At 47.0% G+C, this 72,089-nt stretch overlaps 1 protein-coding gene across 1 annotated transcript; it reads right to left on the bottom strand.

Moving 5' to 3' along the window:
• Nucleotides 1-50,442: 50,442 nt before the first annotated feature.
• On the bottom strand, nucleotides 50,443-56,719 carry LOC126527882 (galactosylceramide sulfotransferase-like). Its single transcript, XM_072284380.1, has 3 exons — nucleotides 56,287-56,719; nucleotides 55,103-55,336; nucleotides 50,443-50,619 (listed from the first exon to the last, which is right to left on the bottom strand). Exons 1-3 carry the CDS (start codon nucleotides 56,479-56,481, stop codon nucleotides 50,482-50,484), a joined length of 567 nt encoding a protein of 188 aa, XP_072140481.1. The 5' UTR covers nucleotides 56,482-56,719; the 3' UTR covers nucleotides 50,443-50,481.
• Between the last annotated feature and the right edge of the window lie 15,370 nt (nucleotides 56,720-72,089).

Below are 72,089 nucleotides of genomic sequence, written 5' to 3'. Positions count from 1 at the left end.
ATGAATGATAAGAAAATTCTAAAGTTATACTGCCAAGTTTAAAGTGTGTGCTTGCCCTGGCAAGAATGATAACCATGCACCAGGATGGCACTTCACAGTCAACAAAAGAACTATTTGTGACTGGCGGATAACTTCAGAAAATACAAGGTTCACGAAGGGCAAAAAGGTCCTGAACAAGGGTAAAAAGGCAGAATGGTCGGAAATGGAAGCTCATCATTGATCATAGGTTACAGCACAATGGGCTAAAGGCAGGGGACTGAACAGTGCAGTTGCGTCGGAACACAGGGACATTGGTGGAATATATGGATGCTGTGAGTTTCGTCAGCAGACCAGCATCGTTCATGTCTTCAACATTCATGAGGCACGACTTGGCGATGCGAGCTTGCAAAACAATGTACCAGAAGCTGCCAGGCAACGGAGCAGAAGCTGCAGAACTTCAAGGAAATAATTTAAGAACGAATTGACAAGCGTAATGTTTGTCCTAGTCACATCATAAACATGGACAAAGTTCCTTTACAAGACCCCACTTCACTACCATCAACGTCTCTGATGTGGACAGAATGAAGCTGCCACTAATGAACATATATGTTAAAAAATGATACTGAAAAGGCAATTGGCTACTGACGTACTGAAAAGGCAATTGGCTACTGACGCTCATGGACACCTAAGCCTACTTCACCACTTCTCCCCTGAACAGTACAGCTAAGAATGCCCATCCTGTGCCAATCAGGCCAACAGAACCCCACAATACCTCCAATCCTTCACCAATCCCAATGGGAGGCTGTGCTGCTCAGCTCCAGCCTTGATGACAAGCGCAAGCTGGTGGCCCGTGCCTGCTTAGCGCCAAAAAGAACCCTGGAATAAGGGCCCCTTCCCTGGCAAAAAGTTGGCTCACTAAAGCTTGTTCTCTCTCTCTGTCAGTTTTAGAAAATGCCTTCTCTTGAGATACAGTATAAGGGCGCGTCAGAGCTGCAACTCTGAAATCAAATAAGGCAACAAAGTGATCACCCATGGTTATTCTCAGTGGAAGGACAAAAATGCTGCAGCTACGTGATACTGCTGCTAACCACAGGTCTAGGTCTGCTTTGAAGCGCCAGTGTGATTTACAAATGACAGAGGCTGAGCACAGCTACAGCTTCTCTTGGCACATGAAGCCCACTTCATTTGACAAAGTGGTCAAATGGGTCCACAAAACCTGGGCCACAGTGCCTATGTACACCATAACTACAGGCTTCAGGAAAGCAGGCCTAATTGCATGTCCACCTGAGTGCAACACTGAAGTGGAACCCAGCCGCAATCCAGAGGCCAATGAGTGGGACATTGTCAGTTTAAATGTTTGACATTGCATCAAAGGACAAGAACATGGAATTAAGTGCAATGAAATTGGGCAAGTGCTTCTTGGGCAAGTTGGAATTAAATCCTGTGGCGAGGTACGTTTTCAACACAGGGACAGAGTAAGGCACACAGCTAAACATTGTCTGCACTTGTTTTTTTCATCTGTGCCTTGCTCTGTCCCTGTCCTAAAAGCACACCTCGCCACAGCATGCAATAATGTTGCCTTCCTGTACCCAAGAGGAGCGTTTGTTGAACATTTTTAAAGTTTTCTTGTCCACCATCCTATGTTCTAGGTTGGGTCGATCAGTTGCTGGCTGGGTTCTCGCTGAGTAGTCACTTCCTAAAAAAATTAAGCACATCCGACACATGCTGTGAAGCTTTAGTGATACCTATCTGATGCTGTATAAGGACTGGTTTGGTTTGATGAGAGCTATGTAAAGAAAATCGGGTAAATTAAAGAATCCGTTAAACATACTTCACCATTCAATTACGGGATTAGTTTTCTTTAGAGATACATGTTAGCCGACATTGCATGTTGAAATTTTACGCGGGAAGATATTTTTGGGTATGCAGAACATATGTGCGCAAGCTTGGTGAGCATTCAAGAGTTATATAAGCCACATTGCAGGTACTTCCAGATAACCGTTGTACTTAAATTCACAAATATATCCGACGAAATAACAACCCAACAGCAAGGCCGGTACACCAGACCCAGGAAAGTAGGAAAGGGAAGCATAACTGAAAAAGAAATGCATCTGGCTACGAATTTCAAACAAGTAACAGCCTGATCCTCTACCCATTTGGTTAAAGCTGTAAGTGCAAAAAGCACACATTGCACGTAGTGGGAGGCTCATCTGCTGAGCAAGAACTCTATGTGTATGGAAGGGTGCCATCACACAGCAATATAATTATTAGCTTACTGATGATGATCATTGGCATCCACTTTGAAATGGAGCGGTGAGAACCCGATTTTCGATGTTCACGTAGACGTCACTAGTTTCAATTCCGGCGCCTACGACGCGCCGAATGCGGCTTCCTCAGCGAGCCTCAGTGCGCCTAGGTAGCGGTGTTGTCGTGGCCACAGTATTAACGCCACATAGCAGGCCACAGCCACATGCATGAATACTGCGCATGGGCAGCGTTCACTTCGTGCAAGACCGGGCTAGAGTGTGCGCTGGCACTCATATGCTCCTGTCTGGCTGTGCTACGTGGGGCTGACCGGCTTTGACCTTCACCAGCTTGACCGACAGATATTAAATTAAATTATAGGGTTTTACGTACCAAAACCACTTTCTGATTATGAGGCACGCCGTAGCGGGGGACTCCGGAAATTTCAACCACCTGGGGTTCTTTAACGTGCACCTAAATCTAAGTACACGGGTGTTTTCGCATTTCGCCCCCATCGAAATGCGGCTGCCGTGGCCGGGATTCGATACCGCGACCTCGTGCTCAGCAGCCTAACACCATAGCCACTGAGCAACCACGGCGGGTGACCGACAGATATTGGCCGCATCCAACTTTCGTATTTCGAAGGACCACGAAGAGCTCGAACGAAGAGAAGTCTGACAAGGCGTTTAGCCAGGAGCGGCCAGCTGTGAGTGGTCGGCGGCAAGGTTTCGTGTGGTCAGACCCTAAGTTTTTCGTGGTTGGAGGCTAGTTGAGCGTTGAAAACTAGTTGAAAGAAGCCAGACCCAACTGCTACGACGCCGATGAGCAGAGAAGCAGAGGTTTAATTACTACGCGGGCGGCCATGGCTGAGCGTCAGCAGACGATAGCCGGCCAAGAATGATTACTGGAAAAGAGGGGGAATTTTGTCGACCAGCCTCAAGTATCAGACAACGGGCTACAGAACCTGTGCAAGCCAGCGACCATCGAAGAGCTGCATGCAGTGTTTAAAAACAGGAATACCTCTCCTGCGCCAGGCCAAGATGGCATCCCAGTCCTGTTTTAGGTGATGCTGTCAAAAAAAAAATCCGCTTCTCTCTATGGTTACATTAATTTAGATAGAATTCAGGTAGAGTCCATCCTCCATAGCCGGATGGCCGTCCTCCGCAAGCCAGACTGCCAGGCCTCGCACCCATGGTCTTGTCGATCGATTGCACTCTCAAATGTGGATTACAATATGGTCTCGTCATCCTTAGCGAAAGAAAGAAGCAGTGCAATCTTCCTGACATAAAGAGCGAGAAGTAGATGTGTAGCATACCAGAACGATCACTCTTTTCACCTTTAGCATTGACAAGGGATCTTTTACAGCGAAGCTGTATATGGCGAGCCGATTGCATCCTCCATCTGTCGGTCACCTGTACGCCGAAAACTCCTCCGGCGCAACCCCATGCTCATGCGCGAAAAGTCGACAAAGAGGCGCCCGATTACCGAACACCACCTAGGAAGCACAAGGCCTTTTTACTACGATCCACGACGTCACGATACCTGATCCCAAATCGTACTTAAAAAGCTGGCGTTATGAAAGCGGTGATGTCAAAATCATTGTTGTCTACTTGGGAGTATGCCCATTAGATTCTATGGCACTCGGTCCAGGTAACATGACGTCACAACGGCACAACGCCGAAGGCACGACGCCGATTCATTGTACACTTATCAATATGCGAACGATGGATCCCTTCCACGGCGCCATACATGAGGATGTTGAAGATTGGCTGGTGCACTGTGAACGTGTTGCCGCGTTCAACAAGTGGGATTCCAGAGAAGCTAATAAACCTATATTTCAGCCTTAACGATGGTGCACATGTTTGGTATGAGAACCGTGCAGATGCCTAAATTCATGGGCAGAATTCAAACGCCGGATTCTTGTGACGTATGCGAGCCCTGATCGCCGAGAGCGAGCTGAGCGTGATCTCCAGTCCCGTATACAAATACCGAACGAAGGTGTCGCAATGTATGTCCAGGACATGACGCGTCTCTTTCGACGAGCCGACCCCAGCATGTCGGAAAAAAAGAAGGCGCGGTACCTGATGCGCGGAGTGAAAGAGCAGCTGTTCGGAGATCTCGTGCGCAGTCCTCTCAAGGCTGTGTCAGAATTTCATTCCGAGGCCGTCACCATGGAACAGACGCTTCGGCAGTGGGCACCATCATACGAACGCCAAGTGAACGCTGCCTCACCTACGGATTTCGTCGGAGCTCTCTGGGGCCACGTCGATTTCTTTCGAGAGCTCACTCGTTCCGTAATCCGCGAAGAACTCCAAAAACTGTTGGTACCCTCGCAGCCGACGCTCAGCTCCTTGTCCAACGTTCTCCGTGACGAAGTCCAGCAAGCGCTAAGAGAACCCCGCTTCAACACAGAAGCTCGACCGCTAAGAACTGACAGCTCCCGTATGTCGTATTCGCGAGCTTTGAGGCAACCTTCCCCACCTCGCTCCGCGCTTCGCACCGCGTACCCGGCCGTGCTACAGCCCCTCCAAGCGGCATAGTATTACCAGGACCACCGACAGGCCCTAAGGAAATCAGACGTGTGGCGGGCACCTGATCACCGTCCCCTTTGCTTTCACTGTGGCGAAGCTGGGCACGTCTACCGACAGTGCTCCTATCGAGAGCTCGGAATACGCGGATTTTCAGCAAACTCGCCGCGACCTAGGTTCGGCGAGCGTCCTCCTGAAATTGAAGAATGCGTTGCCCAGCAGTGCGGATCCCCATCAGCTCCACACCAGTTACGCTCCCCTTCGCTGCAGTGGTCTTCTGCGACTGGCCCTACGTGCTCGAGCGTGGTGCGGGGTGGGTCGCCCAGCCCGCGCCGGGAAAACTAACCACAGCGGCCTTCAGGGGCGAGGCCGCTCAGTCTGGACGTGCTCAAGGACCCCTACTGACGCGTACGCGGGTTGACAATACATCGACGACGACAGTACCTGCTGATTACAGAAGAATAATTTCCTTGGACATTCCCGTACTGCTCGACGGTCGTGAATTGAATGCTTTAGTGGACACTGGAGCGGATTATTCTATAATCAGCGAAAAACTGGCCATCGTTCTGAAGAAAGTGACGACGCCTTGGAATCAAACGCCAGTTCTTACAGCTGGCGGGCACATCGTCACACCACTCGGCGTGTGCACGGCACGAATACAGATTCGCGGCTCTACGTTTGTTGCCAGCTTGAGCATTCTCCCTCAGTGTTCTCGAGACCTAATCATCGGCATGGACTTTCTCAGGGAGCACGGAGCTATCATCGACATTCGACAACGACTCGTCACTTTCTCGACAAAGAGCGCCGCAGCGACGACCAACACCATCCACCCTCGAGCATCTCTTCTTGTCATCGATGACGCTGTCACGTTACCACCACGCGCAAGTGTCGTGGTTCAGGTGGAAGGAAGGAAGGAAGGAAGGAAGGAAGGAAGGAAGGAAAAAGTGGAGAAGGAAAGGCAGGGAGGTTAACCAGTTTAGCGTAACCGGCTTGCTACCCTACACATGGGAGAGGGATGGGGGCGATGAAAGATGGGGAAGGGGGAGAGAGAGAGAGCACATAGCACAGCACACAAACATCGTCCGGTAGAGTCCATCAATCAGGCATTGTACGTGATAACACTGTCAGAGCCGCTTGTCCAATCCCGTCTCTTTCAAAAACTGAAGTAGTCCCTTCGTCGCCTTCACCTGCGATGTCTTCTGTCAGCGGCATGCGAAAATCGTGTCGAGGGACAATGGTCTAGTGTCAAGGTGCGCGAGAACGGATGCCAGGGACTGTCGCTGAACATTATATTCAGGACAGTCGCACAGAATGTGTTGCAGCGTCTCCTCGCAACGACAGGCATTGCAGAGAGCGTTGTCGGCCATTCCAATGCGGAATGAGTAAGATTTCGTGAAAGCCACCCCTAACCATAAGCGATAAAGCAGAGTCGCCTCGCTTCGGCGGAGTCCAGTTGGCATATAGAGATGCATCAAAGAGGGCAGGTGGTATTGACGGTTGCTCTGGTTGGTCTGGCTGTTTGGTGTGCACCATAAAGAGAGCGTGATCTCATGTGCAAGCACTCGAAGTCTGCTAGCTGCGTCGGATCGTGAAAGCGGTATGGCCTCTTCTTTTGCGTCTTCAAGAGCTGCCCGAGCGGCATTATCGGCGTCTTCGTTTCCAGTGACGCCGCAGTGACTTGGCAGCCACTGAAACGTCACGTGGTGTCCTTTCTCCTGTGATGTATGGAGTAGGCATCTAATATCGAATACGAGCTGTTCGAATGGCCCGCGACGCAGAGCTGATAGTACAGATTGTAGGGCTGCCTTTGAGTCGCTGAAGATGGACCATTGTCGAGCTGGCTCCCGACTGACGAAACGGAGTGCAGCGCGAAGAGCAGCTAGTTCAGCAGATGTCGATGTTGTCGGGTGGTCAGTCCTAAAGCTGATGGTAATAGCTTTTGCTGGGACAACCACAGCACCGGACGAACACTGGATGTTTGTGGAACCATCAGTATAAATGTGTTCACTGTCCGCGTACCTCTCGTGCAGAAGAAGCAGAGACAGTTGTTTGAGGACAGGCGACGACAGTTCTGACTTTTTTCCGATTCCTGGTACACTGAGATGTACTGTGGGGCTGAGAAGACACCAAGGGGGTATCGATGGTTTGGATGCAGCGGTGAAGCCAGAGGGAAGTTTGTCGTTGTACTTGTTGATAGTTTTAGAGAATGATGATTGGTGCCTGTCTGAAAGTAGTGCTGCAAGGTGGTGATGGGGGGCACGTGCAAAATGTCTGATGTGCGTTCTCAGGGCTTCCACCGTAACGTGAGTTCGCATTGGATGGTCCCGAGCAATCGGAAGAGTCGCCTCTGTTGACGTACATGTGACGGCATGTGACAAAATCTTACACTGTGAAGCGGCCGCAGAAAGCAATGGCTCTGTACTGCTTTCTCAAGGTGTTTGCGTAGCCAGAAGCCTTATTGATCTCCATGATGGCCATTGTGAGGTTCTTGTCACGAACTTTAGCTACGAACACCGGCACCTTTTCCCCGGTACTGTCATCGCCTACGCCGACCCGATCGCCGATGCCACTGAGTGTTTTGTTTCCTTGGCAATTGACACTGCTGAAGCACCTATACGCAACGTTGACATTAGTCCAACGCTTCCTGAAGAGAACAAACAATCCCTACGCGAGCTGTTGCTCGAATTCCACTCTTGCTTTGCACGGTCGTCGAAGATACGTCAAACGTCGATTACGAAACACCGTATCATCACCTATGACGATGTGCCCCTCATACGGCAACAGCCTTATCGTGTTTCCCCGACCGAACGACATGCGATTCAAACGCAGGTGAAGGAAATGCTTCAAGACGGCGTAATACAGCCTTCATGCAGTCCCTGGTCACGCCAGTCGTTCTTGTTAAAAAGAAAAATGGCGCGCTTCGGTTTTGCGTTGACTACCGAGAGCTACAAAGTCGTCAAAAAGAAAGACATGTACCCCATGCCTCGTGTCGACGATTCTCTGGATAGGCTGAGGCGCGTGAAGTGTTTCTCCTCTATCGACCTGAAACGTGGCTACTGGCAAATTGAAGTAGATGAGCGGGACCGCGAGAAAACTGCGTTTGTGACTCCGAACGGCCTTTACGAATTTAGTGTACTCCCTTTCGGCCTCTGTTCCGCGCCAGTACATTCCAGCGAATTCCATTACAGCGCTGACCTCAAATGGAAAAGGTGCCTCGTCTATCTCGATGATGTCGTTGTCTTTTCGGAAACTTTTGACGAGCACCTCCGACGCCTTTGGAATGTACTCGAAGGCATTCGATCGGCTGACCTTACACCTAAGCCCGAGAAATGCCATTTCGGTTACGAGGAACTGAAGTTCCTTGATCACGTCGTGAGCGCGGCAGGTGTTCCACCCGATGCCGAGAAGACTGCTGCCGCAGCTGATTTTCCCACTCCAACCGACAACAAAGTGTCCGACGGTTATGGGGATATGTGCATATTATCAACGCTTCATTGAAAATTTTTCGAAGATTGCAGAGCAGCTATTTTGCCTTACACGTGCCATTCCTCTGGACGGATGAAGAACAGACTGTCTTTGCGGAGCTACAACGTCGATTGTCTTCTTCTCCCGTGCTCGGTCATTTTGATGAGGATGCTGACACAGAAGTACGCACTGACGCCAGCAATATCGGTTTCGGAGCTATCCTGGTGCAACGGCAAGACGGGACTGAACGAGCTATCGCCTACGCGAGCCGCACTCTGTCACGCGCAGAGTCCAATTACTTCACCACAGAGGAGTGCCTCGCGGTAATTTGGGCTACTACAAAGTTTAGACCGTATCTCTACGGCCGGCCATATAAAGTTGTGACCGATCATCACGCTTTGTGCTGGTTGACCAACCTCCGAGACCCTTCTGGGCGATTGGCACGTTGGAGTCTGTGACTCCAGGAATTTAAACACTGGCAGACATGCTCTCTATGTACGTGGATGTGCAGCACAAAACGTGGGAAGAAATCCTGCCTTACGTAACGTTTGCGTACAACACTGCCACGCAGGAAACTACACGATTCACGCCGTTTCGCCTCGTTTATCGATCAGCTCGACCAGTTAGCTTCTGACGTCGAGGAGTACATTCAGCGTGCCGAGGAAGCACGTCAACTGGCCCGTGTCCACATAAGACAGCAGCAGTGTACAGATGCAATAAGGTACAATCTTCACCATCGACAAGTTACCTATGAGCCTGTGACCAAGATTGGGTTTGGACCCCCATTAGACGGCGAGGCCTCGGCGAGAAACTGCTGAGCAAGTACTTCGGACCATACACAGTACTAAGGCGCGTAAGCGACATGAACTATGAAGTGATCCCATACGGAGACCTACCATCGCCCAAACGCCGTTTACCATGCGCAGATACTGTAGATGTCATCCGCTTCAAGCCGTATTTTACACGGTGATGTTAGGCGTACTGGTGAAACAAACTTTTTTTTTTTTTTTTTTGCTGTCGTCGCATCGTCCTCCAAAGAACTGCGAAGCGTTTTTTTTTCTTTTTTTGTTCCCGACGACAGAACCCATTTTTCGCCTCGTGTGCATGCCCGTATGTGTGCTAGCGCGTTTCCCTTTATTTGTCTTACCTAATTTGCGTACTTTCCGTGTACGTCTTGTGTTTGAGCATCGAGTCGATGCTACATTGGGAGGGGGAATAATGCCACCTGGTGTTTTGAGCCATCGAACAGTCAGCATTGCGTGTACAGCAAAACGGCGAAGAAGACGACGAAGACAAAGATCCCGCGCCAGCAGGAGGACCATCGCTTAGTGTCTGCCATTTTTCGTGTCTGGCTGCTCGTACTGTTACTTGCTCTTGCCTTAGCGCATGACAATGTGCAATATCCATAACCTCGAGCATATCGGAATCTTGGAAGAATGCCAACATAACCTTTATCCATAAGAAAGGGGGTGCCAAAGACATGAACAATTATAGACCGATCAGCTTACTGTCAGTTGCCTACAAAGTATTTAGTGTAGTGAAGAGGAATGTCCGACGCTGCCAGTCGTTCGGGAAGCGCGAGCTCGAGATTGCCTGAGCTGCTGTGGTTGACGCACGCTGCCTGCTGCTCTCTTGTGCGAGTTCGAGATTGTCTTAGCTGCTCTGGTTGAGACACGCTGCCTGCTGCTCTCTTTTACCGTGTTCATATTAGATTGTGGCGGAGGTGCTGCGGTTTTCCCCCAAGCTGGAATTACGCACCCGAACTCTGCCATCCGTCATGCCTGACGATCGCATTCCGACATCCCCACGGGGGTACTCCAGCCATCGTATGTGCGGGTGCCCACTGTCAGCGGGACCCTGATATCTTCAGTGGCACCGATGACAAAGACGTTGAAGATTGGCTGAAATCGTGTGAACGCGCCAGCAACAGCATCAAATGGGACGATCCCCCCAAACTGGGCAACGCGATCTTCTATTTATCGGGCTTCTCCAAGCTGTGGTTCAAAAACCACGAAGCCGATCTCCGCACGTGGGCTAGCTTCAAAACCGGCATCGCAGAAGTTTCCGGCCGCCCTGGCGAGCGCAAACTTCGCGCTGAACAACTCCTACGAAGCCGATCCCATCAAACTGGTGAAACGTTCATCAGCTGCATAGAGGACATCGTCGACCTCTGCCGGCGTGTCAACCCAACGCTGGCGGAGGCGGAAAAGGTACGTCACATCATGAAGGGCATTTCCGACGATGCCTTTCATATGCTGCTGTGCAAAAACCCAGGCACTGATTCTCATGTCCTTGAGCTTTGCCAGAGTTGTCTTCTATCTACCTACGCAGCGGCTATTGTCAGTGCCACATGGCACCCGAAGACCAACTTAAGACTGCCTTTGTAACACCAGATGGCTTATATAAATTTCATGTCATGCCTTTCGGGCTTCGCAACGTCCCCGCAACATTTGAGCATATGATGGACCACCTTTTGCGTGGTCTCAAGTGGAAAACATGCCTGTGCTACTTAGATGATGTGGTTACTTTTTCGTCCGATTTTCCTACCCATCACTGTAGGCAGGAGGAAGTGTTACAGTGCCTAACTGCCGCCGGCCTTCAGCTCAACCTGGAGAAATGCCAGGTTGGCGCAAGTCAGATCACCATCTTTGGCCATGTAGTATCTAAACACGGTATTCGTCCTGACACGGTATTCGTTCCTCCGTAAAAGAACTTCGCAGCTTCCTCGGCCTGTGTTCTTACTTTCGCCGCTTCATTGGGAATTTTGCGTCCATCACCGCTCCCTTGAATCAGCTTCTACGGTATGACTTGAACGACTACGCCTGGTGGTCCACTTGTGACGATGCCTTCCAAGAGGTGCGTCGTCTACTGACCTCACCGCCTATACTGCTTCACTTCGACCCGACAGCTCCGACTGAAGTACACACCGACGTCAGCGGTGTTGGACTCGGAGTGCTCGCGCAGCGTAAATCTGGATTCTACGAGTACGTCGTCGCATACGCAAGCCGCATGCTCGCCAAAGCCGAGAAGAATTATTCCCTTACGGAGAACGAATGCTTGGCCATAATCTGGTCACATGGTAAATTTCTGCACTACCTCTATGGCCTCCCTTTCGACGTAATTACAGACCACCATGCACTGTGTTGGCTGTCCACGTTGAAGCACCCGTCAGGTCGATTAGTTCGCTGGGCTTTGCGATTGCAACATTTCAACGTGAGCGTTGTCTACAGGTCTGGCCACCACCACACCGATGCCGACGCGCTTTCCCGTTCGCCAATGTCAACCGAAAGCGATGGCTGCCTCTCTGCCGTTGACCGAGTACGTTCGTTTCCTGCAGGCTGCGACATGACTTCGGAGCAACGCAAGGATGCCTGGATTAGTACTCTTATCCGCTTCCTTTCAGACCAGTCAACTGTTGCTTCACCTTCTTGAGCTTTGCGTCGTCAAGCATCTGACTTCGAAATTCGGGATGGACTTCTCTATCACCGTAATTACGTCTCTGGCGTCCGCTAGTGTTTGCTGGTCATACTTCGACATCTTCGTGGAGAAACATGTTCTGCCTTCAATACTGACCCGCAGTGTGCACATCCGGGTGTCTTCAAGGCGTACACCCGGCTTCGCTCCAGGCTTTATTGGCGTGGCATGTATACCTTTTGTGTGCTAGTATTCGGTCGTTCCCTCAGTGCCAACGCCGCAAGGTTCCTCTTCAGCATGTCTCTTGGTCCACTCCAGCCAATCCCGTGTCCTGCCAGGCCTTTCGATCGCATTGGCATTGACCTGTATGGACCCTTTCCGAGCACAGCTTCCGGGAACCGATGGATAGTGGTCGCCATCGACCATTTGACGCAATACGCAGAAACAGCCGCTCTGCCTGCTGCCACCGTTCGTGCTATGCACCTCGCTAACTTTTGAGCGATAGAGGACTTGTGTTCCACTCCGAAGTAAACGCGCTCCTTGCTGAATGTCGCATCGTTCATTGCACCAACACCGCCTACCATCCTCAAACTAATGGTCTGACGGAAAGATTTAACCGCACCCTTGGCGACATGCTCACCAAATACGCCGCCTCTGATCACACTGATTGGGACCTCATTTTGCCATTCATCACGTTCGCCAAAACACTGCACCACAGGCGACCATGAATTTCTCCCTATTCTTCCTCTTGTATGGCCACGAACCTTCGACTACCCTCAACACCATTCTTCCATACAGACCCGACTCATCCCATTGTACGCCCATCTCTGAAGCTGCCCGCCGCGCAGAGGAATGCCGTCAGCACGCTCGTTCCTTTGCAGCGGTCTACCAATGGCAAGAAAAGTCTAGACGTGACCATGATCACCCGCATGGTCACTTTTTTCTGGACTCCCTTGTGTGGCTTTGTGTTCCCGCGTTCCTGCTGCACTCTCATCCAAGCTTGTATCCAAATATCAAGGACCCTACCGTGTTGTAGCGCAGACATTGTCTGTGAACTATATTGTCGAACCTGTCACTCCACCTACGGAGCAGTGCTGTCGTGGTCGTGAAACCATCCACGTACAAAACCTGAAGCCGTATTACGACCCCGTGATACTATGTTCACCATGAACATAGTACCATGGTGAACAAGCAAGCAAGTTGAAGCAAGTGAAGAGGAATGCCCGGCGCTGCAGACACATCGCCAGTCGTCCGGGAGGCGCGAGCTCGAGATTGCCTGAGCTACTCTGCTTGAGACACGCTGCCTGCTGCTCTCTTGTACCGTATTCATATTAGATTAGTAAAGTAATCGCAAATAGAATCAGGAACACGTTAGACTTCTGTCAACAAAAGGCCCAGGCACGATTTCGTAAGGGCTACTCAACAATAAATAGTTCACATTTACACTATCAGTCAGGTGATAGAGAAATGTGCAGAATATAACCAACCCTTATATATAAAATTTCATTGATTACGAGTAAGCGTTTGATTCAGTCGAAATGTCAGTGATAATGCAGGCATTACGGAATCGGCGTAGACGAGCCGTATGTGAATATAGAATAGAATAAAATTTATTGGCGGTAAAAACAGATCGATCTGAGCTAGTGCGCTCTAGACTGCTATTCTGCACCGGGGACGAGGGGAGTGAAAGTACTGGGGTGGGTTATGATTATAAGAGAAGTGGTGAGTGCCTATGTATATGTTTGCCTTGCTAGAGCCGCTCGTCGAGCTTGGCGTCTTGCAGAAACTTTAACAACACTCTAACTGCAGGCATTGAAGTTGCAGTGTCAGTCCATGGGCCCTCGATAGCTTCCTCTTGCCAACGCTGGCTAAGAAGCTTTCGAACGGCCTTTGCTCCAGCATATATGCGGCGCAATACCACAGTATGTGCTCCAGTGTTCCAGGCATCTTGCACTGCTCCCAATGAGGGCTTTTGGACTGGCCGATGGAGTGCGCGTGGCGACAGGTGAAAGCAACGCCCAGCCGAATCCTGTGTAGCAATGACGTTTTGCTCCGCGTAACCTTCGGGAGCAAACAAAATTTGCCGTGTGGGTCAGTCATATGTACGAGTCTGTGAATGTTGTTATTAAGGGTTCTGTATGCCTTTGTAAGGTTCTGCACGAGTGTCTTGATCGTAGAGTTGGTGTCAGGCCGCCGGTAGCCAATCCCTATTTCATCAGGGGAAGAGAAGGCCGACCTTGCCTCACCGTCAGCGTGTTCCTTGCCAATCACACCACAATGACTAGGCACCCATTGAAAAGTGATCAACTTGCCACTTGACTCGGCATTGTGATGAAATTCGGCAATTTCCAGCACGAGCAGCTAATATGGTCCTTCCTTAAAAAGCACTTTAGGGCCTGTGGCGCTGATTTGACATCGCAGAATACCGTCCATTTATGAGGTGTGTGCGTTCTCAGAAAACGGATAGCCTCCGGTATTCCCGCAATTTCTGCACCCCTAGATGTCGATATGTGTTCAAACTGAAATCGCCGGGTAATTCCAAGTTGTGGGATGACAAATTCGGCCGTTGTGGCAGATGGCGTGACCGAACTCTAGCACTCAAGCACACATCCTTGCAGAGCGCAAGAACCTCCCACCATCCCTAGGCTTCTACTAACTAGCTCTGCTTGAGCGTTTGTGAGAATATGTCGAGTAAACCTCCACCACAGTCCTCCGTATCCTTCCTCAACACTCAGTCTATAGTTTGTCAGCATATCTACAGATCTGAGCTACTCTGGCACTTGTCCTTTCGCGACATGCTTGTAGATTCCCTGTGCAGCGTATATTCCCACCGGTGTAGATTTCAGCGATCAACCCAAACGCACCGATGTCAATGCACGACATCATTAACCTGGAAACGCTGTCTGACCGAGTGGATCCTCACTCACACATGTGCAATGAGGATTGTGAAACCTACATCTCCCATCGCTGAGCCGCCATTTTCCTTATGGTCAGTGACAGTTCTGGTGGGTGCTGTACAAATAAATGGAGCATTTATATAACATAGTTTTTCTTATGTCCGTACATATGCGGCGCCCTACTTAGGGCGTACGTTGAAGCAGGTATACTTTTCGTAATTCTTTCTCACCCTCAAGAAGTCGTCTGCAGAATGGCATGAGAAAGTAGATGATAGCGACGGGGATGTACGTCGTCATTTGAGGGACAGGGAGCGCGTTGTGGACCATGTCACATTCAGGGACCGAAATAGCCGCACGGACGTCTTAGAGGTAACAGGGAAACATTTAGGAGTCTTTAACATTTTTGTAGAGCCGGCATGCGGATGGCCGTCGTCACTCGTTGGCTGCAGCATTTTGACTTTTTCCCGCAAATGTAACGCTTACTTCAAAGACGTGAAGTGCTGTGCGAGGCCTGGACTGCAGCCGCCTCAAAAGTAGTTTTGTAAATCTATGATGATTACGAGAGTCTAGGCTAGAATCCGAAATGCATGGCACGCTGGTGTGTGGGAACGCTGAGAAACGTCATTGCGGCAACGAGGCTCCTATCTTGCGCTTCTTATTGTACACGCTGCGCCATCTAGTGGCATTGCCAAGAAGCCCACGAGTGGTCTCTGAAACGAGAATCGTGGTGCGCCGATGCCCATGAACGCCTGAAATACATGTTTGTAAAGGCAGCGCTAAATTGACACAGGACAAAGAACGTCCCAATACTATGGGCAGGGCATGACGATGTACTTGCTTTGACACCCAGAAACACAAGCGTAGAGTAGTAACTCAGAAAAGTTGCGCCTAATGCATTGGCCAAGCTCTCCGGTCACGTGCATTTTAGACCTAAGTAAAACAGGCAAATTTTTATTGAAGACGAGAAATGCATTTGAAGTTAGAATTGAATGTTATAGAAATACTTTACTGGAAAAAGTACTTAAAGGCGTTCGCCAGAAACAGAATTAGCCACCCTCAAAGGTCGCGTATGATACCATTCGAGATGCTTGCGCTCTTGTTTCAATGCCGTGCACTACGAAGTCTCCGATACGCCTACTCAACGTCACCGTCGCTCACTGTTCAAATCTGATTTTTAATGTGTATGTAGGCGCCACTACTTTCGATTCTGGCGCCTAAGAAGCGCGAAATGCGGTTTTTCTCAGGCAGCCTCAACGTGCCTAGATAGTGGAGTTGTAGTGGCGGTCACGGTATGAACGCTACCAAGCAGACCACAGTGCATGTGTACTGCATATGGGCAACATTCGCTTTGCGCAAGACAGGGCTAGAGAGCGCGCTCGCGCTCATAGGTTCCTGCCTAGCCGTGCTACGCGGTGCGGACCGGCTTTGTCCTGCACCAGCTTGTCCGACAGATAGTGGCCGCATCCTACCTTCGCATGTTGAGGTGCTACGAATAGCTCAAATGAAGAGAATTCTGACAGACATGTAGCCAAGAGCGGCGAGCTGTGAGCGCGGCGGCAATCTTGCGTGTGGTCTGACCTTAAGTTTTTCGTTGCTGGAGGCTAGTTGAGTGTTCAAAACTAGTTCAAAGAGGTGATACCCAACGACTACGACAGCGTTAAGCAGAGCGGCCGAAGTTTAATTCCTACGCAGGCGGCCATGGCCGAGCATCTGCAGACGATAGACGGCCAACAATGACTACTGGGAAAGATTCAGGGAATTTTGTCGACCTGCCCCTAGTATCATACACCGTCCGACAGAACATATGCGAGCCAGCGACCCTCGATGCAGTGTTTCAAAGCACGAATGCCTCTTGTGCACCCGGCCCAGATGGCATCCCAATCCAGTTTTACGTGATGTTACCAAAAAAAAAAACCGCTTCTCACTATGGTTACATTATTTTAGATGAACTCTTCAGCTAGATTCCATCCGCGATAGTTGGATTGCCCTCCTCCGCAAACCATGCTGCCAGGCCTCTTACTCGTGGTCTTGGCGACCGATTGCACCCTTAAATGCGCATTACAAAATGGTATCGTCGTGGCCAGCGAAATAAAGAAGCGATGCTCTCTCCCAGACATAAACAGCGAGATATAGATGTGTAGCATATCAGCATGATCAACCTCTAAATCCTTAGCATCGACAAGGGATCTTTTAAAGCGAAGCTGAATAAGGCTAGCCGATTCCTCCCTCTGTATGTCGGTCGCCCCAACGCCGAAAACTCCTCCGGCGCAACCCCGTGCGCAGGCGCGCTATAGAGAGAGAGAGGCACCATATTACCGAACGCCACCTAGACAGCACAAATCCTGTTTACTACGATGCATGCCGTCACGCTGCCTGATCCGAAATCTAAATTGAAAAGCTAGGGTGATGAATGCAGTGATGTCAAAATCACTGTCTACCCAGAAGCATCTCCACTAGATTCTATGGCAGTCGGTCGAGGTAAAAAGACGTCATGATTCGGAGTGCAAAGACATTTGCTATCTAGACGCTTTTTGATAAGCTGCAACTTCAGTGACGTCGTTGCTCTCCTTCGCAGCGGAGCGCGCGCGCAGCTGTTTCTCTCCGGCTTTGAAATAGGCAGTCCACGCGCCATACATGCTCCTTAGGAGCAGGCACCTTTCGATCAGCAACACCTCGAGCAGAACCGGAAACGAGCTCGTTTACGCCGTGCCGATGCTGCAACAAGGGAACAAAAACAAGCTCGTGCAACCGAGCGCAAGCAACAATTGCGTTCCGCTAAAGCAGCAGCCAGCCTAGCCATCGCTTAGTGAAGCGTCGGGATTAACCCAGTGACAAAAACGGTGGCCGCACATATCAGATTCGCTGGCTAACCATCTGTACGAAGTGCTTGGGCGGTGATTTCTTCCATATCGCCACTCGACAGGGCAGCTCAGTGGTTACGGCATTGCGGTGCTAAGCTGGACGTCGCTGATTCGACCCCTCCAGCGGCGGCGGCATTTCGATTGGAGTGACATGCGTGATTTTGGTTTTTCACGGGAAGCACACATGGTGTGCGGCTTCTGTTCTTTTTTCGGTACTGGTTATTTCGGACAACAGAACGCAGTGATTCGTCTTGGGAGAGCGGCTGTTGTGTACGTGGTAAGCGAAGCATTGTGGTTTTTTCTGATTTCTCAGCAGATATCTTGTGGATCTTAGGGTGTTACATTACATAGCTGATTTTTTAGATTTGTATATATTTGTAGCGTGGTGCTCGTAAGCCGAAGGCCATTCATGCTCATTCCCGATTGTAGTGGGTACTGTGACGGTCTTTAAATGCCTGTGCATAGTATGCCCAAATGTATTAGAGTTAAGGGGCATCATGAGACCAAAATGTTTCGGCGCTTTCTGGCATGGTGTCTATTGTAGCCTGCGTATTTCTTCGAAACCTGTGAAGCGAGGTAATACAGCATTGCTTCTGCGAAAATTTATTTTGAAGCACTCTAATGGGTTCTTTTTATTTACAAGGCATCTCTTCATATCAATTTAAAGGTCAATAATCACTTTTGTTATTTTGCTTGTACTTAGAAACACTATGAAGCGTACCAGTACGAGGGAAATCGACAGGATTGGCCCCGTCTGTTAAAGTCAACAGCCCTGCCCACGCTGTTTCAATTTCGACGTGAGTAATAATTGTACTGTGGCATCTTATATCCCCAATCTTTAGTGGGTGCAATACAACGAATGTTGTTTTTTTTCTTTTCATTTCGTCTCGGCCTAAGCGAAGAAGACATCCTGCGAGGCTGCCTGCCGCATGTGTACTTTGAACGAGGATCAGAAGGCTGTTTTTTAACGCGGATCGCAAGTTTTTGAACGAGGATCAGAAGGTTGCCTCGGAAAACAAAGGCCGAAAAGGAAGCGCATGAAATGCAGAAACTCTAAAGAACGCATTGCAGCTGAAGTTTACCTGTGGCTCTGCTGGATATGGCTTGCTTTTAGAACAAGGCAACCTTCTTCCGTCACGCAGAACGCTTTGCAGACGATTACAGCACCTGTGATTTAAGCCCGTTGTCTTGACTGAGATCATAAGCATGATGAAAGTAAAAGTGGCTGCGATGTCTGACACCGAAAAAGATTGCGTTTTATTCCTGGAAGAAATGGAGATTCGTAAGAGTGTCGAGCTAGACCGAAGTGGGGGTGGATTTCTTGAAAAGACGACGTTCCCTGAAACTGACCAAGCAGCAAACCACGCACTGCTCTTCATGGTTGGTAGCATAAACAAGCGCTGGAAGCAGGTAATCGCTCATCACTTCACGGGCGCTTTTGTGAATGGAGAGAGGTTGAGGACCTTGCTTTCCATTTTGTTAGGCTTTGTGCAGATAGTTCATTGCGCTTGCTTTGCGCGACATGCGACATGGGGAGTTCCAACCGTGCAATGTGGCGAAGCTTAAACCTCTCAAGTTCCCGCTATTCTGTCACTACGTGCACTGTTCCCAATCCAAGTGACGATGCTATGTCGCTGTTTTTTATGCCAAATCCTTAATACATCCTAAGAAATGTCAGAGGGTCCCTCGTACGGAACTATCTGATGTAAGTCAGTGACGAAATAGTGGCCAAGTACAATTTACCGAACAGAGATGTGTCGATTGAGTACGTTGAAGCAGCGCTAAAGTTAGACAGGCATCAGTTAAAAGTGGCTCCTAATGTAAGTACCCCCCATGTTTCGAACGGCCACTTCACAAAGATGAAAGTAGGGGTGGCAGTTCAGCTTTTCCGTGAAGCGCTTGCAGCTGTCAGGTACTTTGCGGAAGGGAGGAAGCTCCCGCCCGAAGCTGGAACAACACCCTGGTTTTCTTAAAGAATTTTCAAGTGGTACACAATCATGAATGCACGGCACCGTGTTGTTTCTGAGTTTCCGAAATAAAATTAGATATGAAGAGGCCTTTTCAATGCTGAAACTCGCTGTTGAAGTCGTTGAGAGCTTAGGCATTGGCATCAAAAAGGTGTGGAAGCCATGCCAATCTGGGGTGCTAATGTCCACTGCTGCCGTGCTTCAACTGCGTGATATTCTGCTCAAGAAACGTGGTTACACATTCTTCTTGACAAGAACGTGTGCGCAAGATTGCTTCCAAAACATGTTTTCCGTGATCCGAATGATCTCTCCCGTGCCCAGTGAATATGATGCCAAAAATGCACTCAGAATCGTTCCATTTAGCCAATTCCTCAAGGTACTTAAAAGCTCTGGTTATGAAGCTGACGACAGCAACTACTTGGTGGACTTCTTTTCTACAGAGATACAAGAAGTGAGGGCAGAATTCCAAGATTCCTCGTACGCAGATGGCTGCACAGAGGTCGAGTCATTGTCTCCAGTAGAAAGTGACATCGTTGCCCACATGGCAGGCTATTTGGTGAGGCCCTTCATCTCCGCAAACAAGCGCTTGTCTAGCTGCATACAAACCATGACTGCTGATGAGCCTTCTGATGAGCATGCTCTCGTGCAGCTCAAAGATTGCGAGCAAGCCTCCAGAAACCTGGTACATGTGAGCCGTACCGTACTGCACTTTGTTTTTTTCCTGCGAAAGTCTGTTCAAGAAATTTTCAGAGGAAGAGGACATTTGTCGTTTGAGTTACCCAATCAAGACTTTTACGAGTTTCATCGAGCGATCAGTTTCTCTACCACCTAGTCAGTGCACTAACCACCCAAGCGTAATGCGAAAATTGATGTGCTGTTTTGTCGTCATGCGACTGCGTATCTACCTGCGCTGGCTAAACGAGCCTGATGATTCAGACGATGGTTATGGCAGTAAGACTGTGGCGGGCGTCAATTTGCCGTAAAGTGACTTGCTTTGCAACTTATACCATACTGTACATTATTGTCGCCATCAGCATGTTTGAGTCCACTGCAGGAGAACGGTCTGTTGCATCTCCCTACATCATCAAGGACTATTTTCGAAGTGAAAAACATTGCTAATCTGTGTTTGACTGGCTCAGTTTCATTTACGGTTTTTGTACCCGATATGTATGCAGTGTTATTTATTTATTTTTTTCAATTTATTTAGCATCAGTGTTCTAATGGTTTTTAATGAAATGTTCGGTACTCGCCATCGATGTGTTTGGCTGATGCGATGTATTCGATGGTGGCTGATGTATTCTGGCTGGATATCTTGGCTAATATTACCCGCGGTTGCGTTTTCTAGTTGGTATTCTTGTTTTCGATTTATAGTTTGTAATAAGGTCAATGTACCCACTTGAAATGCCCCCCCCCACCTCATCTAATGAACAAAGAAACACTCCCTAGTCCGCATTGTGTGTGCCGAACCTACCTTGCGAATTTTTTGTCTCGTCTTTCATAATAACCTTCAGGTGCCACGCAGTACATATAATTTTTCATGTGCATATCTCTTTCATGACTCACTGTTCTAGACATTACTAAGTAAATTAATTTTGTTCATCATTTGGTTTCTTCGTGTACTACGTAAGATTCGCACTGAAAACTTACGTTACATATTTCTCTACAGCACTAATTAAACATTACTTTCGCATCGCAGTTATTTTTACACCAGCTTAATCCTGTCAGCACACAGTATTGTTGGCAAAAAAAGGAATATTGCGCGTGGATATTGTGAAATAGTTGCAACGAACGCAAAGAGCACGCACAACGCAACTGTACAACGCACGCACAACGCAATAAACTGTACAACATTCTCGTGCGAGCCACAGTTCCAAGGCATGTCGTTCACAGCCTGAAATGTTTCCGTGTTGGTTTGTGGATGAAACAAGACGGCTTGTCATTTTGGTCGGTTAATTTCTTTGCATAGTTGACAAGAAGAATTCGGAGAAACTTTTTTGAGATCAGATGTGCTAAGCGTCTGTTGTGACACCTGTGAACACCTTCCGGGCAGCATAGGAGGGGTGGGTCTTCTAGATGTGGCTCAACGATTAGCATCAAGGCTTCAAGAATCTTTGCACTTGGAAGTTCTTTGACTGCCTTTTCAAAAAAGGTCGAAATCTTTTCCAGGAAAGCAAGAAACTCCGGCTTTGGATAGTGGAGTTAGCCATTTTCTTGTGCACGCAGAAGTTCGTACAGAGGACTGCTTGTCTTGTTCGTCGTCACAAGCATGACGGAAGTGTCACAGCCAAGATCACTGATAAGCTTGGCAATACAGCCACTTATATACACCAAGCCTGAGTATGCAACAGATGGAGGCGGGGCTGGTGAATGTGCTCGCAGACCTTCCAGTTCTTGAACTAGATCTTGAGAAACAGAAGTGGCCGTTTCTTCAGCATCGTCACCTTTTATGGTGGCTTCTTTCGATGGCAGTGCTTTTTCCTTTACAATGTGATCCAAGGCTGCGGAAACAGCTCTTGCATCCAGCGCGTCGTCACCTCCGCACATAAACCGTAGTTTTCCGAATAATGCATCGTTAGGATCACTGTTGAATTTCCTAGTCCAAACGTAGTTGAGCCTTCTTCTCAGTAGAAAGTGGGTTACCTCCACTGTTGACTTCGTGCAAAAAAGTAGGGCGCTGTGTGTTTCCTCTGTGAAGCTCCCAACGCCACCTGTGATGGAACAGTCTTGAATCGTCTTCACGTTGGTGCAAAATTCATTTTGCAGCCACAGGAGTCGGTCATCATTTTCTTTGGAAATGGGCATTTTGCAATCACTTCCATTGTACATTGTGTCATGAATGTCGAACCATTTTTTCATCACTTTCATGAAGTTGATCGTAGATGTTGCGTCCTTGAAAGAAAAGAGGGCAGAGTTGTCTCGAGAGTTCTGCTGGAGATCTTCCAGCACTGCAATGACTTGGGGTGAAAACACCTGCACGGCGCGTAGCATATTCATTTTCTCAAAGTTCGATGGATACACGTTCTCAGATCAGATTTCTGGCCAGCTTTATGGTTATTTCCTTCTGGTGCTCGTATAATTTCTGCACTAATGTGCCACTGATGATGCCAGTGCCATCTGTGATATCACGTTCCAAAAATTGAACGCGGACATTTTTGAAAACGTGGCAAGGATCGAAGCTTTAAAAATTACTCTTTCATCGTCATGAGGATGCTTTACGACAGTTGAAAATGACCCATTCCCCATGAGCTTAAACGTCGCTCTGTCCGCACAGTAGTTATAAGTAACAATAACAAGTAGCATTCCTCAACTTCAGAGATGACGTCTCTTGTCCAGGCATACAAATCTCTACTGCTGAGCTGCTTTGTAAAGTAATACGAGCATGGGGTCCCGTACGAGCTGGACACTCCATGGAGTACGAAACATAAGACACGGTTAGCAAGTATTTCGCTCTTGGTACATGACCCACCGTGTTCTGGCTTGTCTCTTATTCCAAATACTACGTCGGACTTGCGATCATCTATGCACTTCAGCTTTATTGCAGCTTATCTATTATTAATGAAGCCATATGCTGTTTGTGGCTGAAAAGGGAAGCCTCGTCTACCAACTTCTCCTTTATGGTGCTACTAATTCCAGAAGAAGTTGAGCTAGGGCCGACAAAGCGCTGCAGTGTGCACTTGTGTGGCAGTGTGAGCAGTTCAGTTCGGGCATGATCATAGCCTTTTGTAGAAAGAAAGCGCCATATGACGCACTCTCTGATTACTTCTCCAGGGCAACATTGGGATTTCTTCTTGCACCCGTCAATTTGGTGAAGCAGGAAGACAGCCTTTTTTCTCGGTTTTCGGCGTCCGCAACAATATTTTTAAAAGATTAGTAGAGCTTGTCGTCACAATATGAAGAGATCACCTTCGTCTTTGCTTCTAGTTGCTGCTGTGCTTTTCAACACTTGGAGCGATAATACACTACCTGTGAACGAAGCCGTGCCACCATTAATCGGTTAAGACTTGACTGCTGCGCATCGTACGTGTTTACGTGCATGTATTACCTTTCTGGTCGGTTTCATGCTCCGTCGACTCTAAAACTGCATTGTCGCGATCTTGTGGGTCTGCTTTTCGTTTTTCTCGCTTCCTAGGAGGACCAGTGTCTCGGACTTTTGGGGCCCTGCGGTTTCTTCGCGCTGGGTGCTAAGTAAGACGGATAGCCTTCCAATACGGTTGGAACCGCACCGGGAACCAATTTTCTTATTTTGCAATCACTGACATTGTCAGTCACCAAACAGTGCCTACTGCATACTGTAGTAGACGGCGATTTGTCATTAATGACGAGATTATCCCGAGAAATGTTTCTTTGCCACTTGGCGCACAGTTCCTGATCAGCTGGAAACTGGTGAAACGACACACCTGGAGTCTTTCCGGACCGCGACTGACAAAACGCCACACAGCAGTACACCATAGCGACGATCTTGACATGCGAAACTTCACAAGTCTGTGACGCGAGTATCCGCGAAAACTGAGATACAGAAACTTACTGCGACACGTGGCCTTGTCGGCAAGGCGAGCGAAGTAGGCGGCAGGCACAGACAGTGCAAATCGTAACATACCTGGAGTGCGTGGAGTCGCACTTCAACTCTTCAAAAGTTACCTTGAAGATCGCTATCAATTCGTGCAAATTAATAGCACAATGTCTAAAAAGATAAAGTTAAACCAAGGAGTCCCCCAAGGGTCCATATTGGGGCCACTATTGTTCCTTGCTTATATAAGCGATATTCTAGAAATTCCTGATTCCCCTGAACTTATTATGTGCGCTGATGATACAAACGTTTTCTTTTCATCAGACAATTTAACATCACTAGAAGTCAGTGTAAATAAGTATTTAAGGCATCTTTCAGAATGGTTAAGGCAAAATAAGGTACGCTTAAATGCAAAAAAAAACAACCTATATGATATTCCGAACTATAAACAAGCCTATAAGTTAAATACGTGTCACATTTGAAGGAAATTGTATTACGTTAGGGAACAAAGATTTCTTGGCGTGTGGTTTCAGGAGAAAATAAACTGGAATACACATGTAAATCACCTGATTACCGCATTAGCGCGAATAGTTGGTTGTTTTCACAAAACAGTGCACTTAATCCCATTAAGGTTAAAACTAAATATGTACTATGCACTCTTTCATTCTTAGGTAACTTATGGGATATTAGTCTGGGGAACAACATCGCAAAGAAATTACCATAGACTTATTACTATGCAGAAGAAAATATTGTGCTGTTTCGAAAAGTACAGGGGCAAATTACAAGACCTGCCAACTGCTCCAGTGTTCATAAAGCATTCCATGCTCAGGGTTGATCAGCTGTACTATATTAAATTGCTCCGAGTAATTCAACAAAATAAATTATATGAACAAAGCCGCATCGAAAAATCGTACTACTGTTTACGAGAACAAAGGATACGAGTACCTAAAGTAAGAACTAATTACGGAAAACAAAGTGCTCCGTACCAGACACATCATGTTTTGAATATCCTTGCAGATAGATTGAACATTAAAGCTAGTAGTGCTGCATTTAAAAAACAAGCAAAGAACTTATTATTTACCACATGCATACAGTATCAACATGAATCTGTGGATTTTCATGCATCGACCAATGCTTAAATCATTCAAGAATTGGTATTCTGAGCGTTTCCATGTATAATGTAATTTCATTGTATCCTCATGCATTCTAAGTTTCAAATTTTTTGGAATTTATTTTGTGTAGCTACATATTATGGCGTGCGCGACCTCCTCTGTATGATTATTTAAAGATGTTATGTAAATTTCTCTCTTGTTTATGTGATTTGTTATGTGTACTCTTACAAGTTGCTAGTTGTCCATTTTCCTGAAATTTGATGTACTGCAATCCGTTTTTTTTTTTTACTCTGTTGAACTGGAAGCGTGTGAGCTGCCACGAACTGCGGAGGGACAGGGACCTTTGTCAGGCTTGATTGCCTTTAGCCCCTGCCCCTGCAGTGAGCTTTGTATACTGCTTACTGTAAATAAAAACACTTAATTACTGCAATAAGTGACCTTGTCGGCAAGGCGAGCGAAGCAGGCGGCAGGCGTGTAGATAGGTAACTTCACGTGACAAACCTTTCACTTACGCATTTCAACGCAGTGAAGGAAACCAGCAGATGAAAAAACGTGCCCGCGCACGCACCTATTTGTTGAACACCCAACGCCGCGCGCCGCAGCTACGAAGTTTAAGGGGCTTTAGCGAGGGTTGGCACGGGGCGCACTCTCGCGGAGAATAGCGGTGCGGCAGCGCAGAAAAAATGCATTGGCTCCTCGACGCCTGATCAGGCCGTGGGAGAGCGTGTCGAGGCCGGCCGTGACCCTCCCAAAACACAGATTGTAACGGGAAGTTGATGCTAGACTTCTCTGAGCGACGCAACCTAGTTATAGTACATAGAGAAACTAAGTATGAGGGCCAAATCACGTGGGAATCCCGTAACAGACAAACGACCATTGACTACTGCCTAATGTCGCAGGGGATGTACAGCAAGCTCGCAATAATGGAAATAGACGAAGAGGGGAGGTACAGCCTCGGAAGTGATCATAAGCGTATTAGTCTACAGTTGGGAGTCCTGCTCTAAAGAGAAATGCAGGGAAGCCAAAAAGAGCACGCAAATTTTAATGACGAAGAAATAGCGCAAATAGCGGCCGGCATATAGGAAGCTATAGAGAAACATCCCATGGAAAAGTGGGATTATAATCGGTTAGAACTGCTCATTAGTACTGTTACGTTTCGCCTACAACGCGCGGTAATGCCGGCGCGGATGCAACGGACGCCGGGGCTTTGTTCAAAACGGCGGACATTTTGGCCCGTCCGACGCCGCCGCAACGCCTACCCGCCAAGCGTGTCCAGGCGTGTTTCAGTGCCACGTGTCTTCGTGTGTGCGTGTGTGTGTGTGTGCCCTCGCTTGTCAAAGCGCGGCAGCCGGGGAGCGGAGTTCCCCGAATGAGGAGCCTGCAGGTCTCTCGGCTCAACCGCTCGCGCCGTCGTGGGCTCCTGCTGCGCCGTCCCGTGACCTTCATCCCGTGACCTTCATCCTGTTACCTTCTCTTTTGGACCGCGGCGCCGAGGGTATAAAAGCAGCTGCCCCCGGACGCCAGGAGAGAGGCTCCGATTTGTACTGTTGAGTTACGTGCTCTCCCGTCTCTCCACTTCGGTCGACCTGACCGGCCGCTCTTTTGCTATGTTAGAATAAACAAGTTGTTCTGTTACCAGTCTTCTCATGCTTTGCCGGGACCTTCGGATGCTTCCAGTGCCCCAGGCCGCCAGGCCAACGCTACCCTTGGGGCTTGCGACCCATTGGCAATAACGGGCGTCAGCACCGAGACCCCAACAACTCGGGCCAGCAGTGCGATTCCAACATCTGGTTGCCAGCGGTGAGATCGCGACAACGGAGGCCAGCAGCGAAGAGATGCGGTTGACTGTATGCTGAGCAGCACAACGACCATCCGGGAGCAGTGCAACGAGCCCTGTGTGATGACTGGTTGCCTGCAGCGGAACGACTGCGCTGAAGTCTTGGCTGCGAGGTTTGGTGAGTGCGGGACTTTCTTCTTCTGAGTTTTGCCAGGCTTTTGTTAGTGTTAGAAACAGAGCTGGTAATTGGGGTTGTCGTTGCTGCCGGGTTAGTTGCGGCAAGACAATAGTAGGCAGTAGAGAAAGCAGCATTCAGAGCAGCCATGGATTTGAAGTCGTTGCGCAAACCGAAATTGCTGGAGCTTGCGAGAGAGTTGGGTCTGGATGTCTCAGACAAACTCAGAAAACCAGAACTGCTAAGGGCTATTCTTGAGTTAGAAGCTGAGGATGACGAGCTGTCGGAATGCCTTGAGACCATTGAGGAGAGGGAGGAGCAAAAAGAGAAACAGGAGCGCGAACTTAAAGAACAGAAAGAGAAAGATGAGCGTGAACGTAAAGAGCAACAAGAGAAAGAAAGAGAGCGCGACCGTCAACACGCTTTGGAAATGAAGCGTCTCGAGTTTGAGATGGAACGCGCTCGTAATGGAAGTCAGGCACACGGTGCAGGAGAACGAGTATTGTTCAAAATGACTGACCTGATGCGGCCGTTTAAGCTTGGAGAGGACATTGGTTTGTTCCTGGTTAACTTTGAGCGAACGTGCGAGAAGCAGGGGTTCTCTCGGGAAACGTGGCCACAGCGCTTGCTCACTTTGCTACCCGGCGAGGCGGCCGACGTAGTCGCTCGCTTGGAGAGAGAGGAGGCAGAGGATTTCGACAAAGTGAAATCGAGTCTGCTAAAAAAGTACCGGCTGTCAGCGGAGGCGTTCCGTCGGAAGTTTCGGGAAAATGAGAAAGGCAGAAGTGAGTCATATACAGAGTTTGCGTACAGGCTTATGTCAAACATGCAGGAGTGGCTCAAAGAAGAGAAAGCGTTTGGTGACCACGAGAAAGTTCTGCAGTGTTTCGGGCTAGAACAGTTTTATAGTCGGTTACCTGAGAACGTGCGGTACTGGGTCTTGGATAGGCCAGACGTTAGTACGGTGGCTAGAGCCGCTGAGTTAGCCGAGGAGTTTGTGACGCGTCGGGCTCGTGGAGCTAAGGACGGTCAAAAGGGTGAATTTGGCTCCAAGTTTGAGAGGCCAAAGTTCACGCCCATGAGAGCAAAGGGGGACACACGTAGTTCGGATGCGAGTGAAAGCAGTCCGACCGAACGTAAGGAGACGGCGGCAACCGAAGCCGAACGCAGAAAGCGGTTCGAGATGAGGCAAGCGCGCGTTTGTTATACGTGCCAGAAGCCGGGTCACTTTTCGGCGCAGTGTCCAGAAACAAAAACACAAGTCGTGTTTTTGTCTATATGCAGCACTGACGAGAACATGAAGCTTCTCGAGCCTTACATGCGAGACCTCCTCGTGAACGGGAAAGAGTGCCGAGTGCTTCGCGATTCCGCAGCTACAATGGATGTAGTTCACCCCTCTTACGTAGAACCCGATATGTTCACGGGCGAGTGCGCATGGATCAAGCAAGCAGTGGAAGCTCATAGCGTGTGTCTGCCGGTAGCAAAAGTGCTTATTGAAGGACCTTTCGGAGCACTTGAGACGGAGGCCGCAGTGTCATCTATGCTGCCCCCCCAGTACCCGTACCTATTTTCGAACAGGTCCGATCACCTCCTGCGCGAGAAGGGGCTTTTGTTTGGTGAGGCTAGCGTTCAGGCCTTAACCAGATCGAAGGTTCGGGAGCTCGCTGCAAAGGCGGTAGTTGCGGGGCCGACGTTGTTGAACGATGAGAAAGGGTCAGAGGCGCAGCAAGCTGGTATTCGGAGCACGCCCGAACGGGATAAAATTGAGCCTGTAGCGTTAAAGGCACCAGATACTGGAGAGGAAATTCCCGATGCGGGAAAGTTAGAAGAGCTTCCGGTCGAGCTTCCGGGACTAGGCTCAGCGACGAACAGGAAAGACACCGATCAAGTCATTAGTGACTTAATAAGTAAAGCATCGCTGTCGCCTGAGCAGAAAACCGAACTACACCAGCTCTTACAAGAGTTTCAAGGTCTGTTCTCTGAGAGGCCTGGTAGGACTTCTGTCCTTACTCATGACATAGAACTTACCTCCCCAGAGCCAGTACGATCCAAGGCGTACCGGGTGTCACCCCGCCAGAGCGATATTATGGAGGCTGAGGTAAAGAAAATGCTACAGCTCGGTGTTATTGAAGCGGGTGAGAGTGATTATACCTCCCCTTTGATTTTAGTTGAGGTACCGGGCAAGGAACCTCGTCCTTGCGTCGACTACCGCAGGCTTAATTCCATCACTAAGGATCAAATTTATCCGATCCCTAACATCGAGGAGCGCCTTGAGAGAGTGAGTAGCGCTCAGTTTATTTCCACCCTAGATCTTGTCAGGGGTTATTGGCAGGTTCCACTTACAGAAGAGGCTAGTAGGTATGCGGCGTTCATTTCACCAATGGGGACATTCCGTCCTAAAGTTTTGAGTTTTGGTTTGAAGAACGCGCCATACTGCTTTTCAAGCCTCATGGATAAAGTGTTGCGGGGACAGCAAGAATTCGCTTTACCGTATCTAGACGACGTAGCGATATTCTCCGCATCCTGGCCTGAGCATATGGCGCACTTGCTGGCAGTGCTAACCCGCCTGCGCGATGCGGGCTTGACAGTCAAGGCTCCCAAGTGCCAGTTAGCACAGGCCGAGGTTGTCTACCTCGGACACGTGATTGGTCGGGGTCGTCGCCGCCCCTCTGAAATAAAAGTGGCCGCTGTGCGAGACTTCCCGCAACCGCGCACGAAGACCGATATTCGGTCGTTCTTAGGTGTCGCCGGCTACTATCAGAGGTACATCCCCAGGTACTCTGATATCGCGGCTCCCTTGACGGATGCTCTAAGAAAGACAGAGCCGCAAACAGTCGTCTGGGATGAGACGAAGGAAAGAGCTTTTAGCGCCCTAAAGAGCGCCCTAACAAGCCAGCCTGTGCTACGATCGCCCGACTACACAAAAGGGTTCGTTGTTCAGTGTGATGCTAGTGAGCGAGGCATGGGCGTTGTACTGTGCCAACGGGAAAATGGAGAAGTAGAACACCCCGTCCTGTATGCTAGTCGTAAGCTGACCAGTCGTGAGCAGGCGTATAGCGCCACCGAGAAAGAGTGTGCGTGTATCGTGTGGGCCGTTCAGAAATTGTCATGTTACCTAGCCGGCTCGAGGTTTATCATTGAAACGGATCACTGCCCTCTCCAATGGCTGCAGACCATCTCTCCCAAAAATGGCCGCCTCCTGCGCTGGAGCCTCGCTTTGCAACAATATTCCTTTGAGGTGCGTTACAAAAAGGGGAGTCTCAACGGTAACGCCGATGGCTTAAGTCGAAGCCCCTAACGTGGGAATCAGCCTCAAAATTGCTTGTTACTGATGTTTTTCTTCCTGAGGCAGGATTTTTTTAACCTATTGCTTTTGTATAGTGTTTCAAAGTGATGATGTGCTTTTTAGTGCAATTTTTCCGATTTGTGGACGCGTTCTGAGTGCTGCTAAACTACTGTAAGGAACTAGGCAGCAGTATAAAAGGGGAAAGAGCCTGGCAGGGCTTAGTGAGGGTTGTGCCGTGCTTGCTGACTGAGCGGTTGACTTTCAGGCGTGGTTCTAACGCTTGCCGGAAACAAGAACAAAAATGTCAACTCTCCCGAAGTCACTTTGCAGTGTCCTGTGTGCACCTGAACGTGAGAACGAGGCCTTCTCTGTGCGCTGCGCTCAAGAAACGCCCAAGGACGCCCAACTTCGGTTATGAGCATCATCGAGCGACATCCCTCCGGACAGCGGATGCAGTCCCCTGACCATCGGGATCTCCTTCCCCCGGCGGGGCGGTCTGTTACGTTTCGCCTACAACGCGCGGTAATGCCGGCGCGGATGCAACGGACGCCGGGGCTTTGTTCAAAACGGCGGACATTTTGGCCCGTCCGACGCCGCCGCAACGCCTACCCGCCAAGCGTGTCCAGGCGTGTTTCAGTGCCACGTGTCTTCGTGTGTGCGTGTGTGTGTGTGTGCCCTCGCTTGTCAAAGCGCGGCAGCCGGGGAGCGGAGTTCCCCGAATGAGGAGCCTGCAGGTCTCTCGGCTCAACCGCTCGCGCCGTCGTGGGCTCCTGCTGCGCCGTCCCGTGACCTTCATCCCGTGACCTTCATCCTGTTACCTTCTCTTTTGGACCGCGGCGCCGAGGGTATAAAAGCAGCTGCCCCCGGACGCCAGGAGAGAGGCTCCGATTTGTACTGTTGAGTTACGTGCTCTCCCGTCTCTCCACTTCGGTCGACCTGACCGGCCGCTCTTTTGCTATGTTAGAATAAACAAGTTGTTCTGTTACCAGTCTTCTCATGCTTTGCCGGGACCTTCGGATGCTTCCAGTGCCCCAGGCCGCCAGGCCAACGCTACCCTTGGGGCTTGCGACCCATTGGCAATAACGGGCGTCAGCACCGAGACCCCAACAACTCGTGCCAGCGGTGCGATCACAACAGTACGAAAATAAAAGAAGTAAAAGGAGTAAACCGTTGGAGAGAAAAGAGGAAGCCACGAAGTTGGCGGAATAAAAAAATTAGGGAGGCCATCGAACAACGACGGTTGGCATCACAGGAACACAGAGAAGCAAAGAGGGCGCAGTTATCTGAAGAGGAAATAGGCCGAAAATGGGCATCTTATCGATAAAAGAAACCACAAGTGCAGGTCCTCGTCCAGGCTAAAATAAAGCAGTCCTCTGATCACTGGCTGGCCGAAGTTCGCGATGCAACTAAAGGGGGGCCAAGAAAGTTCTGGAACCACATAAGCTGGCTGGGTATAGAGAATCACAGAAAGCAGGAACAGATTCGCGACGCCGAGGGAAATTGTTTAGAGAGAGATGACGCTGTGGGCTAGATTGGTTCAAGTTATAACTGAGTGATTTAGGAAAGACGATAGGGTAATCGTCACAAATGAGGGTGCATTGCAACATGTGCTAGCACAGTAGAAAACAGCTTAGAACTGACCAATCTAAACTCGAAAAAGGCGGAAGCAAATGTTCCAAAATGCACGTCCGCAGGGATGGATGAAATTCCAATCAAGTTAATTAATGAACTTGGCCCAAGAAGCAAGGAAACGCTGATAAAGGTATTGGAAGCAGTCATAACAAATAAGCAAATTCTGCACAACTGGAAACAGAGTAAAATGAATTTCATTTATAAAGGGAAAGGCGATAAGAAGAACATAAGATCCTTCCGACCAATTACAATAACATCAGTTATATATAGGCTGGTGATGCAGATGGTGAAATTAAACATGCAGCCATGGGTAGAAAGTAACAGAATACTCGGAGTACTTCAGAATTGGTTCAGGAGTGGTAGGCGCTTAGATGATAACATGTTAGTGCTTACCCAGTGCATAGAAATAGCTAAGGCGGAAAAGAGACCTGTGTATTTAGCCTTCCTGGACATAAGTGGTGCATACGACAACGTGAACAGGGAACACCTGTGGAACATAATGAAAGATGATGGTATCGGTCATGAGGTAATTGAGTTTCTACAGGAAATATATCGAGAAAATAATGTTGAAATAACATGGGAAGGAATTAAGAGGGCGACAACTGTCGAGGTAGACAAAGGATTAAGGCAAGGTTGTCCTCTATCACCGCTGCTGTTCATGCTTTATATGATAAGTATGGGAAGAAGGCTACAAGGAAGCAATCTAGAGTATAATCTGTCGCACAGATTAGGCGGAAACGTTGCTGAGCAACGACTACCGGGTTTATTGTATGCGGACGGGGATATTGTACTGATAGCAGATAGCCAGGATTTGCAAAGTCTGGTTAATTACTGTGGAGACGAAGGAGGCAGTTTAGGTTTCATTTTGAGTGTAGCTAAGTCCAGTGGGATGTTTTTCAACGATACAACTGATCAGGAGCTTACAATACAATGCCATGAAATATCCCGAGTGGCCGAATACAGATATCTCGGGGTATGGATAAACAAAGGGCAGATGTACACGGAAAAGCATGAACAGTCTCTCATAGCAAAAGAGCGAAGAGATGCCGGGATAGTGAAGAATAGGGGGGGGGGGGGGGGGTACAACAGGTATGAGGTACTGAGAGGTATTTGGAAGGGAGTAATGATGCCGGGGCTTACTTTCGGGAATGTGGTCCTGTGCTTAAGGGCAGAAGTTCAATCTAGACTAGAAGTAAATCATAGAGCTGTTGGAAGATTAGCACTAGGTGCCCACGGGAAAACCACAAATGAAGCAGTACAGGGGGATATGTGCTGGGCATCGTTAAAAGCACGGGAAGCTCAGAGTAAAATCCTATACGAAAAACGCCTGATGAAATTGGACGATAACAGGTGGGCAATTAGGGTATTTAAATACCTATACAGAAAGAGCGTTGGCTCACAATGGCGGAAAAGAACTAGGAAGCTAACCAGTAAGTATGCCAGACACGAGGACGGAGAAAGACAAAGCATTAAACGACAGGGGAGAAACGCGGAATGTAAAAATTTGTTAAATTCAATGGAAAAGAAGCATAGTGTGGAACTATATTGATACTGGAAACAGCTGATCAGGAAGGAAGCGTTTTATGTTAACTCAAGGGGCAGTGCCCTACCCTTTCAAGCTAGGTCAGTATGTCTCAGAACGTGGAGCAATAAAAAGAAATTTAAGGAAGAAGAAGGCACATGTATTGTGTGTGGTAAATCTCTAGAAACAATAGAACACCTCATACTAAAATATGATGGTATCCATCACGATGCCGATGCAGGCACAGTCACGCTTCCTGAGGCCCTAGGGTTCAGATATAACAATAGTCATGTAATAAATATTTGGTGGAAATGAGCAAGAAGCTATTGGAGGATTGGTGGCGCAAAAGCAGAGAGGTGACATAAGGTTAAGAATGTAGGAAGACGTATTTAAAGAAAATGGCGAACTTTAATAACACACAACACAGTTAAACAAAAATAAAAAGCTGAGCATGGTGGCAACTGCCATCACCCCGTTTCAAAGGAGACGCTCCTACCTTCCATCCATCCATCCAGAGGCGGATTTCGACGGAAAATCTCAGCGATGGCTGCGTCGGTGCGACCAACCGGTTGGTCGCAGCCGGAAATTGAGGGGGTCGGCACTGTGACCGCAATTTTTGTCGCAGACGACGGAAATCGCACTTCCGGTGCGACGAAAATCACATCATCTGAAACAGGCGTCAGCAGATGACAGTCGGCTTCGCCCGGAAGTGCGTCATCCATGTGAAAATTTAAAGCGAAGTTTTCGCTTACTTCAGCTATACTTCAGCCAGTTTAGTTAACTGTGTCAATTAATATCCACGCCCACGGTAACAGTAGCAAGAAGGGCACCGATCCAAACACCCTTCTTGATTGATGTCAGCGATCAGCCAATAGCAGCCTTCGAAAGGAATGTGCTTTATGACTCAATAAAGCACTCAAAAAAGAGAGAATTGGGCTTCTTTGAAAACGAGAGCGTTTGAGAAAAAGGTGATTTCGCGCTACGCTTGTGAGCCCCACACGTCGTGCATGAGTGCAAAATTTGGCTGCGATGTTCACAGCAGCATGTACCATCTGCTGAATGTGTGTTTTTTCGCAAAGCCCGAGGGGTGGTTCAGGGCCCTTTTAACAATGTCAACATGCCACTATGACTGAACACAATTATTTACAATTCTGCATGGTTATGTTCAACTAAACTCAGTAATCCTACTTGAAAACAAATCTGAGTAACTCAACATTATGAACAACGTACTGTTGGCCTCCTTAGTCTACGCTGCCCTACTCTTTCTTCAAAATCCTTTTATTTTACAAAGTTTACATTTACACCATTCTATTTTCAAAGTTTCATCTTCTTACATGGAATAAAGCATGTTTATACGCTCGAATTGGGAAGGCGAAGAGGAGAGCAACGAGTTGTGTTACGCGTAGTCGGAATTTTTCAATGTTCCGTTACTTTTGGCCGAGCAGGGCTGCGAGTGGAGGCAGGAATACGACGCCAGAACGACGAACAACGTTATTTTAATCCGGCATAACTGCTGCCGGTAGATACACAGGACCCTCGGCATGGCTCCGCTGTCCTTTTTAACAGCCTCGCCTTCACGAAGGAAGAGGCAAACACAACCCTCCTCACCACAACAACCAGGCGCGACGGCACATTATCACGCTGATAGGCTCGCCGGGCTTCGGCGCTTGGTGAAGGTAGACGCATGCGCGGAAGCGCAGCAGTCCGGTTTATCACGTGAGCAGGTCTTTGTCGTCGCCGGGCCAGACCGGCTGCGTGGCTGGATCGATAAGGGGGGATAGACAAATGAGACACATAGGCCTTTGTACTCGTCAGCGCGCTTCGGATCTCGTGTCGAGCCTACGACAGCGGAGGGAGCGCGCATCGGATGACATTGTATTAATGCCTGCTTCTTATCACGGCACTGTGTCCAAAGAGGTCTCGGTTGTTGAAAAAGCGGCGTGGGAGTTGCGCAGTGGTTGCACTGCAGTGTAAGCCGGTCGGACTTACTACACTGAGTGTCACGACGGCAGTCGGAAAATGACGGACAGCAAACAGCGGTTCGTGTACCGTGTGGAAGGATTCGGTGACCATGTCAATTTTAAGATGGTCGAGTTCTTAAGAGAACTCGATGCCGTGTTGTTGTGCAGTTGGTGTGGTGCCCTGAAGAAATCGAAGACTTGCGTCTCCTCTTGCGGTGACATCATCTGCATAAATTGCGCCATTAAAGACAACAATCTTGCGAAGTGCCCCGTCCACGGTAAAATAATATCTGACTTCGTGGAGGTCCCATGGCTTATGAGCGGTGAACGCGAGAAAGTTCGTTGTGTGCATGCTATGCGCGGTTGCACGAGCGAACCATGTCTTCGCGACCTGAACGAACACTTAGCAAAGCACTGTGCCTTCCACATCGTCGCATGTGTCTGGTGTGGGTGCGGTGTGCCCTACAAGGACATGAGCACCCACTATCCGACGTGCAAGGGCGCTGCAGAAGCTTCGAAAAGCTCATGCGCCGCGTTCTCTCTGGCAGAAGATTTGAGCAACGCTCGCAAGGAGCTCGAGCACGCGCTGACCCTGACGAATTCGGACGAGCACTGCGAGCTTCGCAAGGCTGTCATCTCGGCGAGCGAAATGTTCGCCCGACTTGAAGTTCAACTCGCGCCGGTGGGTTCACGCCCTTCGGACGACAGTCTGGGGCCACAAGCGTAACGACCCAGATAAGGGACCTGCCGGATGATTGAAGACGATGCAGTTGTTCTTTATCTTCTTTTTTTTTTTCTGACGCGGGACTGCGCACTTTTCTCAACGCCTGTCGATGTTACGACCCGCGCTCGGGGCTGCCAACTTCCAAAGGCCGTTTTCGGACGAGAACGTTCATGTGCGTATACGATCCTCCTACGCGGTAAAAAAAAAAAAAATTCAAGCGTCCCCGTTTTCCTGTTTCACTCTCAGTGGAAATCCTTCCTGGTCTTTATTTATTGAAATATTTCAGATAAATAAAATCGATCCTTTAAGATGAGCTATGTGGCTACTCCAGGTAACTCGTATTTTCCATCGTTTCTTTGCATTGTTTGGACATGATTAAATGTAATAATACCATTATTGTGAAGAATAATGAGTACTCAGTTGCAATCAGCGTTTAGTGAACAAAAAATAAATTAGCAGGTCCAACGCCCATGTTGGGATCTATGTGCAGCGACGCCATCGTCACACAGTTCATTACATTTTGAAAGACTGAATGCGACGTCTACAATTGTGTTTAGTTTCATTTGATGCGACGTGCGCTGTCATTTATAATTTATCAACCGCCCAGCTCCCTACTTTATTGTAATTCTTTGTTTATGTGTTTTTGCGCCACACCGTTAACAAACTGCGGCAAAATGCAAACAGCTGTTCAGGCGGGTGCTCATTGTGAGACGTCGACGTAGGGGGGTCACGAGAACGAAGGCAACGTTTGCTTTTTCGAAAGACTGAAAGTTGAGTAAATTCTGTAGGCATTCACGTTACGAAAAGGCAGGCGTGCAAAGATGGACACGTGTTTGGACGCTTGACGTTCAATTACATGTTTCATCTTTAAGATTATGGGGTTTTACGTGCCAAAATCATTTTCTGATTATGAGGCACGCCGTAGTGGAGGACTGAGGAAATTTCGACCACCTGGGGTTCGTTAACGTGCACCTAAATCTAAGTACATAATTCATCTTTGTCAGTGCATGTGTTCGGTGGTCTAAATTATTCTGAACACCCCAAATGCGGCGTCTGTCAAAGTCATAACCCAGTGTGCCGTTTCAGGATGTTAAAACAGGCAATTTATTTTTTCTGGAAATAAATAAATGTTCTGCTTTTTGTTAACGCAATACTCGCGTCGGCGAAACAGAACATTTCGCGATAACCACTCTATCGATGTTTAGGTAAGTAACATTCTCAATTTAACGTTCAATAATTATTTTCTCAGTCTTGCATTGGCTTTGCTTTCTTGACATGGTTCCCACAAGCATGTCGGGCCGGAAGCTGCTCCGGCTGAGCGTCTCTGCGCTGCTTAGAAACACGTGACCACGTTGTGTCTCAATGTCACAGAACAGCCGAACACGCTAAACAGCGTAATGTGACATGCAACAGGTTCATTAGAGCGCATAACGAGCTGCTGCAGCTGTGTGAAACGTTAATGCACGAGTATTCAAGTATGCAAGCGGGAACACACGCGAGACGCAAGAGGCTACTTTGTGTTATCTATGTCCACGATTCTATCACTGTTCCCAAATTTCGCTCCAATGTCTGATAATTAACAAAACCAGACTGCTAATAATGCGGAGTGCTTCAGTACCAATTGAAGGTATTGCAGAACTCTGTATTTTTATTCGCGTAAGTGATGCTGAGACTGCTTGGAAGTTCGGCTGATTGAGATGCTGGGACACTATGTGTGGCCGAGCCCATTTCTTTATACTACTCATCGTAAGCAGGAAAGAAATTAACTCGCAGATGACCGCGGGTCAGTGTTAGGCAAAACTCATATTATAAATAAATGCTATCTCGACAATTCGTATTGAGCAATCATGAGTCAATAGCAGGCCTTGCCGCTGTGCTGTATTCTTTGTGAACCTCTAAGCGTACGGCCATTCTTAAGTTGTATGTGTCCGCGGCAACACAAAACTTAGCAGGCCATCGTGGGTGCTACAATGGATTAGAAAGTGATCATTTGACGGATAATTAATTGACTGCAATTACACGAACCGATGTGCAATCCGTTTATTTTGTCTGTAGACTGAGATAATTCGAGGAGCGCCTTCCCATGTGATACGCACCTCAATGTGGCAGCAAAGAACGTCAACGCTGCGTCCGTTTTTGTGACACGTGAAACATACAAAACTGCTAATTTCGTAATTCACGCAGACCACACGAACTCTCTCCTCATTTCTAAAGACAGGTGCTAACTAATACACGGAAATAAGGTTATTTAGTGGTATACAGCTAATCAAGATGAATAAAGTTGGCGTTTTAATTACCCTGTCGGAACAACAGTAAACAATGGCTGGACGTTGTGGGCCAAAGAAGTATGTAGTTTACAGTGAAAGCAATTTTCTGTTGGAATTGCAGCTATTGGAACTGCAGCCATTCCAATTATTGAATCACTGAAGAGCCGCGCATTCATCTAATCATAAAAGTTCAGTTGTGCAAATAATGTAAATCAACCTCAGCAATTCCGGACATTGCCTTTAGTTCACAGCTTTTACACCATGTGGCGTGAGGACCAAACTTCGCGCGATGACACACGCAGCTTACTGGACTAACACAGAATGAACCGTAGAGTTTCTAAATAAGTACCCCAGAGGGAAATGTGGCGCTAGTGTCTGCGGAAGCTCGCCTGAGCATTGCCTCAACCTACATGGGAATGATGGCAAGTACAGGCTTCGGAGTGACTTCGACGTGTAGACTAGTGGCGTTTGCTCTACTCTAAAACGAAACTGTTTTAGATTTTTTCGTGTAATATCTAATCTTATCTCTGCAGTATTTCATATAACGCAGAATACACCACATAAAGTTGTATGAATTTGAGATCGAAGCACGGTTTGCCACCAGGGCCCACCAGGATATGCATCGTTCTGCAGATATGTTCTCGATTTAGTTCCAGTGATTAATAATTTATGCATTTTTACAACAGCAATAATAACCCTGCATATGCTTATATAAAGATACTCATCAAATATTTATGGGGAATAAAGATTTTGTGTTGTGGGAAAGTGCTGCGCATTTTTGAGCGAAATGCTACAAGTGTCGTCTGCTACGACACCTGCTCGCTGCGAACGCGAGACTTTTCACGCAGACGACAAGCACTTGCTAACACTCTCGCTCCTGCGAAAGGCTGCGTCGGCCGTCACGATGGCTTAGCGTCTTCAAGTAATATTAAGCTCATCTGCTGCAGTGCTAGCTGGGACGCTTCTGACCTCCTGCGAGCGTGCTTCACTACACTTTATGTGGAAGTACCGCTTCTTCTGAAGCGGGCCCCCATAGCTGTTGTGGCGTGGCTTTGCGCTTAGCCGTTTTGCGACAGCAGAAGACAGCCAGGAAGCAGCAACCTCTCCTACCACAAGTAAGTTTGCGCTCTCAAATGTCCCGAAACACGCATTTCAATGAGAACCTAAACGAGCAATGCGCAATGAAGCACCCAATCTAATTGTCAAGCCACTAGAAGTACAAGTGTGTATGTAGTAAATAACATGCTTTATGCAAGCATTCAGCCGTCTTTCCATTGCTGTCTGCATCAGCAGTAGAAAAAGGTTACTGGCAGGTTAATAGAAACCCAGCACATGTTGGCCGCTAAACTTTACAGATTTAATGCTCGCAGTACAAATATAAGCATGTACAAGAGCTGTAGCAAAGCAGTAAGTTGCATGTACAGTACATACTGGCCATGCTAAGAGCGACTGAACGAAAGATGTTACTTGCAACGGTAAGAGACAGAAAGAAAGCAGTGTGGATCAGAAAGCAAACGGGGGAAGCCGATACTCTATTTCACATTAGCATAAAATAATCGAGCCGGGCAATCTGTGGACGGGCAAACGCCGGCCCGATAGTCATCCCACAAGAAGGCATCAATAGATGCAGAATCGCGACACACTTCAATGAAAACCCCACTTAAGTTTTTAGTAGGCACGCCACGTTTTGTACGTGCTTTAAAGGTTCTAAGCATAGAGGATGAACGTAGTATCGCGTTTGTTTCAGTAGTACCTTCTTTTTGATCTTCTGAAGTTTGATAAAAGGAGGTAACGCTACGGCGCCAACCTGACACACTGAACAAACCAAGGTCAAAACAGTTAAAACACGTTCTCTCAACGTATACGATGCCGTGGCTTTCTCGTCAGGGCTTCGTCACCACACCGCGACACAAACATTGTCCCAGCCGCTAGCCCAGCGCTCTATCGCCACTTCGAGCAACAGAACAAAGGCAGAGCTTTGCGTCGAACGGCGCTTGGAGCGAAACCAAAACTGTCCGCAGGACCATAATAAAGTTTTCCAGTCCAATCTAATCCGTAGCCTGTACTACCCGGCATTCCCATTATATAGTTGAACAATCGCAGCCCCAGATATCCCCCTATATTTGTAGTAGTATGAAACTTTATGGAATGCGCATAAAAAAAAATAAAGAAAACAAGCCAACAGCTTTCACTGCTGCGCCCCAATCGGGAATGACTGATCTGATAAACGCCGGGCGTTATACGAGCTGCTGGCTAGTCGACTGTGAATCAACAGCTTTGATGCAATTGATAGGCATTTCCCCCCTGCCCTGTTTATCTTATGCCTCGTCGAAATTTTTGTCCCATCGGATTATCGTGTGGCTTCATCGGGTGTCTAAAAAAGCAGAAACATGTCCTTTTCATGGCGCACTTCTCGTATACTGAAAAGCTTACATAAAAAAAATAATTGTAAATGGTAGTGATGGGCGCCTGTTCTAGGACGGACGGACGGACAGACAGACAGACAGACAGACAGACACACAGCTTATTTGGCATTTAGTTCTTACAAAGAAGACAAAATGCCAGGACTGGACAAAATGCGGCTTTCCAGCAGCTTGGCAAGGGCTCCGGTCCTGATTGTATTTGGCAGTGAAAAACATACATGATATACATAAACACAGACACAATATCTGACATTCTAATAACTTAATACAAAATAACATAGGAACATGTATTTACATTGCAATCATAATATCTACTCGGGATTATTACCTGGTACAATACATTGATATCAACAATATTATTTCATACGCAATGCACATATCACAATCGCATATAAACGTGTTTAACGTGTGTCGAACAACAATATATGAAAAAGAACGTGTCAAAAGAGAAAAAAAAAACCACGTATCAAGGGGCATACGAACCTATGGCTAGGCAAACAATTTACTGGTACATTTATATACATTCGAATCACCGACGCAATTTGAACGCCACGCACATGTTTTTATTTCGTAATTTCGCAGATAATAAATGTGTTCAGCAGGGAACTTGCGTTTATGGTATACGTTATAGAGTTAGTATAACGCCCTTTTATTTCCTGTCGAGTAATTGTGCTTATATCGATAATATTTTTTGAAAAGTTGTTCAGGAGCAGCGGCATTCTGCATTCTAATGTATTACGGCCTTGTTCGGTCCGTAAAAAAGGAACCGCTCATATTTCGCGATTTCCAATGTCGTACTGAACTTCACTAGGTTTTTCTTACCTGCAAATACCAAGAAACTTAGTATCATTGCGTCTTACGCTAGTCAGGTATTTTATTGCAAGACTGAAATCATAAAGGTAATAAAAGGGAAGAACGTTAAGTGCTAAAAAAAAAAGACGACCTGTGTGGGCGTCATGCGCAACCTGGGTAACCCGGCGCAAAGCTTTTTTTTTTTTTGTGAGACAGATATCCTACTTAAATTCTTGTGGACGTCGTTACCCATACAAGGCTGCAGTAGTCTGCATGAAAGCGAATATAGCACTGTAGGGCATTCCATAGCACTGTAAGCATTCCAAGCATTGCAGCATTCCATATCAGTATGGAACACTCTTCCTCTCATAATGAAAAACGTAAGATCTATACACCAATTTAAAACGGAACTAAAAATGCATTTATTATTGACAGACGGATGAGATCGTTTACTGTAACCGTTCTTTCTGTTCATTATTTTTTAGCCTTTATCATTTTTTTTCCACGGGAGTAAATGAAGAAAATTGTCTGTAACAGGTCATTGTTCAAAGACCTGCTTCACCGAATGGCTCCTAGCAAGGCGCATCATTTTGATGGTGTGCTGCCTTGTATAAGGTCGTGGGTTGAAACCGGCTATTATGGTCGTTTTTTCTTAAAGACAGACTACGGAGAGACACGTATCTTTACGTTCTAATGAACGTTAAGGAACACAAAATCCAAATTATTTCGTGCCCTCGACTGCGGCACGAATTATTTCGTGCCCTCGACTGATTTTAACGATCCGAATCAGAACATGGGCCAATGGGCGACCATTGTCCCATGTTCAGATTCGTACCGTTAAAATGAGTCAACGAAACTTGTCGATATTTTGCGCCGATCAATACAAGTACAACGATTGTTTATCGTGATGTCTTTTTTAGCCGTCTCACATCTTAGGAAATGCCACAACATGATCACGTACTTAATGCGGCTAACGTCGCTTACCATGTCGTACTGAGGCTAAAATGTTCAACCTGCTTGAGTGGAAAGTTGCGAGTTTTCATTTTCTTTAATAAAACGCTTTCTAAACCAATAGAGTACAAGCTGCATGGATTGGCAATTACACAAGAAACAGTTCAAATGGTGTGGCTAACTTCACCTGAGCTTATGGCCTGAGAGTCTAGGCTAAATGAAATCAAAATAACTGGCCGTTCAATGAGCTAAGACACGCATCTCTCTGTACTTAGCCCTGCTTGCAAGACCCGAAGCGACACCTCTGCTAACGTCAGAAACAGTAAGCATGCAAAACAGCCTAGCGTAGCCCAGCTAAAATTTCAGACATACAAGCAAGATGATTTTCTTACCAATCGTCATTATGCTTTGTTTGGTTTATGTCAAGTTATCCGACACATTCTTCTTGTTTGCTGGGAGCTACCTATCCGCGATATTTCGTAATTTTTTACGACACTAAACAGCGCCACACATCCGCAAGCGTTTCACGGTGATTTGCCGTAGCTTTACATGTGTGCGTCATTTTTCACCTCTGTCAAAATGTCTACGGATGTTGTACTACCAAAACAACAGCTCCTTGCGTTTTCGGAAAGCTGATGGATAGGAATAAATTTATTGATTTCCGAGTCGCATGTAAGGGCGAATCTACTTTTCGAGTTTATAAAATCCATTGAAAATTTTGGAGGACGCTTAACTTTTGCCTTTAAGAGTAGAACGCGACAGGATTCAAAGATCCATTACTGCTTCTCACGCTTCCCGGCAACTGCAACTTATGTAACCATGGCGGCGAACGCTATGCGCGAAGGCAAGCTTTCTGGTTGAAACCAGAAAGCTGGCGTGGGCCGATCTCGGGGATGGTGCACAGCCGCGCCAAAATATTTACATCGTTTTCAGGTTTCTGTTGTCCTTTGGCGCATTTAATATTTCAGCTTGAGAAGATTTAACATACAATGCATGCGCTGTCAGTGTCTTGTTTCGTGACGTTTGTTTGTGGGCTGTCAGTATCAAAATTGCGAGGAATGACTGTCAAGAAGAAACGAGGGAAGTGGAACGAGGGGCTCCACATTTTTTTAATCATGACCACATAAAGCCAAGGAAAGCATCGGGGAAACTAACTGTGGTTGAAATTGGTATGTAGAAAATAGCGAAGAAAAGGGAAATGAAAGTGGACGAAAAGATAACTTGTTGCCGGTTGGAGCCGAATCCCCAACCTCCGCATTACACGTACGTTGCGCTACCAATTGTCCTACGGCGTGGGCCACCAATTCGTCCACTAACTTGGGTATATATATTTTCCTGGACATATTCCTAGGACGGTTAGCCAGCGCTGCTCAGAGTCATGGTAGGTGGAACACGTGATCTTAGGAGAGCAGGCACGTGGCTAACAAATCCTCGCATGCCACCTAACGACATCAGGGCTGCCAGATCCGAGACCTTCGCAATAACTAAGCGAGAGAGAAAAGTGAACGAGGGGTTCAATTTTGTTTATCATGACCACATAAAGCCAACAGAAATGACGCCAAGGAAAGCATCGAGGAAGCTAAGTGTGGTTATATTGGAATGTAAGAAATAATGAAGAAAAATGAAAGTGGACGAAAAGATAACTTGTGGCCGGTGGGAGCCTAACCCAAAATCTCCGCAATACGCATGCGTTGCGCTGACTAAAACTTCTAGGGCTACATCTAGTAATACATACATACCCAAGTTAGTGGACGAATTGATGGTCGTCGCCATAGCACAAGTGGTAGTGCAACGCACGCGTGGTACGGTGGTAAGATGCTGGGCTCAGAAGCGTTATGCCTCGAGTACAAATCCACGGCTGAGAATTTCTTTTTTCTTGTACAAACGATTTTCCATAGTCCTTAAGAGCTCTCGGTTGACTTTTTAATTAAATATTGGCCATGAAGTACAGAACGTCAAAGTACACATGTCAGGTAATATACGTCATACAACAGACGTCAGACAACAGAACGTACCAAAATATTATGACAGGCTGCAATTTTCTGTTGTGCTTTTAACTGGGCTGTATGACGATTATTGTTCGCTGGGGCGTTTTAGGTGTTGTAGCTTCGTATTTCTAGTGTTGCAGTGTGTGATCTTGTTGTTTGTGCCCCACAGTACTAAGAAAATATTTATAGACCTCTCTTCGGTATGCAATACTGCAGATCCTTTGGCTGCTCGCATATTTCTCTAAAAACCGCTCTTTTTCACAGGAAGCCGTTATCGCGAAGCAATGACAGAATACATAAAACAAAAACTCCGCTTTCTGCTCAAATAGAAATAGAATGTTTCGCCGTTAAATTTCCCTGAGTTCACTTCATGTAACGTAAGTATGCCGCGACCAACACATAGAGCGGCACGAACTCGACGTGGTCTGTGCTGGTGTGGCTCACACGTAGTACGTGCTTTTCTAGACGCGTTATCTTTGTCCTTCATCGCTCGCTCGGCCGATGGTGTAGCGGCTTTATCGCCAGCATCCGTCACTGGAGCAACGGGTGATAACAAGAGCGGAAATTCAACTTGAGTATTGGGAAATATCGTCTTTCTCGCACAAAAAAAAATGCGCAATGCCATCACGTGGACCCCAAGTCCATGACATGGTATCCGGAATGCACTTGGTTTCGTATTTATACCTATTAACAAAAGTGTCGCGTCGAAAGGGCAACACTAATAAACTACCACATATGAGCTTCAGGTACAGGCCAAATCCAGTGCACCTTCCCGCAGGATTTACTGCTACGTTTCTTGTTTTTTTTTTTATTATTGATATGATATAAGAAGACGTTGACGCACAGTTTAAGGTGCCGGCTACTCCTTAACTCTTGAATGATTCTGTCTTACAACACGCAGGGTTTAAGATTACATATCAAATAACCTTCTCACACAAGTACCAGGACTTGTCAGGCAACGTGTTCACAGTAAGACTACGACCTAAGAAATGCGTGGTACATACAATATACAAGTTAAATGTCTCCACAGTTATGTAGAAAAAAGTCTCAAAAATAAAAATGCTACGGTCGCCTAATAACGCAGTCTCTAGTCAGCGGGTGGTACGTACATCGTGTAAATGCATTATCAGATATAGTCGCAGCAGAACAGTCAACATAACATCATCCACAAATACATACATATATACAGTGACATTGAAATGAAAGGAACAATAAAAGCGCTAATAACGGCCGACAATACTGCTATTTTCAAGAAAAGTCTTTAGTGCTTTTAAAGCGCACTTCTGCAAGGACGTTGTTGACCAAGGACCCAAAAGTTTCTTTAAACTGAAAGGTCTGCGTTCTAATGTAATTAGGGTTGATTTAAGTCGGCGTCTTGGTGTGTGGTGATGTGGGCAATCTAGAAGGAGGTGATATATATCTTCGTCTACAAATCCACAATCGCATTCGGGGGTTTCGGCACGGCCAGTTATATGTAAGAGATGTTTCGTGTAGGCAGCGCCTAGCCTTAATCGATGCATGAGGGTTTCCGTATTTTTGTCTAATGTCAATGAAAAGTTGAATTCAATAAACGGATCAGTACCATATATACGAGCTCTTAGAATTCTGGTCAAACCATGTATTTCTACACATTTTGAAAGATTTTGTCCTTATAATGCAGCGTAATTCATTCTTTGATATTGGGAGCGGAACCACATCATCTTTTTTATGTGTGCTTGTCGTGCTCCTTCATCGGCTGCTGTGTTGTCAGGAATGTTACAATGCCCTGGTATCCACTGCAACGCAACTTCATGTTTCGCTTCACATGCCTTTGTGAGGTATTTAAGTGTTTCGTATATTATACTATCACTGACTGTTTTTCCTTTTGTGCTGCAGAGTGATGTTACAGCCGCCCGTGAACCGCTGAAAATTACCCATTTTTGCGCATCTCTTATTGACATTATAAATTTTATCGCTCATAGGACTGCGAACAGTTCAGCCGTTGTGGACGAAGACGCACGAGATAACTTAAATGGTTCTTGTTTGTTGAGGTGTGGCATAATCAATGCTGAAGTTCAAGAGGTTTCTGTACTGGAACCAACTCTATAGACGTGCCTTTATCCTGAATACCACATATATATCTGGTAAAGTGTTAGTTGTTGAGCAGCTTGAATGAACATGTCTCTTTTTCTGAATATCCCGTTCACTGAGATTTCGATTTTTGTAAGTGTAAGCAGCCATGGAGGATATTCGATGCCTGAGTTCCTAAATTCATTTCTTGGCAATATATGAAGATTACCTCAAATTTCCTTATGAACATAACGTCTGTCTCGTTTCATTACGTCTAGAGCCAATCGGTGGCTTTTATGCTGTGTTTGTAGACGGAAATAATGTCGGCATGTTTCTGTAGTTAGCATAACTCGAAATGGTGATTGGCGCGCCTCAGCTATTACAAGATAGTTAGTGGCTCGTGGAACTACTAGACATGTGCGTAGTCCTCTAGCTAAAAGTCTTTAAAGTCGCTCTGCTGACATGTGGGAAAGCCCGTGTAAGATGGCCGCAGAGTGAGTGAGTGAGTGAGTGAGTGAGTGAGTGAGTGAGTGAGTGAGTGAGTGAGTGAGTGAGTGAGTGAGTGAGTGAGTGAAACAAATTTATTTGGTCCACATTAGACGCGAGTAAACTCAATGTCACCTGGCTAGGTCCACTCGGGGACCATCAGATGAAACCTGACGGCCCTGTCGCGGGTCCTCTGGACTGCCCGGATTTGAGAGGTCTGGCCCTGGGCCTTAATAATCGTCATCATTTTCTCTTGGGTGAAGGGGGCGCAGCCCCACAGGACATGCTCGAAGTCACGCAATTTTTTGTCGTACTAATGCATTGTAAACAGTCAGCATGGATGATACTGATCCGCCCCATGATGTGCCTGCAAGTCTGCGAAGTACAGACACTATCGCATTGACTTCGTTTTCGAGTTTTTTTTAATGAGGGGTTCCAAGGATAGCTGCCTATCAAGTATTACGCCTAGAAATCAATGCTATGTGACAATCATTAGAGGGTGTCCTTCCAGATTGAGTGAAATTTTTTAACTGCCTCGGAGCGAAGGGCAATACAGCTTTTTTACGTGTGATAGAACCATTCTTCTTTCTCTCTAAAATTGGTTAATGATATTTACGCCGACTTGCATTGCCATCTAAAGTAGTTGAGCATTAGGCCCAGATGTTCAAATACACACATCATCTGCCTACAGTGAAAAATTTAACTGTGATGGCAGTCTTCTTGTTAAATCAGCCATGACGCAGTTAAAAAGAAAAGGGCTGAGTACCCTTCCCTGTAGTACTTCCTGTTTGACAACATGTTCAGCACTCTTTTCTTCACCCGTCTCAAGAAATATTTTGCTAGCTGATAAAAATTCTGAAATCCATCGTAAGGACCTACCAGAAATTCAGAGTTCCAACATACTTCGCAGAACGTGAACGTGGCTAACAGTGTCAAATGCCCTCCTGATCTGTAAGAATAATGCTACCCTCATATTTCCAAGTGCACGCTCGTGTTCCACACAGGTTACTATATCTCATATTGCATCCATTTTGCATCAATGTTTTCTAAAACCTGCTAAGTAGTTGGACAACACATTCTTTTCATTACAGCATCATTGAAGTCACGCGTCAATCATTTTCTTCATTATTTTGCATAAACAACTTCTCAAACTAACTGGGTGGAAGGATTCAAGGCACAAGGGCGTCTTACTCGGTCTTAAAATTGGGATGATTCGAACGATTTTCCAAGAGTCGGGTACAATTTTGTCTATCCATAAATTATTATAGATGTCATAGAGAGCATTTGTACCTGTCGGCCCGAGGTTTCTTCGCACATTGTGTGTAATGCCCTCCGGCCCAGCAGCAGACTTTTGGCGATATGATGCAATTGGACATTGAAGCTCGCTTAATGTGCAAGCATGATCTGATTGAGGATGTTGGGCCCAATAGCAAGCAGTAATTTTCTGCTTAGCTAACACTACTGAAATATCACATTCTGCACATTGTGATGAAAAAGCAGGTCTGGAAATAAGCTCCCAAAATTCATCTGCAACTATTACCTCACACGTGTTCCGAACTACAGCGAAAGCACGTGTTCCGAGCTACAGCGAGAATGTTCCGCGTCGACTTGGCCGACTCGGCGAAGTCGACGCGGAACATTTCTTTTTTTCTGTAGCCCAATTTAGCTCTAGATAGCCAAAGCTGGTCACACTGGGGCCAGGCGCAGCGCGCGCGATACCCTTTCCTGCCCTTTTCCTCCCCGGTGGGAGCGAAACGGCTCTGATTGGTTGCGCGTGTGGCGTGAGCGTACGCCTATGCAACTCACACTCCAACGCCGGCGCAGCTGTCAACTCATCAAACCGCCCTTTCCCGCAACTGTTCTGCCCAGGGAGCAACTGGTTTCTTTTTTTTTTTTTTTTGCGTGACCACGACAATGCCACTCGTGAGCCAAAACAAGCTTCGTTTGAAAAGTACAGAGGAGAAGCAGGCCCTAGTCACGTGATAGGCAAACATTACGTTCCAGCCGGCTTGCTTTGGTTGCGTCTGCCGGGGTGTTCTCGGAATAGGGGCGCATTGTAAGCATAATAAACGCACGCCGAGGCTATTGAAGGTTCCAGCGTGTGACGCAGTGGATGGTGTATTATGTCGGTCAGGTAAGGCACCAAACGACCACACGTTACGTAAAATCCACTTGCCGCTTAATTAAGCAGTAGACAGGCGCCAATGCTGTAGCGAACGAAGACGTCGGGTAACCGGCATTGTGCCCAACAAACCGAGGATCAGCTGAAATACGACTGGTCGCCTACAGGCTGTTACCCTCTAATGTTACGAAGTAAAAAAAAAAGCAATCAGTAAACGATCATCATCATCATCCACTTTTGCCGTTCGCGAACGGTAATAGGGTAAGCGGCAGAAGGTGTCCCAGCCTCCTCAGCGCTCTCAGTGCCGTGCGACAATGCATTTGCTAGTGCACTCCTACCCACGGCAGTGACACGTTCATGGAGGCACGGGGAAGCCTTTTCTATTGCCACGAGCGCCTCGTGGGTGTAGGGGCAAACACACAACGGCGGTCAAGTAATAAGTTTAACTTTTGGTTTGATTGCTTCCTTCCAACTATTAAAGCGTTATATTTCTTTGAGTATTTCACGCATTCGCCAGGGGTTATCTATGTTTATATGTCTGTATATGTCTGTGTCTGCATGTCTGTATGTAACTATTTTTCAGTTTTCCTGGGTCACTGGTCAAATGGGTATCGCATAAGGCTGCTGGGCTGAGGTAACAGGGTTCGAAACCAACCATCGGAGCAACTTGAGTTACTGAGTACGTGCTGCTCTTCAATGAGTCTCCATTATGGAGCCTTTTTCACGCCGACATGGATCAGTGTAGACGCTGCACTCGGTAGGTGAAGTTGTTTGAAGAAACTATTTAATGCTGACTTGTAGTACTGAATGTGTGCCGCTCGGACTGTGCTGATCTCTAATGAACCTCTTTGACGCCAACTTGGGTAACTAGGTATGTGCCACTGGAAATGTGCTGCTCTACACTCACGAAAAGCATCTCTTAAATTTCTCAGGTAGCGAACGTAGACGAGCCCTCTTCAATGCAGAAATACACTGAAATGTGGTTTCGGAAAAATACTATATCGGATATATGCTTATTGTTTCTCTTTAGTGTCATATTAAAGCTGTGGCACGTGCTTTTAAATCTCTGACGGTGCGGCAAACAGGCGGCAGCCGCAATGATGTCATCGGTCATCAATTGGACACTTTATTGGCGATTGAAGCCCTAGTTCCGCCATCTTGGTTTCTTTAAACGAGGCGTGTGGAAACGTGCACTTTCATGCTTTGCGTATCGTCTATTGCGAAGCAAAGCTGAACAACAAAAAAATACGGCAGTCCTCTTTTGGTTCTCATTGAGAACACGAATTCAGCCACGGCATAATACCACTACGAGCTTGAAGCAAAATAAGCGCAGTCGAGCGAGTGTTGTATTTTTAAGCAGCAAGCGTTGAATTAGCGGAAGAGAAGCGCTCGAGCTGGATAGTTCGTAACCGCTGCGTGAAGGTCATCTCGTGTAGGGTCATGAGGCCGCATAGGTGAGAGGTCTTGTTCTTCACCCGGTACGTCAGCATCTGCGAGGTTCAGCGTTACAGCAGCAAATCAGGTAAGCGTTACGGATCCCAGATGTTGGGATGACAGTAAAGGTGGAGCCTAAGGTAGGCTACACCCAGCGATTGGTGAAATAATAATTACCATAATTGTAACAATACAAATCATTATACTTCATAAGCTAGCGTATATGATACTGGAGACAAACAAAACAATCTGTCGAGATTTCAGCTTGACGATGGAGCAGGGGTTGCACAGCTGGACAGCTGCATGATGTCATACACGCATAAACATTAGTAGGCACACTTCTTAACAACGCCAAGTTCCACAATGGGTAAATTGATACACTTTGTGAACTAAAAAAAGTAGATTCACTGCAGTGAAAAATACTGTTAATAAAAACTTGTGTCACGCACAAAGACAGGCCAACTCGATGACAGCCTTGGAATGTCACCTAACACTCTTTGTTGCTCGTTCAGGTTGTTGTGAGCTCAGATTAGCGAAGGCAAGGAGTACAGGTTTTGACAGCTTGAGAACGGAGAGTCATCTGGCTTTATTCAAAAGTATAAACAAGTTTGTCGAGTGGCTGCGGAGGCGTCCTAGTCGGGGGAGCTGCCAAGATTCCAAAAAAGAGCAGGCGATAATGACCCCTCCAGGCGAGGAAACCGGCTTTCCGAGAAGCGGGTACAAAGATGGGACGGACGGTCGCTACAAGTTACATGTTACCATAAGAATGCATGTTGCCTTGGCTCTTACGACCCTTTCTTTCTGTTCCTGTGTTACCCACAAAAACTTTTTCATCACTTCTGATCTTTCGCGCTGACTGCCCTCAGCCGCCTTCTCGAGGGCATTGACTTTGATCTTAATCCCGGACCCAGTTGCGAAGAGCCTGTCATCTAAATTCACTCGTGATTATTTGGGTTGTCCAACGCGCACTGCTACTCATTTACTACCGTTTTCCCGCTTGAAAAATTTCGCCTGAGGCGGCACTGTCAAACGCGGAGAAACGTGTGCTTTTGCAGCCTGTGGTTTCGGTTACTTTCTAACATTGAAGATATGCTTCGCGATATTGTTTCGATATATTAGATCTATTGGCACACTATTTCAAACACTTGAATTCCGTGTTTCTGCTCCTGAGGCCAGCAATGGGTACATCTTCTCTACAGCAGGGAAATAAGCTACTGCATTGTGAAATATGGACACTTAAGCGTACAGTCAATCACAAAAGTTTACGGGCCACGGGATCTCGGAAAACGTTCAATTTTCGAGCAGCCTGTAACAGCAGTCAGTAAAACCAAACATTACAATGTTGTTCACATATGCTGGTAGAGGCTGTAAATGCGAAGACTAGGCGGCGTTGTGAGGTTGCGCAGATAGTCAGCTTTTTCTCAGATCTCGTGTTGCGTAAAATTTTGTGGGTAATTGACTGTACGGTAACTGTCACCAGAATAAACAACGACGTTGAAATTCCTTCTAGGCGGAATAACGTAATTGTACATGACCTGGTTGAAGATCCTGACGTGGCTGATGAATCACTTTTTTTCAATATATTTGAGGTGATTAAGAATAATCTTGGCAATGGCTGCCTCCAAATCGAACGCTTGCATAATTTACAGAGATTCCGTGAAAAACACCCTCGCGCTGTAATACTGAAGTTGCTACTTTTTATTTGCAAACTCACTTTGTTGAAATTGCATTTAAGCTCAGAAATTCAGGGCTTCAGATTTCTGAAGACTATTCAGCCGTGGTTGGAGCTACAGAAAGAAAAGTTAGCAGGCGTCGGTTCACTGTCGCAACAACGAATCCAGTGTTAAGCTCAAGCATAGAAAAAGAAATTCAACAAGAGGTGGCACTCAGCAAAAACTGGCAAGAGGAAACACGGCACGGCTAGCGGTAATCCCAGCCATTAGTTGACGTTAGCATCGAAAAAAAAAAGAGTGTGAAATGAACTTACAGACAACGCTTTATTTCTTTTATTCTTTCCCGCTAAAACTAAAAAGTTTTGCGTATAAATAAACTTATACTTTGCGACCTATTTATCTTGCGTCACCTAGCAACAAGCTAACGGAACGCCAGACGCGCCATATGCATGCGTCATGCGCAAGACACAGCCAGACACGCCACCGAAGCAAGCGAGGCCGGCTGCGCATGTGACTTTCGCATGTTCGGCGACCCATTTCTCTTTTTCTTTTTTTGACGTAGCCTGCTTGTTAAGCTCCCGGCATATTTTTGCATTCCTTCTGTACTTCGACACGGCACCACTGCACTATTGGACTAGAGCAAGGTGGGAAATTTTGTTTGAGTCTGCGACGAATTTCAACCAATTTAGGCTTTTATGGCGCGGAACCGAGACGTGGGACGCTGTTAACAAAAAACAGCTCGGCCGTCCTGACGTAGTTAACTGAAGTTAATGACTCGTACTAAGAGATGTTTGTGGCGCTTTCTTTGAGCCCCAACATTATTTTAGCTTTTTTCAGTAGTTCTTGGGCACGCTCGCCGCACCCGGCTTTGTGACAGTTAGTTTCGCGTGTACTGAGTCTTACTGGGACAAGTTTCGGCAATATCTCCCCCAACATTATTCTGGCAAATTGGTTACGTTTTGGGATACTTTTGACGCACGCTCGCCGCGCCTGGCATTGTGACGCAGTTAGCAAGAAGCAGCTCGCCTGTGTGACGCAGTTCGTTTCGCATATACTGAATCTTGCTGGGACAAGTTCGTGACGTATTCTCTTACTCCCAGCATTATTGTACTTTCGTTACTTCTTGGGGAACTTTCGAGGTACACTCAGCGGGCCTGCCATTATGACGTAGTTAGCGAAAAGTGGCTTGGTCGTTATCATAAAGTAAGAAAGTAAGTTTGGCGCGTACTGAATCTCAGTTGGACAAGTTTGTGACGCTTTTTTTGTGGCCCTGCAACAACATATACAGTTTTTCGGTACTCATGCTTGCGAAATCGCGACGAACAATTGCCAGGAGTGATAACACTGGAGTGTGTTGCTTGCGCCGGCAGAACCCGCAAAAGATAACGCCAAGGAGCTCAAAAACCAAGAACTTGAAAATGTTGTCTTCTGAACGACTGAAAACAGGCTTTGCACCGACGCATTTGACTTGAGTGCGAGTAGAATTAATTCTGCCAGCGTCTAGCATAGTCTGGCTGAGAACCTGTGTTGTGGCCACTTCTGCGTGTGTAGCTTACATCGCGTCGTCTGAGGCCAAGTTGTTTTGGAAACGCGTAGTCGCCCGTGTACTTGTGCTCTTAGAATGCAGGAAATAATGACCCGGAATGGGGAATGCTTGATATTTTGTGATATTGTTTGCGATAAGCGGGTATTTTCTGCGCCACGCCTACGTAGAAGCGAATTGCTTCCTAAAAGTATTCCTAAAAGTCTAACTACCAGAATGAAACATGCTTGTTATTTACTTTTTTTTTTCAGCTGATGCCGTCCGGTAGGGCTTCGTACGAGAACTACTGTTCCTTACTTTGTGCCACGGCGTTAGATGGACGCACAAAAAGGCCGGAACGAGCATTTATATAGAGCGAAATAAACATTTCCTCATTCACAAGGCGTTTTGCGTCTACTTTATGAAATTGCACGTGGCACAGATCCAATGGAGGCTCGTAAAGATCGTTTGCAATCATTTTAATTAAATAACCGATTCCGCAATAAGACTGCGCGAGATTGAGCAGCAGAAGAAAGAAAAAAGAAGAAAAGCACCGAGTAGCGCAGTCAGCGCAGCCCTGCCAGCTAGCGTTCAAAACGCGCGCGGCCAAAACCGAAACCGGAAGCAGGTAATCCCTAGCGCTTCGTGTGCTACACTCGATTCGGCGACTGAGCTGTGTCCGCTCTTGTTGAATGTCTCTCTATGGCACAATCCAGGTGCGCCGACGGCTCGTAGCTTTGCGTGCGTTGTGTTCTCACCGCTCAGTTTGCGTTGAAGTGATAGGCAGCACCAAGGTCACTTCGCTCGCTGCTGCTGCCGCGACTTCTCACGCCAGCGTTCTGACAGTGACTGTGCGCGGTCATCGAGTGTGAATTCACAGTTTTCTGTGCGCGCTGACACCATGCTAGGTAATCGCATGTTTAGTGTTAAAAGGCGTTCTACTCCGGCGGCTGCTGCGTAGGCGCAGCCGCATGAGCCTTGTCTTGAACACGATCTACGATGCCGACAGCGTAGGCGTCAAGGCGCACCGAGGGCCAATAGCTGTAACACCCATACGCTTGCGCGTCACGTTCGTTCACGAAGTGAAACGCAACTGTAACTTTTATTTTCCGAGTGAACTGTCGGCGGTCGAGCAATATCAAACCAGCCTTTGTCATTCGCCTCACAATATCATGTCGTGGGCACTCATCTGCATGTGATTGGCGAGCATCTTGTTTCCCCAGCCACGACTGGTCTTTACCACGCGTGACGCTGGCTCCAGACCGGTCGTGGCGCTCTGGGCCGTGGCTTCATTATCACAGTGTGTTGATTTTAACTAGTTCCCAGTGTTTTCCCTTTACTTACTAGAGATTGGTGAGCTTTCTTGCCTCTCTCGTTCTCCTGAGCGACGCACTGCTGGTACCAGTACTCCGTCCTCTGCTTCAGCAGGCGCAGTTCTCTCCGCATCCGTGCCCGCCCGAACGATTGCACGCGTTCGTCGAAGCGCCTCGTGAAGTACTCGTACAGCTTCACGTCCACCGCGTTCAGCGACCGGAGATCGGCCGCCAGCGTCCCGTTCGGTGGACGTTGGTACACTGTCTGCGTTGGCAGAGGAAAGTCAATGTAATGGCGCGCAGACGCAGGCAACTGCAATTAGAAGTTGATATACCGCAGTAAACGTGCAGTTCAATGTAAAACATGTCGTACCATCAGTCACACCCAACAGGTACACAATGAGGTCAACCGAATCACAGCTTGTTGCGGCTCGAAGTGGTGTTTGGGCCAGGAATCCACCAAGCCCATCGACGAGTACGTCCGGTAGTAGGAATGAAGAAAAAAAAAGGTTTATTTTACATTCGTTACAATGGCTCCACGTACGGAAGCCCACTTCATGAGGGAGCATATTAAGCGCCTGAGTTCACATCCGTAGAGATATTCTGTAAGAGTCCACCTAGTGTACTGTCCATTTCGGCCGCTGCTGATTGGCTAGGGCCGCTCGTCCCCTCCTCCCTCGTACAGCTACATCCAATCAGCAGATGACTTTTATTCTCACCACTGCGGAATGCCGAGCGCGCAACCCAGCGCTATTCGTGTCCCAGTTCGAAAACTCTGATGCTTCTCTGAACCCGAGAGCAACCAACGCAACACGGCTTGCGGCCGCAATTCTAGGACTCCGTATGAAATATATATATATATATATATATATATATATATATATATATATATATATATATATATATATATATATATATATATATATATATATATATATATATATATTGCCACTGAAGAGCATCACGTATTAAGTGGCACATGGTTACCTAAGGTGGTAACCATTTTTTCGCTGCCTGAACGTTTATTATCAGCAGAAAAGAACTTGTCCAACTTACGGTGCCAAAGTTCAACTTGAGGCCGTAGAATCGCGTATTTTACTTCAGGAAATTTTGAAATACACGATCAAGATAATAAAAAAAACACATGTTATAAACAGGCACTCCACACCCACCCAAACACTCAGATGGTCGATGAAAGCGTGAACGAGTACTCACACGCCGTGCGTTGATCTTGAACATGACGACGTCGTCCATCTCCCAGCAAAGCAGGTCTCGAAGCAGAACGAGCGACTCGTTCAGACGCTCGACTACCATGACGAGGTCAAAAACCGCGTCCACGTGTTCAAGGAAGGCGTCCACTGCGGAAGCATTGTCGGCTTGCGTGAAATCGAAGCCGAGGTCGAAGCTCATCTGGTCGAAGCCCAGCCAGTCTCGATGGGGACCCGGGAAGAAGCCGCGCACGATGTGTCTTTGCGATGCGTTTCGCACGACGCTCGGAAGGCGCTCCAACTTGAAGTGGAACCTCTTCTGTAGGAGAGGCGTACGGGTGACTATCTCGCTCTAGCGTTCATATACAACTGAAGCGTTCTATACGTGGCCGTCTGCCTCGAGCGCAATATTAAAGTCACATCGATATATACAAATGTAAAAAAAAAATGTGATTGCTTTGTGAAGGACGCACCAATATATACATATCTGCAATAACCGTGATAAGATCGTGTTTTCTGAAACACAGGTATATATTATAGCCGTTGAATTATTAGCCTCTGCATACCACTTTATTTAAGCCCGGAAAGTCCAACGCGTATTTTTGCTACGCTGAGTTGGACACCTCAAAGTGACAGAGTGAGCAATCAATTAATTGCAGGAAAATTAATGCGGAGTTAGTACTAGCATTTGAGACGCGCTAGACGTGGATTTTTTGTTGAGCAAACCACTCAATAAAAATGTACCTGAAATAAATTTAATTTTTCTTTGTGCGTGTGCGAATGTGCTCTCCACGGCCAGAAATAAAAGTAAACAATTTCCTTTACATTTTCTTCATCGGAAACGGTGTAAAAGCTTTGTGGACCTCAACAAAAAGTTAGGTAACAGTGTACATAAGTTATGCACGTTATATCTAAGTTATATAAGACCCTTTAACTACGACTTTGCACCGCCATACCGAACAATATTTGAGCGTAATGTATCATGCTGTAACTTTACAGCGTGATTATACCCATCTGGGCAAACACATATTACATCTTCCTAGAATCCTCGCCTGCCCCGCCCACACGTTGGCACGCACGAATACACAACGCGTACACACAGTGTATCAAGCTACCAACATGTCATTGATACCAATGACCTTATTTAGCAAGCCTTTCAGATTGAAGTAATTGGATCTGCGGTGAACGAGCGACGTGCAAAAGTCCAACACTTCGGCTGCGCCAAAACTGGCAGCGCTTCGTCCGTCTACTTCTTATGTCCCGTGTCTTGCACTGTTACTCGTTTGTTATGCAACATCTAGCAACTGACCTGATTTCGCACATTAGTGCAAAACTGCGCACTATCTGCCTCTAAAAAAAGGCTTTCTTTAGAACTGAACATTGCTTTTGACTACCTGAAGTTTCCTGATGCACATCCAAAGTACGGTACACGGTACAAGTACAGGAGTATTTTGACATTTGGTTGGCAGCGCAATGTGACCGCCGCGGGTGGAAATCGAACCCGCGACTTCATGCTGTGCAACAGAACGCCACACCCAGCCAAGCCACTACAGCGGTCAACAGGGCGAGTGTCATCGACCTCTCTGCCTCCCCTTTCTTTCATCTGTGTCTCTGCACTTGGAACTTAATATCTTCTCTGTTCCATTAAGGTGTGCGCATGAGCGCGACATATTTGTCTCGTAGTCACGCCGGCGCGGAACCGCGCAAACAAGAAAAAAAAAAACGGTTTCAGATAGTGTAGACATAGAAGACCCTCCGTGAAAAATTTGACTTCCGCAATACGAGCGCAAGCATCACGGAGAGCTCGCGAAAAATAGCCTTTGGTAATACCGAAACTAAAAAAAAAAGTGCCCCCATTACAGCTTGCCGGAAGTTATGCATGAAGCAGGGTGCGCGGCTCCTCCGCATGACCTCGAGATAAGGCGGCGCTCGCGGCCATGCATTATAGAGTTTCCCACCAGATACTGGCGCTGCCATCATTCAGCCTTCGTGGGAATGCTGTATAGTGTACGTGTGCGGATATTCGAAACTTTCGAATAACGAATAGCGTTCTATTCGATTCGAAGGCCGAATCAAATAGTCACTATTCGTGAACGCGAGTATTTTTTCGAACATTTTTCGAATACTTCAAAACGTCAGCTGCACCCCAATAAACATAAAATTGGAGCAAAAGTACGGTAACTCCTCGCCCCCACGAGCATAGTATAGACATGAAACATGACAATTTGCGTAGTGGAGCAGGCTACGTCACTTACGTAGCCATACTTTACAGAATGTACAGCGATCATTCGCACTCTCTTAAGAGCCCAGTGCATGCGAAGAAACTAGATTGATCCTAATGCTTTTTCAGTGCTTTTATTAAACAGCGCTTCATAACGTACTATGTGATGATATAAACTTGCTAAATTTAAGAATAATGAGATGTGAACCTCGTTATATATTAATTGTGAGAACGGCTGTTAATTAACTTAGCATTAACATTCATTCGAAAACTATTCGAAATGTATTCAATATTCAGTTGAATTCGATTCTCTTGTGGCACTATTAGATCTGTATTGGATTCGGCCTCAAAAATCACTATTCGCGCACCCCTAGAATGATGATTAATGTGTGGATTCGTCCGATTTTGCTACTTGTGGCTTCCGACGGTCTTGTGGTTTCATTTCTTGCGTTTTATCTGCCTTCATTGGCCTGAATTTAGAAGCAGTTCATACATCTTTTTTTAATGCAGAAGGCAATCAGATTCTGCGAAGACGCATAATCGCTGCTAATTGAAGCGTTTCCACTCGTTCATGCGTCCGTGGCCTAATGGTTTCAATGTCGGGCTTCTGTGCCAGATGTCCTGCGTTCAAATCATGTCGTCGGACAATTTTAATAACGTTTATTCAAATATTTATAACCAAGTAATTTCTTGAAAACGATCAGTTTGCAAAGTCAAGTAGCCGTTTAAAGCCAGAAGGACGAAGTTTATAGGCAAATCCAATCCATGTACTAAACCGTCATTCCCTTGCTGGCTCAACTGACCTGCCTGCAGCTCCCGTAGACACTACCGCCACCGTTCTATCTAACAATTGTATGAATCTCTATGCCCGTGGCTAAGTGACAAATCTCGCAGGCGACGTGCTCGGACTTGAGTCATAGCTGCAAACGGCGGGTTTTTCGCCTTAGTGCTCCCTTCAGTTGATAGTCGGCGTTCGTGTTGTCCACTTCTCTTGTGTCCTGTCTGCACGCCTCACCTTTTTCGCATGATGAATCTTTACCAACTAGCTCAGCTTTCTGTCGTTCTAAACGCCGGCTGCACGAGTCGTCTGCTTAGGAGCTACCGACACGAAAACTATGCAATCACCATCCCGGCGGTTGGCCAAGAACGCTTCAGTGGTATGTACCACTCATTTACGCCAAAGTGAAAGTTTCGTTGCAGTTTTTAACGTACGTCGTGGATGGTGCGCAGCGTGCAGTCCGCTACCAACGGGAACAAGTCATTGCAAAGTGTGTGCTGATATTTCCTTCGGACAAGTGCGGAGTCGCACAGCTTTGTAGCATATTACTAATGTTGCTGGCACTGGCATATTTCCTTATCCCTGCACAGTGCATTAACGTACTCTCAGCTGGCATCTACAGCTAGAGCGCTAGCTAATTGCGAATGTTTCTCTCATCTTTGCACCGCACTGTACATTTCGTTTCCAATTTCGCACAGATTAAGTCAGTGCTGTAAATGGTTTGCTTTCTTTCTTTTTTACCTCATAACTGAGGAAACGTGTAACGTTTAACAATGAGGAATTCTGCGCTTTTACGACATCTCACCTGTGTATTTTTTTATAACAGAGCCAACGTTTCTTTCTTCTTTTGTATGTGTGTATTGCGGACTTCATGCCCTTGTCATGAGCGTCAAATCACCTTTTCTTTTGCTGCGCATGTGTCAAGAACTGTGCACGCGTGCCAAAGCGGCAGCCATATAGGCCAGCGCGCTCTGCATTTCCGCTAATCTTCTGTACTTCACGCTCTCTGTACTGCACGGGTCATTGACGCGACCCAGTAAACGTGTCACAGGTGCCAGGCGAGGGCACTGTGGTAGGATCGCTCGGAAGAGTGTTTTATTATCATTATTTTAGTACTAAATGTGCGTAATGAAATTGCACTTGTCGGAGGCACCGGCTTCTGCTCCGCTCCGGCACGCATGAAAATAAGGCTAGTACGAAAAATTTGAGTCATGGTGGCAGAGAAAAGTGCGCATGAAAGGTTCTCCGACGAACTTGGAACGCAGTTTGACACATATCCTTATACGTAATAACGCTGGACTGACCAACAAAACAGAACGTTTGACGCACTCCTAGACTGCTTAAGCCTACACGCCCTGCTGTTGCATCGTGTAAGAAAAAGCAAATCATCTGAGGGTACGCAGCGCGAAACAACGGAACCTTCGGTGCAGCACCGTGTAAATGGATTCCCACAGCATGACCTACCACGAAAGGTCATTCGGGGTCGTATCAACGCTTTTGATAGGCGGTACGACAATTGCTTTAGTAAATAATGGGCGAAAAAGCTAGAGTACAGCACAAAGGGACCCGGAGCTATGTTTTTGCCTTTTTCCTTTATCTCAACCAGCCAAACACTATGCGTTCAATTTCTGAACAGCCAGCTTACTGGTGAACCTGACTTAACGCGGGTGATCCGAAATGATGCAGACATTGGTATAGTCTGTGGGCTTTGGCGGGGAGAACAATATTATCCTGTATTCCCCAGGATGAAAAAGACATGTATGAGGAACGTTTACAACGAGCGGACATTTTCCATCTAGGATAGCTTCGCAGAAGTTTGCATTAACAAAGAACTTCTTGTCAAATTTAAGAAGCCAATTATGGTAGTTGTGAGCAAATTACGGCTATATATAGAGACCCGCGTTATTTTTCAGGCAGGTACGGTTTTACTATGTTATAATTAGAGCAAAGCGTGTCCATGTTAGAAGTTTGCTACTATAGAAAACGGAGGTGTCATTAAAGTCTGCTTCCTTATGAGTACAGCAAACCTGTTTCGTTTGAGTCCAGTTATAGGTTTTCTTCATTTCAAGGATATGACATAACCGACAATTCTGGCGTGCACCTCCTGCAATTTCTGTGCGACCACTTGTGTTCCAAGCTTTGATGCTCTTCGATGTGCTCAGCGACGTGCTGTGAGCTAGTTGGTCTGAGCCGCTCGGATGACAGACCACCTTCGGAAGAACAGGTCTAAAGGGACTTTGCCCTAAGCATTCTTGCATGCACAAGGCCAAAAAGCCCCATTGAGCTTTTTGAAAGCGGCCGGACTGCGCGAATGCTTGTGAGTTGTCAGCGAACAATTCTCTGGAAGGGTGTTCACACTGACTGCCTCTTTATTTAATGGTATCATTAACTTTCTTCATACAGAGCCATTCAGTGTTGCTATTGTTTTCAACATTATTATAAATACTAGTCAGTTCATTGTTATCTCTTATAGCACAGTTCTACGTATTGGACAACGTGTACGTAGTAGCTAACCTTTCTCCTTCCCTGTATTTGCCATTTAAATCTAGGGTTTACGTAGTCTAGGGTTCTACGTACTCCGTAGTCAGGGACTCCGGATTTGAATTTAATTCTGAGATCGCGTGCTTACTAGCGCAACGACAAAGCCACTTAAGCAACCACGGCGAGTCCTTTATTTCCCATTCCTCTTAACCAACAAGCAGCACTCTAGAGACACGCTCTCCAGGCCGACCTCTCCTGCTTTCTATTGATTGAAATCTCCTCCTCCTTTCCTTTTTCTTATCTACCTTTCCGCAAATGTAGTGTAGCCAGTCGGTCGCAACCTTGGCTAACTATGGAGGAAAAGAAATAATCGTTTCTTTCTTCCCTGCCTTCCCTAGTCTATCCGGCTTCCTTGCTTCTGCGTGGGACGCTGGAGCCGCTGCACTCGCCTCGTAATCGAAGTACGAGTAGAGCGACTCGAACAGCGCGGCCGGTTCGCGAACGATGGTGACGAAGACGACGTCCGGTTTGAGCACGGCCCGCATCTCGGACTCGTTGAACCGCGTGTGGTGCGCCAGGAAGTCGAACGGCGGCTTCCCGACCGCGGCCATCGTCCGCGTGAAGGCGCGCGGGTAGCCCAGCAGGTTGCCGCGCGAGGGCAGCGCGAACGTCATGTTGCGCACCTCGCCGTATCGCATCAGCACGTTCTGCACCGAGGAGCTGGCGCACTTGTGCATCTTCAGGAAGCAGACGCTGCGGTTCGCGGCTCGGCACGCCGCTGGGGGCGGCTGCGTCGAAAGCGCGCGACCGCCCCGCCGCAACCTGCGCCGCAATGAAGTTCGTTATGAGCTTTGAGCTTCGAAGGAGCAATGACGTGAAATTTTAGCCGTATGACTTTTTCATTTACGGTAAATCAAAGTCTAAGCTCGCTAAAAACCATTGAAAGAGAACACTGGTAAGCGTCAAAGTGCCATAAATAAATTATCGTAATCCTTCTCTCTACGAACCAGGGCCCCGATGTACATGTACAACAACAACAACAAAAGCTCTTGCGGTGGAATGAACGATATGCAAGAAGTACAAGCACGTTTCTCCACACACCTCTTTTGACCTAACCAAGGTGGCGGACCTCGAGCTGGAATCGTAATCAAAGTTTCAAAATGCGAGTCCGATGTCTCATCATAAACATTAGTCAACATGCAGGCTCATCTCAAAAGCTGCGTCTCAACTATAACAGTGCTAGAAGGCGGTTATCTTGGCTAGGGTAAGTGAGCAGTGTGAGAGAGCCGGCTTGCGGAATTTTTGCCTGTCAAATTCCGGTCAATCGGGATGCCGGACTTACTATTACGTAAGGCGGCCAGCCAGTGGCAAAGAGTAGTTACGAACGAAAAGCGTTGGGAATTCGGCCAGTTTCGGCTTAGGCATGGGGGAAACAGATACGCCGTGACGTCATGATGTACTGACTTGCCCCGTGGCCGCGATCACTGCGGCTTCGGCTCACGAGCGCAGCCAGAACGACACGCGCCGCACTATTTAGTATTTCTTTAATGAGTTAAGTAATCATAGGAGCTCTAGGTATGCGTGAATCTTCTAACTAAACCGCTTGCTGAGGTTTATCTGAGGTTACTGGAAGAATCATGTATAGCTGCCATGTATAATATCTAATAAACACTCACTATTGTATGATACTTGTTTTTATAAGTATTTCTGATTTCATTTTACTCTGAGGGTCTCCCATCAGAGGGTACTACAAGGGGGTTGGTGGAGGTGTAGAGGAACAACATATACTTAATATGCAAATACAGGTTTAACATGGTAACTGCAAGATGACTAAATGTAGTGCAAACAACCTTATGTGCATTGTAATAAGGTACTGCAAGAACGTCATGCATTGCCCAGTGCATGTGTCAGTGTGTCATGTAAGCAGAGAACGTTATGCGCATACAACGCGCATGTTGCAATCCATGTAAAGCGGTTAATGAATTGCTATAAATTTGCCCATTTCATTCCTGCGCCTTAAGAGCAAATGAAATTGGCGCGCGCATGTGCTCCCGCGTACCCGTGCTACGCATTGTGACAAATCTTATACAGACTTGTATTTCTTCATTTATTCTCATTTATTCTAAATGCACCGGTCGCTACTTAGCCAGTCCCCGGTTCTGGGTATGTACCATAGAATGCGAAATCACAACCATTATTAACACCTGGCAATCATCTCATAAAACTGCTGTATTTACTTGAATACAGGTATACAGTGCAGTTACACACTATACAGTTAATATCGCGATACAAATACCCACGTGTTAAAATCGAAGGCGCCTCCGTAAATCTAGGATCGTAACAAGGGCTTTTCAATGACAACGTGAGATGTGTGCTGGCGCGGCGGGACGCCTGGCAAGCTATTCCAGCCGAATGCGTTGATAAATTAAACGGTAAGCAAGTACGGGACACACGGCAAACGCGTCACAGACACAAAACGCACAAAATAAGGGATTATAACGTACCTCCTTCTAGCCATGTGCCGCATGAAAGTTAAAAGGGCGAGCCACGCAGGCAGCACTAGTCCATGCTCCAAGTACACGTACCTGAAGTTGCCATTAGCGAGGTACACGTTCGGCGCCGACATTAGGACAGGCGTTTGGACTACTAAGCCCCGTTTGGACTAGTAAGTAAGTAACCTAGTAAGCAGAATACCTACGATATTTCAGAAGAGCAACACAATCAAGATACATAACGATGTAGAAAGAGGGGAACAAACCATAATTCCACTCCATAATTCTATCTGCTAGTGGCAATTGGTAGCACAGAAAAACACAGACAGACAAAGCGAGACAACAGATGAACACTGATACGTCTCAAGACGGCAAAGGGCGTTAGGTGCCTCCCACGCGGCAGCCCCCCTTCATCAGCGTCCGATCAGACGTCGACGCAGTTCTTGGCGACAACGACGTGACAACGACCACCGGATTCTGTAGACGCGGTAACCACCGCGAAGGCCAGGTTTCTCAGGCCACTGCAAGCTGACCGTCACGAAAAGCCTACGAATTGATGCACGGGCCCGACGTCGACCATGGCAACCGCGTCGACTTCGGCTTCCCAGATTGCCACGTGGTTGCCTCGTATGATGAGGCGATCGCGCAACATTGGAGGCGGAGTCCGGCGGAACGGTGCGGCATGGGAGGGATGTTACGAACGATTCGACGATTATGATTGGCCGAGATGCAGTCATCAGATTCCCTAGTCTAGTCACCTAGGGAAACGAATTGTTTAAACGCGGACACCTCTGGTGCAGTGAATGTGTTCTGACGTCTGCTGACATGTGTCCTGACGTTTCCTAATGTGTACTCAGGCATTTAAAGTGCTCCTACATGCAATTGGCTTCTATATCTGAAGCCAGTGTAAATAATCTAAACTAAACCCTTTCGCTCCTATTCGGGAACGTACTTATCCTTGTGCCTGAAGGATTCCTGGTGTAAACGCTACCCCGAGTCGCAACAATGGTGGCAGCGGTGGGATGGCACCTGCAGCCAATGCCAATCGCCAACAACTGGTTCGCGAGCGGCTGGATGAACGCTGCATCATGTCTGCACTGTACATTGTGAGTGCCTGGCTTTGCACTTGAGTCATCGCATTTTTAGCCTAGGCTTACTAAAAGCCGATATAGCATATACAACTGCCTCTAGTGATACCGTGGTCAAAGCGTGTCTCAGCAGTAAGCAGCTTTCAGCGTAGATCTGGACCAGCTACTAAAGTCAGACCTCATGCTTGTGCAGGAGCAATTGTAACGTGAAGATCTACCGGAATCCATACCAGTTGAAGGCGCCTAAGAATGAACGACTTCTTGGAACAGATTCAATATATAGAGGAGAACTGGGGGACTTAGTGCTACTTCGGGGGGGGGGGGGGGGGCAGGCACTTGGTTTCAGCTATATTGGCCAGGCCTTAACATCTCCTGGGAAAACAGAATTGAACCGGTGGTAGTTTTTTTTTTTTACTTGCATGGCAATTTGTGCTGGTTTCGTAGCATGTAATGTGGCATAGCAGAGCTGCAGCCTAAAGTAGTGACTGACCATGGAACTAATAAGTTTGAGGAGAGCTAGCTTGTTGTGGTTGTGTGAAGAGCTCGACCTAGAAGTAGAGGACGACAGGTCAAAAACCGAAATTCGTAGAGCCATTTCAGAAAGCAACAGAAATCAGAAATACTTTGAATACTTCGCAACCTATTTCTAAAAGAACAGGAACATGAAACAGTAAAACAGGAACAGGAAGCAATTAGGCATGAGCAGGAATTGAACGGGCAGGAATGGATTGGACAACAAGAAGAAGCAATCGACGCAATAATACAAGATATTGAAAGAAAGGAACAGGCAAAGCAGCAGAAACGTCAGGCACTCGTAGAAGTGGTGCACGGAAGGAGCGGAGAAGTAGCACGCACGGTTCTACCGGCGATAGAAAGACAGGCTAATCACTATGACCCTAAATGCACGCGCAAGGTTGATGCCAGATCCGTAGACCGTGGCGTAGTTGCTGAGAAGCCCGTTGATGAGGACCGGATTGAGCGCGACGAGATGCTATGGCAATTGAATATTAGAGAAGCAGCTACGTGAGCTGTAGACGATTTGGCACAGTTATAAAGAGAGTACGTCGCGAAGGTATACCTCTTGCAGAAGTCCAAAGTGACTCCGACTCATGAGACAAGAGCATCAGTGTAAAGTTCAATCGGTCAGAAAAGAGCTCTAAAGCACACTGTAAGCAGGGTAATGCAGTTGAGGCTCGAAAATGAGCACCAGAAAGCGTGCTAAGAGAAAGAGGCATCGCAGAGTAAGGAATGCGGCAGAGGAGGCAAAGCGGCCGAATAAAGGGAAAGACCGCTAAATCATGTGGGGAGCACCGTGAAAGAGTTATAAAGGCGCGTTTGTCGCTTGGAATATTTCCTGTCAGAACGCGTCCGAACCGCCGGACGAGTAAGAAAAGAAAGAAACATTCGGCACGAAGCCGGACTAAAGCCAGGGGGCAAATATGTTCCCGCTTATTACGTTCTTTTCGAGGTGTAGTAGGCACGACACAGCAGAGCACGAGGCGGTAAGGTAACGCGAATTGGTCATTCAGGGCAGTGCATTCTTAGTGCTATGCCTAGAAGGGATGTTGCCATTACGTAAAGTGTCGTGGGTCTGCAGCAAAGGGAATGGCCTACGTGCATTTTGTATTCCATGGTTGACAAAATGGCTTTCAGACCGCGCCCGCCTCGAGTACGGCGTAAAGATATGCCACAACCGTAGGCTGTTAGGAACGAAAAGCGGCGATACAGGTTTTTTGGAAGCAACAGCTTGTTTGTTTCATTATTTTTAGGGTTTGGTTATACGTTCTGAGATCTCAGAGACTAGATATCGTTTCGAGCTTTCGTTAGAATGTTTGTTTTAGAAGCTCAGCCATATTCTGAAAGAGATAGTTTGCGCACGCATAAATTTTTCGAAGTTTGTCTTCTCGAGATGTCGTTCTTTTTTTAAAACAGATCGGCTTCTTTTTTATGTGAGATACGCAGATCACGTCAAGTCCGGTTATTTCTTTGAAGCCAGTTGTGTGGCTAACAGTTCACTTTTCGGGTGTGTTCGTGAGATTTTTTTTTTTTTTTGAAGTAAAACGCGTTACTTGGAGGAGCCGTTGTTTTAACTGCACAATTTTAGATAGTGTTTGTACCATACCTTTAAAGCATGTCTTACGCGGAAACAAAGAAGAAAAGCGTCGGTGCGTGTCTCCCGCGTGTATTTAGAAAACGGCAGCATTTCGAGCTTCATTTAGAGCGTGAGTGCAAGTGCTCATAAGTAAGCACAATTATTGCTGCAGGTATGAGCGCGTAGTTTACGCAAGAGTTTTTTGTTTGTTTCTTCAGCGCTTGTCCTGTGTTACGAGAAAAAAAAATTAATATGCGGATCTCACGTAGGCCAAGGTATAAGTTTTGACCGTAACGTGAGAGCGACTCTGATAGTACGTCCGCGAAGTCAACGAGGCTCTCAGTGGCACTAGTTACGTGCAGTAACAACGGATGCAGAATACGCGTACAGGCTGTTAAGGGCGTTTGTACTACGTATATTTCAATTATCAATTATTTAGAACGTTTTGTGTATTCTAGCTTTGCTCTCTTACAGCACGACAGTCCGCTTTTGTAGAACTCAGAGATACGTGAGAGCTCCCTTCTGCGGCACAACATTTTGGGTCCAAATTATTCGGTCGAGCTAAACCTGGCGCATTTAAGCAGATTTCGGGCGCTTGCGCGTCATATGGAGGTTTGTTTCTGGGAGTGACTCTTCTTTGTCAGATACTGCGAGAAGATTGTGAATCCTCGCGTAATCTAAGAATTGTGGGCTTCAGCGAAAGTTTAGTGATCTGATGGCTGCTTCGATGTTTTTAAGAGATTAGGCAGATGCGTTGGTTTGTTCGCTATACTCGATGGCTCTCGGTTCGAGCACGGTGCTTTCCTGTGCCCTATGGTCGTGTGTGTGCTTGCTTGTTCACAGGGAGAAGGTCACAACGAAGCGAATGCTGGGACTCTAAGTTGCGGTGCGTCGTCAGCCTTTCGATCTGGAACATGCCTGAGATCGCGACTGAACATCGACTCATCGGGTAACCTTACAGCTGGTAACCCTCAGATCGAATCTCCCGGCGGCGGAGGAGTCTGTTACGTCTCAAAAAGGTAAAGGGCATTCCTTACGTGCTTCCAACGAGGCAGCCCCCTTCATCATCACCCACCCACACGTCGACGTGGTCCTGGCGCCGACTGTTGACAGGTCAACAAGGACGCTTCCTTCAAGGTGACGACTAACGGATTCTGTAGACGCGGCAACCACCGTGAAGACCAGGCTTCCCAGGTCGCTGCAAGCTAATCGTCACGCAGAGCGCACTAATTGATGCAAGAGGCCAACGTCGACCGAGGTCACTGCGTCGACTTTGGCTTTCCCAGACTGTCACGTAGTTGCTTCGTATGGGGGGGGGGCGATCGCTCAACATTTGAGGCTGAGTCTGGCGGAACGGTGCGACGTCATCGGAAGGATGTTGCGAATGATCTGACGATTATGATTGGCCGAGACACAGCCATCAGATTCCCTAGTCTAGTCACCTAAGAAATGAAGTGCTTAAAAGAGGATACCTTTCGTGCCAGTGTGTCCAGACGTCTGCTGACATGTGTGTCCTAACGTGTCCTAATGGGTACTCAGACATGCTCAGCTCAGACATTTAAAGTGCTCCTACATGGAGTGGGTTTCCATATCTTGAGCCAGCGTGAATAATGTAAAATAAACCCTTTTCTCTCGCTCCTACTCCCGAACGTACTCATCCCTGTGCCTGGAGGAAGGATCGTCTGTCTGTTCATGTTCTTCGGGGCTGCCATTTCTCAATATGTTGATCCGACAAGCCAAATTACCCGCAATTCGACTTGCTGCCCATGACATTATTTGCTACGAAAAACACTCGCTGGAACGCAGACACGTTTTACCTCATGACGACGTCGAATACGGCAATGAAGGCCATGGCGACCCCTACCAGCAGGCACAAGGCAGTGAGGATGACGAGGGGAACAGGTTGGCGTTTGCGAGGTGCTCCTGGGAGGGAGGCGAAGCCCTGCGAGGGAAATATGTATGCGCGCTTCACAAAAGTTTATTGTGTGTATGCAGTTCCAACCAATATACATACCTTGGACAAATAATGTACGTGCGCAGCCAGCCTGTAGACTTACGGCATTACATTGTGTCGACTGAAGTGTTGAAACTTTCTGTGAACCCCTTACTTTTATACGACTGTACCATACCACAAAAATTTAACTTTTCAACCACGTTGCGGAAGGCCTGTGTACTATTCACAGTCAAACATACTGGCCTATTAATTTGTAAAAAAAAAATTTACGTGATGCCTCCATGTGTTGCAGAAACCGTGACAGGGTATACCTGGTCCACCGTACGAAATACACAACATAATCAGAACTACATAAGTGAACATAGTCACTGAAAAATTAACACTCAAGCACATAAATGCGCAGCAATAAGCTAAACCTTCAGAAAAACTCGAATTTTCTGGAGAGGACAATAAATAGTTGAATATGCAGATTCCGTGTATTAGTTTGGGATTGGAGCACTGCACACAAGAGGTAACTAACTTTTGCGCAAATAATATTTGCAGAAGGTTTCTAAAAGCACTGCCAGTTTACTTAGTCGTATCCGTTTCTTTTTTATTTATTAAGATAATAAAACAGAGGCTACCCCATTTCACTTGGCAAATAGTAGAGGATAAAAATGTTAATAAATGCATATAGGTACCTACATAAAACAGACGGTCATGCAACGACCCCAAGAATAGTCTCAGATATTTCTCGTTAAAACAAAGTCAGCGGATGTCTACGGTATGCGAGTCTCAGATGCACGAATGAGACAATTATGCACGATACACTAAGTCGGCATTCTTAACAAGTGGTAGCGTCTTCAAAGAAGTATTGAAGTGCTCTCATTTAGTTGCGATGCAGTACTTTTGATAGGCATGGCCCTTATACTAGGGCAAGTAAATAAATTCCAATGTGTGCCAAATAAACGGAGTTCTTGTTCGAGGTGCCGTCTGTGTATAATGTGCCTGGAACAGTCCAAGAGTAGAAGGTATACGTTCTTGTACTGAATTCTGAAACAGTAATGAAATTAAATTACATGCAGAACAAACCAAAGAAAATAAACATTAAAAACACAAAGCAATATTGTTTATGCAACATTTTTTTTACATTTATTTGATGCCACCAACGGCTGCAGAACTTGCCACCATCCGTGCTGGTCTGGTGCTCAAAATACAGTCACTGTTGTTTCAGTCATGGTTTAGTTTTCTCAACGCCAATTATATAGCTATCCAGATTCTTATATTTCCATTTTGTCACAGACCTTATTTACAACTAGTCGGCGACCTAAAACACCTTTGTCACCACGCAATAGAGGAATGACACCACATAGTTATATTGTCATGGAGTTAACAAACGAGCTTGACTGACTGTGGTCTTTCTTTTATGGTGACCGACAGTCAGAGAGGGCGCGCGCTACGGCCCACTTCATAATTCTCGTTCTGGCGACTGACGGCTCCATTGGGCATCGTACTTCGGGTTAATATCAGTGTATACCGGACCATCTATGATTAGTAATGGTAGTGAGGATGAGGCCACTCGATCTTCCCACGACGGGACCTAATATATAGAAATTCCACTGTCGCCAACCGACAAAGGTATACAAGGCTTCGCTCGCTATAACTTGATAACTTAGGTACTCATCTACAGAAACGTATTCCATGTTGGCTATCGCGAGATAAAGAAACAATTCTGATTCATCTGTGGCTTGGCGTGGCTTTCACAAAGGCCTATTTATTCTGGGTCGTAATGGCCGACAGCACTAGATGCGACAACTGTGACTGCGACGAGGCGATTACCTGTCTTTTTTTTAATGCCTTCGCTGCAGAGGGCCTAGAAAATAGCTCTAGACCATACTACTTTGACTGCTTCTTGTCGTAAGAAAAACCTCGGATTCCTTAGCATATTATCAACTTTATTGCTTTGAATGCGGCACCCCACCACCCGCTCCCTCCATGCAGAAGTATCTCGCAATTAGACGATAGATTGGCATCATCTTCAAAGAAGCATCTACCGTCACATATCCCAATCCTACCCTGGACTTGTGGGAAGTAGTACTGTCCGGCTCAAGCTTGTAAGCGCAGCTGTGGCTGGTGAAGCGGGCGCAATGGCCGATGACAGCTGCTGTGCTTCTGTACTGAGGAGCCTACTCGCGGGTGGGAAAAGCAGTAAGACCAGCTTTCACCACACGATTCCTAACCCCTTAAGGTTTGAATAAAGTTTCATGCTGCTACTACTACTACTACTACTACTACTACTACTACTAATACTAATACCTAGTACTTGTTAAGGATGCCTGTTTCTTCATAAAAATGTTCAAGTGCGTTCAATGCTTTTCGCTGTGCTATTTTTGATGGCCATGGGCCCAACAATTTTGCGAGTGAGAAAGACCGGTGAGCATCAATGGAGTGTAGCTCTTCTTGTTCTAGCTGCCGTCGTTAGACACTCGCTACAACGCCTCCATTGGTGTGCCATCGTTGTGATGCCGTCGTAGTCGTGTCGTGATCGTTACTCCAGTTTCATCATCTGACTCTCGTCACGCCATCGTCGTCATGTCATCGTTATCATACAGGTTTTGCAATGCACCCATTGTCGCGCCATCGACACCATACACTCATCGTCATCCCACTTACCTTATGCCGTTGTCATGCTATTGTCGTCCCTGCATCGCCTTCATGTCATGCA

The sequence above is a fragment of the Dermacentor andersoni genome, chromosome 9 (genome assembly GCF_023375885.2).
Source record: "Dermacentor andersoni chromosome 9, qqDerAnde1_hic_scaffold, whole genome shotgun sequence".
Classification (NCBI taxonomy): Eukaryota; Metazoa; Arthropoda; class Arachnida; order Ixodida; family Ixodidae; genus Dermacentor; species Dermacentor andersoni.
Note: the sequence above shows the minus strand (reverse complement) of the source record. Positions and strands in the feature narration are given on the sequence as shown.

Bases quoted from the DNA above. Each gene is read 5' to 3' on its own strand.
- LOC126527882 (XM_072284380.1), bottom strand. From the start codon at position 56,481: ATGAGCTTCGACCTCGGCTTCGATTTCACGCAAGCCGACAATGCTTCC. The intron at 55,337-56,286 runs GTGAGTACTCGT...CTGCCAACGCAG, and splicing joins TCAAGATCAACGCACGGCGT to ACAGTGTACCAACGTCCACC. The intron at 50,620-55,102 runs GTAAGTAAAGGG...TGAACCTCGCAG, and splicing joins AGAAAGCTCACCAATCTCTA to ATGCTGACGTACCGGGTGAA.